General features: G+C 42.6%; 1 protein-coding gene across 2 annotated transcripts; it reads left to right on the forward strand.

Annotated features, from left to right (window-relative positions):
• Positions 1–495: 495 nt before the first annotated feature.
• Positions 496–46,852, forward strand: rbl1 (retinoblastoma-like 1 (p107)). Of its 2 annotated transcripts, none has more exons than XM_064965457.1 (22): positions 496–777; positions 9,207–9,340; positions 10,208–10,408; positions 11,602–11,666; positions 11,797–11,925; positions 17,947–18,104; positions 18,539–18,603; positions 18,732–18,918; positions 21,305–21,471; positions 21,881–21,993; positions 22,348–22,451; positions 22,695–22,832; positions 29,400–29,564; positions 29,963–30,095; positions 30,617–30,841; positions 35,435–35,625; positions 39,388–39,564; positions 41,636–41,707; positions 41,929–42,016; positions 42,763–42,923; positions 43,411–43,575; positions 44,316–46,852. In XM_064965457.1, exons 1-22 carry the CDS (start codon positions 619–621, stop codon positions 44,487–44,489), a joined length of 3,171 nt encoding a protein of 1,056 aa, XP_064821529.1. In that variant the 5' UTR covers positions 496–618; the 3' UTR covers positions 44,490–46,852. The 2 variants fall into 2 exon arrangements, with proteins under 2 accessions (XP_064821529.1, XP_064821530.1); XM_064965458.1 differs by having other exon boundaries at positions 42,775–42,923.
• The last annotated feature ends 25,237 nt before the right edge of the window (positions 46,853–72,089 follow it).

Raw genomic sequence — 72,089 nt, forward strand, 5'->3', positions numbered from 1 at the left:
TACTGCTTGGATTCTTTACCTCCGATAGAAATACGCTGAAACATTTTTATGTAATTCATTTCATTATTCTTTTGGACAAATTTCATATTCATAAATGTAAATTTACAAACAAAACACAGTATCTTACCTTACAAACATAAATTGACCTGTATTTTAAGATAATTAAATACTCTACTAACAAAAAAAAGCTGTTAGAATAATAAGTGTATCTATGTCCCTTAATAAGGTCCTTGTAATGTGATATTATACCCCCTAGCCCAATTATCCTTTGTACATTATTTATATATACAAGTTTGTTCCCACATGTACTTCCTGTATTGATTTGTTGTTGGTAAAAAGATATTTAAAAAATAAAAGTGCTGAGGGGATAGGGTGTGTCTTTTTTGTGTTTGGACTGCAGACTTTGATTTTGAAACGCAATTCCTGTTTACGTTCCTTTGTTTGCCCTTTGGGGCCTTTACTCATTGGTCGGAAAAGATCCGTTTTCGCGCCAATTGCGCCACAGTGCATTGTGGGAATTCAATGACCGGTGGTGTGTTTGTGGTGTCTCTGGACTGCTTTGTTGACATAGATAGCTATATTTTTTAATTTCTCTGCCACTGTAACTTAGATTTACAAATGCGGGGAGACGAGTCAGATTCCGACTCCGGGCGGACGGACGAGAGCTCCGTCCGAAAGAGCTTGGAAATGCTTTGTCAGGAGCTGAATATGGACGAACAGACGGCATCTGAAGCTATGCAAAACTTCAAGTCGATTTGGAATACATACACACTGGAGGTAAACTAGCCAGCTAACTAACAGTAGCTAGCTATATTATTAAACTAGGTAGTTAATAGGTTTAGATAGTCGTAGTCTCTTAGCGGTACTTTCTTTAACGTTGGGAGCAGATATTGTGGGATCAACAATGCGCCCGGACATGGACGGTCTTAACTCTCCTGTCGCGTGTGTTCAGCGTAACGTAAATGTTAAGCTATTATCCCCTCTTCATATTTGGTAACGTTAGTTGTGTTAGCAATGTTACTAACGTTGTTTGTTTTGAAAGTTAGTTGTTTAGCGCATATAGCAATTAGCTAGCTAACGTTAGCTGAACATAGTAAATAACACTTTTCCATCAACCAGCCCACTTGCCAAGACAGGGAACTGGTAATTTGCGACATCGGTCACAATGCTAGACTTTAGGTTGTCTTATCTAGTCAACTAATTTGTGAACACACCAGTCGCGGTCAGTTCCGTTAAAGATTATGGAGGACGATTTTTTAATGAACTCATTGTAACTTAAGGTGACCAGTTTTCTGAAATTAAAACCGGGGGACATTTCCAGTTCGGCGGTAAATATATCATTAAAATATCCAATGTTATTATCTATGAAATAAAAAAATGGGGACAATTCCGGTTTCGTGTATTTAGTCTAACGGGCACGCTGGGATAGTGAAAACAACTATACTACAGAAACACTACAGAGAAGACAGAAAAAGTTAGTCTGTCTGTAGTGTTTCTGTAATATACACTGCTCAAAAAAATAAAGGGAAAACTTAAACAACACAATGTAATACATTTCACATGCTGTTGTGCAAATGAAATTATAGGCATTTAGCAAGACCCCCCCCCCCCAATAAACGAGTGGTTCTGCAGGTGGGGGCCACAGACCACTTCTCAGTTCCTATGCTTCCTGGCTGTTTTGGTCTCTTTTGAATGCTTGCTGTGCTTTCACTCTAGTGTGGTAGCATGAGACGGAGTCTACAACCCACACAAGTGGCTCAGGTGGTGCAGCTCATCCAGGATGGAGATATGGCAAGAAGATTTGCTGTGTCTGTCAGCGTAGTGTCCAGAGCATGGAGGTGCTACCAGGAGACAGGCCAGTACATCTGGCCGTAGGAGGGCAACAAGAGACGTGGAGAATGTTCTGCTGCCTGCAACATGCTCCAGCATGACTGGTTTGGCGGTGGGTCAGTCATTTTGTGGGGTGGCATTTCTTTGGGGGGCCGCACAGCCAGAAGTAGCCTGACTGCCATTAGTTACCGAGATGAGTTCCTCAGACCCCTTGTGAGACCATATGCTGGTGTGGTTGGCCCTGGGTTCCTCCTAATGCAAGACAATGCTAGACCTCATGTGGCTGGAGTGTGTCAGCAGTTCCTGCAAGAGGAAGGCAATGATGCTATGGACTGGCCCGCCCGTTCCCCAGACCTGAATCCAATTGAGCACATCTGGGACATCATGTCTCGCTCCATCCACCAGTTGCACCACAGACTGTCCAGGAGTTGGTGGATGCTTTAGTCCAGGTCTGGGAGGAGATCCCTCAGGAGACCATTCACCACCTCATCATACATCAAAGTTGGATCAGCCTGTAGTGTGGTTTTCCACTTTAATTTTGAGTGTGGCTCCAAATCTAGACCTCCATGGATGTGTGTGTATATATATTTATGTATTTCATTTTTGATAAATTTATACATTTCTAACCATATTTTCACTGTCATGGAGTATTGTTTGTGAATGTTTTTTAAATTATTTAAAAAATATCAATTGAAATATTTAGTTCAGGCTGTAACACATGTGGAATAAGTCAAGAGGTATAAATACTTTCTGAAGGCACTGCACACCATGGTGCTACCCTAGAGGGTGCTGTTCAGACTACTGTAGACCATTGCAAAAACAGTCCGTTTTAATCAATTATTTGGTGACGTGAATATTTTTAGGCTACTTTTCAATTCGCAAGTCAGTTAAAAAGTCTGCCAAGCCTTCCCGCTCAAACCAACAAAATGCATATTCTTCCACTAGGGGGTCTTGATTGTGTACAATAAATGTTATGGCAATCCTGCCATTATTTTGAGATATATCTTGTTCTCAGGCTGTGGACATCATGTGTGTAGTGATCCAATATCCATGCCATTTGACAGTTATCACTGGCCCTTGCTCAGCCTTATTCACCAAGAGCCCAGCGCCAAGCCTTCTTGCTAGCAAAGTTGCTGCTAATGTTCACCACACACAGGTAAATCGCCTGTTCTGAATTAACGCCTGTTCTGATTTAGTTTTTTTGTTTCTAAATGCATTGACAAGGGACTTGACAATGACTTTTTGAAAGGTTGCATAAAGTAGGGTTAAATATTTGGGACACACACACTCTGACCAAAAAGTCATTTTGTTGGCATTTATTTATTTAACCCTTTTTTAAAACATTTGTACCGTGTCAGCTCGGGGATTCGAAATTGCAACCTTTCGGTTACTCGTCCAGCGCTCTAACCGCGAGGCTACCTGCCGCCCCAGTACTTGCTGTGCTGTTTAGCTGTTCAGTTTCATTCTCAACTAGGAATTCATCATGCTTGTCAAGCAGTGAAGTTTTCAGCTTTGTCTGTCCGTGGCCTCTCTTCCTCGGTGCGCAGTGTCACTGTGTCCGTTTCCATCTTATCCAGCCGTGTAACATTTCACGCAAACCCTGTCTCTTGACTGCATGGAAGTAGCGGTCCTTGCATCGAGCATGGTGGCGACACAGTAGATTCTCAGAAAGAGCCACCAAATCGCCTGTTCACAGCATCTACTGGAGTACATTTCCAAGTTAACCCGATGGTCTGTGTTGGCATTTTTGTTCAGCAGGCGTGTCAATGCCTTGACACAGGGTCTGCTGCAGACGCAGTTATGACATATTATCGTTAATGTGATGACCTATTTATCGAAGAGTTAACTAAGTTTATAACTAAGTTTATAATTACGTAATTAAATTAATCCATTAACCATTAACTCCGTAACCTGGGGCACCACAGGAAAAGTTTGTTTAATGAGTTGACGATTCTTGATTAACTCGAATATCATTTTCAAAGCAGTCACTTAATTAATTTCACCAGCCGCGTTATGAAAGTTGCACAATTTGTAAATCTGCACAATCCTGGGTCTCATTAAATTGTTCTGTACCACACAAATTGAGTATTTATTTACTAACAAGCTAAATGATAACATGAGATACACGAACACACAGTCTAGGCTATTGATTAGAACTTACAATGTACAATGGCAACAGGTCCCTAGAAGACCAGCACAATATGACACGTGTTGCACAAGATGGAGATTTAAAGAGCGAGTGCACGAGAGAACACCTGGGATACATTTGTAAACCATGCTTAGTTTCACCCTAACTCCTTGCCCTGAACTGCTGCTCTTATGGGTCAGAATTATAATGGATGTATTTATGTGTTGAAGGTCTCGATTGGGTATCTCTTCGTGGAATGAGTTCCGCTTAGTGGGATAGGTTTGGCTGACGCCCTTTTCTTTCGTTACTGGGTGTAAGTCTCAGACATCGTGTGGAGAATCGATGTACTTTCTCTTGGTTGTCGGTTTCCTTGCACCTGTTCTGTGAGTGTAGTCTTCTTAGGAGGCTAATCAGCCGTGTCGGCGCTCCCAGCTTGGGTAGGAGGGCAGTGTAGACTACCAATGATTTGAAGAGAATAAACAGTTGGTCCTTCTTGAATTCACCTTCTTAGATACAGCGCTTATACAGAATAGCTACTCCACCATAAACTTGAATGTTCAGAGATTTTCTTTTGTCTTCAACCTCGTGTTGCATTTCGGGGTCACGACAAGTCGTAAATCTCGGCTGCAGCGCGTGGTCAACTTAGTCTGCGTGTAAATTCCGTCTTTGACATGGTCTCTGGGTTCCCTGGGGCGTATCTCGTTTCAAGGTATTAGGATTTAGTAGGATCTCATTTAGATGACTAAAATCAGTCTTATCGTCACCAAAATATTCTCTTTCAGCTGGATATTCTCTACACAACAAAGTATGTAAACAGCACATATACATTGAAAACTCAAGTTACAATGTTTGTCATAACATCTTTATTTAACTATAAATAACATAACAAAATCAACATTAATTTTCATATTCCATCTACCATTGTTACCATACCATTTTGTCTGATTAAATATAATTTCCCAAAGTCCATTTATTTGACCTGTATTTCCAGGCTGTAAACTCTTCCTAAGGCGCACACATTCCAGTCCCTCACATTAGAGACTAGGAAAGAGTTGGGCTGCTGCCTTATACTTTACGATGGGCGTGAGGTCATAACAACCCCCCCCCCGTCAATCCCTCTATACCTCTCCCCTTCTGCGGGAGGGAAAGATCTCTGTAGAGCTGTGATCCATTGTAACCTGATAACAACAGGCCAGTCATGACACAGTTGATGAGCTTATTTCGCAAGTCAGTTGTTTGAATGGAGCTAGGAGTGTGTTCATGTTTCAAACTTGTTCTCAAATGCCATTGAAATGGCAGCAGCGGTATGAGAACCAGCACATTCTTGAGCATGCAATATGGCTTTCCTCCGTACTAAATCCACGTCCTCATGAGGCTGACATTGCTGGTCCAAATGTCAGTCGTGAAGCTAATGGCAGTGACGCCCATATCAAAATCAAATCAAATGTATTTATATAGCCCGTCGTACATCAGCTGATATCTCAAAGTGCTGTACAGAAACCCAGCCTAAAACCCCAAACAGCAAGTAATGCAGGTGTAGAAGCATGGTGGCTAGGAAAAACTCCCTAGAAAGGCCAAAACCTAGGAAGAAACCGAGAGGAACCAGGCTTATGAGGGGTGGCCATAGCAGGTAACTCATTGATGTGCATTTTCAACAATAATGTGTAACTCCGGTAGGGCAACGTCTGAAAAATAATACCTACCTGGTAGTGTGTACCGGGGCTCGAGGTGCTCAACCAGTCGGCAAAAGCCAACATCATCCACGACAGAGAAGGGTTGATGAATCCCATTATCTTGGCATTACTGGATTTGCCCTTTTTGAGTTGTCTCGCTGAAATGTTCTTCGTATTTCAAATGACTGCTCGACTACCTACGTTATATAGGTATGCACGTCAGCTTTGATATTCGTTTTGCACATTGGGGGGGTTCTACTAAGCTAAAAAGATAAAATAAGATGGTCATACCAAGGATCATTTTTCTATTTGATTTTGGACCCCTTAGGGTATCAAAGGATTATATAGCAGAAGTATTTGAAACATTCGATTTGGCATCAATGCTATTAGGGAAAACGGGGATACCTAGTCAGTTGTACAACTGAACGCATTCAACTAAAATGTGTTTACCACATATAACCCAAACTCTCTGAATCAGAGAGGTGTGGTGGGCTGCCTTAACTTCTTACGGCTGAAATCCCATTAACGGGATCGATATGACAACATCCAGTGACAGTGCAGGGCGCCAAATTCAAACAGAGATCTCATAATTAAAATTCCTCAAACATACTCTTTAAAATGGTGTATAATACTTGTAACTTGTTAGGTCAGCACCTAGTCACAGAAAAACACAGCCATTTTTCCAGCCAAAGAGAGGAGTCACAAAAAGCAGAAATGGAGATAAAATTAATCACTAACCTTTGATGATCTTCATCAGATGACACTCATAGGCCTTCATGTTACACAATACATGTATGTTTTATTCGATAAAGTTCATATTTATATCCAAAAATCTGTTTACATTGGTGCGTTATGTTCAGTAATGTTTTGCTTCCAAAACATCCGGTTATTTTGCAGAGAGCCACATAAATTTACCGAAATACTCATAATAAACATTGATAAAAGATACAACTTATGTATGGAATTATAGCTATACTTCTCCTTAATGCAATCTCTGTGTCAGATTTCAAAAAAGCTTTACGGCGAAAGCGCTCCATGCAATAATCTGAGTACAGCGCTCAGACAAAAACAAGCCATACAGATACCCGCCATGTTGTGGAGTCAATAGAAGTCAGAAATAGCATTGTAAATATTCACTTACCTTAGATAATCATCAGAATGCAGTCCCAGGAATCCCAGTTCCACAATAAATGTTTGATTTGTTCGATAAAGTCCCTCATTTATGTCCAAATACCTCCTTTTTGTTTGTGCGTTTAGTTCACAAATCCAAATTCATGAGGCGTGAGTACTTGGTCCAGACAAAAGTCAAAAAGTTCCATTACAGTTCATAGAAACATGTCACACGATGTATAGAATCAATCTTTAGGATGTTTTTAGCATAAATCTTCAATAATGTTCCAACTTGACAATTCCTTTGTCTTTAGAAATGCAACGGAACGCAGGTCGCTCTCACGGCCACGCGTGTGACCAGCTCATGGCCTTCTGCCAGACACCTGGTTGAAACAGCTCACATTCGCTCCCCCTTCACAGTAGAAGCCTGAAACAAGGTTCTTAAGTAGAAGCCTGAAACAAGGTTCTTAAAGACTGTTGACATCTAGTGGAAGCCTTAGGAAGTGAAATCGGACCAAATTTACACCATCTTGGATAGGAAAAGAGTTAAAACTACTAACCTCAGATATCCCACTTCCTGGTTGGATTTTTTTTCTCAGATTTTTGCCTGCCATATGAGTTCTGTTATACTCACAGACATCATTCAATCAGTTTTAGAAACTTCAGAGTGTTTTCTACCCAAATTAATATGCATATCTTAGCTTCTGGGCCTGAGTAGCAGGCAGTTTACTCTGGGCACCTTATTCACCCAAGCTACTCAATACCTCCCCTCTCATGGCTGGGGGGCAGTATTGAGTAGCTTGGATGAATAAGTTGCCCAAACTAAACGGCCTGCTCCTCAGTCTCAGTTGTTAATATATGCATATTATTATTAGTATTGGATAGAAAATACTCAAGTTTCCAAAACTGTCAAAACATTGTCTGTGAGTATAACAGAACTGATATTGCAGGTGAAACCCTGAGGAAAATCAAACCAGGAAGTGGCTTCTATTTTGAAAACTCCATGTTCCATAGCCTGCCTTTGCTCCATTTAAAGGGATATCAACCAGATTCCTTTTCCTATCGCTTCCTCAAGGTGTCAACAGTTTTTAGACATAGTTTGCGGCTTTTATTTAGAAAAATGGTGCCAGCAGCGTTTTGTATGTGTAACAGAATTTGGGCATCCATTGCCTTTCCCTCTCCGACTGAAAAAGACAGTTGCGGTTGATATATTATCGATTATATATTTTAAAAACAACCAGAGGTTTGACATGTTTCTGTGGACATTACGGATACTATTTGGAATTTGTCTGCGTTGTCGTGACCACTCTTTCCTGTGGATTTCTGAACATAAGGCGCCAAACAAACTTTATGGAACAAAAGGAACATTTGTGTAACTGGGAGTCTCGTGAGTGAAAACATCTGAAGATCAAAGGTAAACGATGAATTTGATTGCTTTTCTGATTTTCGTGACCAAGCTACTTGATGCTAGGTTTACATAATGTTTTGTCGAGCGATCGATAAACTTACACATGCTTGGATTGCTTTCGCTGTAAAGCATATTTTCTAAATCTGACACTACAGGTGGATTAACAATAGACTAAATGTGTTTTGCTATATTGCACTTGTGATTTCATGAATATATATTTTTTTAGTTATATTATTTGAATGTGGCGCTATATAATTATCCCGTTAACGGGATGGCAGCCATAAGAAGTTAATTGACATCCACATCATCGGCGTCCCGGGATTCGATCCATATATACTCCACTTTTTTAAAACTGGTCCCGGGTCCCTTCAGGTGAGGCTTGTGGGCGTCCTAGAACAAAATGTGTTTGAGACTCACCTTCCCACAGAGTGGTCAACACACTGAAATGACCCAACTGTTCGGGAGCTACAGACCAAAGTTGTCAGAAGATGCTGTCCCGACTTCAGACGAGTCCCGTGGGGATTTTGGGAGTAGTAGAGCAAAACCGAGAATGCCATCCTGTTCGTGTCATCTTTCCACATAAGGGTCATAATAGTTTGTAGGCCAAACCGTTTGCACGGTTATCGTATTCTTTCTTTTTTTTTGTGCCGGGGGGGGTGTCTCTCATGGTCTGACAAACACCACTGTAGCTCTGCCACCGTTCACCGTAGAATCGTAAGGGTGATATCAGCGGATGTGGTGTATTGAGACAGCCCATGCAACAAAAAAATATATCTCTAGCTTAAATAGACAGATTGATGGGGATTTTTTAAATGTTAATTTGATTTCTGCGGGGCTGCTGAAATTGTAGAAGGGTTAAAATAGTCATAAGTAGTGGTGTAGCACACACCCCTGCAGACACTTCTGGCTGGGGTTACCCCCAACCCTCCAAATTAGTGTGTATTCATACTTTTTTACTGTATTAAAAATCATACCGTCTACCCCGATATACGGTATAGCATAAAGCACTGTGACTTACTGTCATTTTCCATACACTTCTGACTTGTCTTTCTTTCAGGGGGAAGTAGTTCATTGGCTAGCCTGCTCTCTCTATGCAGCCTGCAGAAAGGGTTCCACACCCACTGTGGGTAAGGGGGTGATGGAAGGCAACTGTGTGTCCCTGACTCGAATACTCAGGACGTCAAAACTGAGGTCAGTGATAAGAAGCTTGGTCCCCAAACCTCCCACAATTACATGTGGCAGGCATTTGATAAGGGGAGAAGGGTGGAGATCTTAGAAACTAACAATGTCACTGAGGGAGAGAGGGTAATGTATAACGTTTACATTGTCAGGATATTTTATTGTTATCCATCAGGGATCCTCTGGGAGGAGAAGAGAGTCTGGTATCAATAACCATGACAGCCTTGAGTTGGGGAGGAGTGAGTACTTTGGGTTAGAGGTCAGGTTAGATGAAGTGAGGAAGAACTGGTATCACTAAGGTTCTGTCTAGCAGCAGAGATGCATTTGCTGTTCAGTTTTGGTGGAGGAGGAGACTCAGCCTAGGAGAAAAGGTTAAATATTAGTGCTTGTGTGAATTTTTTTTGTTTGTTGTCTGAATACAGGTGTTGCGACCCTTTGGGAAGAATTAAACTTGGTTAAGCTTATCTATCGAGTGTCTGTGAGGTTGGTCACTCTGACAAATTAGAACCTAACAGTACAATCCATGTGTGAAAAGCTTTTTAGGGACTTACCTAGAAAGACTCACAGCTGTAATCACTGCCAAAGGTGATTCTAACCAGTATTGAATCTGTATGTTAATGGGATATTTCTATATTTCATTTTCAATAAATTTGCAAACATTTTTAAAAACATGTCTTCACTGGGTCATTATGGGTTATTGTGTTTAGATGGGTGAGAACCCCCCCCCCCCTCCAATGTAATCCATTTTTAATTCAGGCTTTAACACAACAAAATGTGTAGTAAGTCAAGGGTAAGAATACTTTGATGGCACTTATGTGCACTATGATTCTTTCCATCACTCGTAAGTTAATGTAATTTATTTTCATACATTGGTTTCAGTTTGATTCAGTTCTTCAACAAGATGAAGAAATGGTCGGATATGTCCAACTTATCTCAGGAATTTCGGAATCGCATGGGCCGCCTGGAGAGAACCTTTGAAGTGTCAACTGTGATCTTTCGGAAGTTTGAGCCCATATTCATGGACATGTTCCAGGATCCTCAAGGGGAGCCCCCACGACAGCCTAGAAGCAGAAAACACAGGTATAGGCCTACACCTCGCTCCCTCTCTAGCCCCATTTCCTTTTTCTGCCTCAGTTTGTCCTTCTCTCTCCCTCTGTCTCCCTGTTTGTCTGCCCCCCTATATTTTAGTTCTAAAGCCTTAAATAATTAGCTTAAATAAACTGTTCCATTTTGGGAAATTGCATTCACAAATGAATGCGACTATTTTTAGTGTTTGCTGTAGTACAACAGACTCTCTGGTACACTTCAAATTTATTTAGTAGTGTTTACATGGTTCCAAACAGTCAGAAACATTGTTGTAATCTATACAGCACCTGTTTGGCACACTGTCGGGCGCTCGCTCGCTGTCTGTCTGTCGGGCGCTCGCTCGCAGTCTGTCTGTCGGGCGCTCGCTCGCAGTCTGTCTGTCGGGCGCTCGCTCGCAGTCTGTCTGTCGGGCGCTCGCTCGCAGTCTGTCTGTCGGGCGCTCGCTCGCAGTCTGTCTGTCGGGCGCTCGCTCGCAGTCTGTCTGTGGGGCGCTCGCTCGCAGTCTGTCTGTGGGGCGCTCGCTCGCAGTCTGTCTGTGGGGCGCTCGCTCGCAGTCTGTCTGTCTGTCGGGCGCTCGCTCGCAGTCTGTCTGTCTGTCGGGCGCTCGCTCGCAGTCTGTCTGTCTGTCGGGCGCTCGCTCGCTGTCTGTCTGTCGGGCGCTCGCTCGCTGTCTGTCTGTCGGGCGCTCGCTCGCTGTCTGTCTGTCTGTCGGGCGCTCGCTCGCAGTCTGTCTGTCGGGCGCTCGCTCGCAGTCTGTCTGTCGGGCGCTCGCTCGCTGTCTGTCTGTCGGGCGCTCGCTCGCTGTCTGTCTGTCTGTCGGGCGCTCGCTCGCAGTCTGTCTGTCTGTCAGGCGCTCGCTCGCAGTCTGTCTGTCGTGCGCTCGCTCGCAGTCTGTCTGTCTGTCGGGCGCTCGCTCGCAGTCTGTCTGTCTGTCGGGCGCTCGCTCGCTCTCTGTCAGTCAGTCGGGCGCTCGCTCGCTCTCTGTCAGTCGGGCACTCGCTCGCTCTCTGTCAGTCGGGCGCTCTCTCGCTCGCTGTCAGTCGGGCTCTTGCTCTCTGTCTGTCACTCTCTCTTTACCAAAGATCTCATCACTTTTGAAATATTAATTGCATGTTTCAGACGATTGCATGAAATGCTACCTATGACGTCCCATAATGGAAACCCCATCTCCCCTCTCACTATGTTAGGCGCCTGCCCTGTCACGTCAGCGATGTATTCAAATTCTGCTGGACCCTGTTTGTGTACACTAAAGGTAAGCTAGGAAATGTAATCAGTTTTCTTTAGCATGTTTTAACCAATGTGGGAAATTCTGTTTTAATTTAACCCAATGCATTCAGTCCCACCTATTTGTGACATAATCTACTCCCCGATTTTGATTGTAGGAAATTTCCGTATGATTGGCGATGACTTGGTGAACTCATACCACCTCCTGCTCTGCTGCTTGGACTTGGTGTTTGGAAATGCCCTGCTATGCTCCAACAGGAAAGACCTTGTCAACCCACTTTTCAAAGGTAGCAAGCTGTAATTGATGTAAAAGTAGGGCTGGACGAAATGGCAAATAAATTATCACTAAATAGATTTTTTTAAGCATTTTTCACTCGATAATGATAATTATCACGATATTAATCAAATAATGTTTAAAAGGTGCATATCCGCTTCAGACTCTAGAATGCCTGAACAAACCAAAGGCTTTAATGTTTCTTATTGTCAGAAGTAGAACTCACAAATAACATTTAACTGTAAACCCTTACAAGTTATGAACAATAAATAAAAAATATGCATTATAACTGTTTGCCAAATGGCACATAACAGTTGAAGTTAGGGTAGTTGTCTTAAAAGTTACAAGCAAGAAAGACAAGTCTGTCTCTGGTTTCTGGCTTTAAATCTGCCCTATGGCAGGTCACTATGTTGTCACCTGTGCTAAAAACACACTCTCGGGGGGAGCTGGTCGCAGGAATGCCCAGGTAGCACTTTGACAGGTGGCTGACTTGGGGAAAGCTTTTTTTTGGAGGATCTTCCGCCAGTCCAGTGGATTGATTTCACTGTCAGCGTCAGGAGACGGAAGGTAGCAGCTGAGTTCCTTTTCTACCAGCTGGATTTCTGTAAGACCTGTGGTGGTGGAATATGGATTTTTGAAAAAAACTGCCCAGTGACTTTCTCTTTTTACCTGTCAGTTGTGGTGAAGCAGCAGCAACGTCTCCCTGTGCTGGGCTTGGGTTTTCATGTCCCTCATTGATCATCTCTGAGACAGCCAAGGGTCGACCAACGAGGCAATGTCCAGGAGGTCATCTGTGGCTAGGTCATCATATTTCTCATTCAGATAGTCCATGACTCGTTTTGATGGTTTGGGTGAATTTTGTGACCTCTGTATTGAATAGGTAGTACTGGCTTCAGGTAAGACACACTGACATAAGACTCACCAGACAGAGCATTTGTGATTTTTAGGAGTGGGGTCAATGGCTGGTTGATGGACTCAAGAACACCTACAGTTGAAGTCAGAAGTTTACATACAAACTCAGTTTTTCACCATTCCTGACATGTAATCCTAGTAAAAATTCCCTGTCTTTAGGTCAATTAGGATCACCACTTTATTTTAAGAATTGGAAATATCAGAATAATAGTAGTGATTTATTTCAGCTGTTTTTAATTTCATCACATTCCCAGTGTGTCAGAAGTTTACATACACTCAAATTAGTATTTGGTAACATTGCCTTTAAATTGTTTACCTTGGGTCAAACGTTTCGGTAGCCTTCCACAAGCTTCCCACAATAAGTTGGGTGAATTTTGGCCCATTCCTCCTGACATGGGATTGAGATCAGGGCTTTGTGATGGCCACTCCAATACCTTGACTACTTAAGCCATTTTGCCACAACTTTGGAAGTATGCTTGGGGTCATTGTCCATTCGGAAGATCCATTTGCGACTAAGCTGTTGCTTCAATATATCCACATTTTTACCTCCCTCATGATGCCATCTATTTTGTGCACCAGTCCCTCCTGCAGCAAAGCACCCCCACAACATGATGCTGCCACCCCCGTGCTTCACGGTATGATATTTGTCCCCATGTGCAGTTGCAAACCGTAGTCTGGCTTTTTTATGGCGGTTTTGGAGCAGTGGCTTCTTCCTTGCTTAGCAGTCTTGCAGGTTATGTCGACATAGAACTCCTTTTACTGTGGATATAGATACTTTTGTACCTGTTTCCTCCAGCATCTTCACATGGTCCTTTGCTGCTGTTCGGGGATTGATTTGCAATTTTCACACACCCACCAAGATACGTTCATCTCTGGGAGACAGAACGCGCCTCCGTACTGAGCGGTATGACGGCTGCATGGTCCCATGGTGTTTATACTTGCGTACTATTGTTTGTACAGATGAACGTGGTATCTTCAGGCATTTGGAAATTGCTCCCAGGGATGAAACGGACTTGTGGAGGGCAAAAAATATATATATGTATTGGCTGATTACTTTTGATTTCCCATGATGTCAAGCAAAGGGGGACTGAGTTTGAAGGTAGGCCTTGAAATATATCCACAGGTACACCTCCAATTGACTCAAATGATGTCAATTAGCCAATCAGAAGCTTCTAACGCCATGACATCATTTTCTGGAATTTTCCAAGCTGTTTAAAGGCACAGTCAACTTAGTGTATGTACACTTCTGACCCACTGGAATTGTGATTTAAGTGAATTAATCTGTCTGTAAACAATTGTAAAAATGACCTGTCATGCATGTAGATGTCCCAACCGACTTGCCAAAACTATAGTTTGTTAACTTCTTATGGCTGCAATCCCATTAACCTGTTGCGACTCTAGGGGCGGTGTTTTCATTTTTGGAGAAAAAAACGTTCCCGTTTTAAACGGGATATTTTGTCAGGACAAGATGCTAGAATATGCAAATAATTGACAGCTTTGGATAGAAAACACTCTAACGTTTCCAAAAATATAATGACATTGTCTGTGAGTATAACAGTATAATATATAATATAATATATTTTGCCGTGTTCGTGACTGCAATTTCTGGCGATTTCTCAGCTACACATGCTTGTCTAGCTTTGGCTGTAAAGCATATTTTGAAAATCTGAGATGACAGGGTGATTTAACAAAAGGCTAAGCTGTGTTCCAATATATTTCACTTGTGATTTTCATGAATAGGAAGATTTTCTAGGAAGATTTATGTCCGTTGCGTTATGCTAATTAGTGTCAGGAGATGATTACGCTCCCGGACCCGGGATGGGGAGTCACAAGATTAACGGGAGCGATATGACAACAGCCAGTGAAAGTGCAGGGCTCCAATTTCAAAACATCAAAAATCTCATAATTACAATTCCTCAAACATACATGTATCTCATACCATTTTAAAGCTAATCTTGTTGTTAATCACACCACAGTGTCCGATTTCAAATATGCTTTACAGCAAAAGCACCACAAACTATTGTTCGGTCACCACATAGCCACAGAAAAACACAGCCATTTTTCCAGCCAAAGAGAGGAGTCACAAAAACCACAAATGGAGATCAAATTAATCACTAACCTTTGATGATCGTCATCAGATGACACTCATGTTACACAATACATGTATGTTTTGTTTGATAAAGTTCATATTTATCAAAATATGATTTTACATTGGCGCTTTACATTCACTAGTTCCAAAAACATCCAGTGATTTTTGCATAGCCACATCATTCAACAGAAATACTCATCATAAATGTAGATATTAATACAAGTTATACACATGGTATTACAGATATACCTCTCCTTTAATGCAACCGCTGTGTCTGATTTCAAAAAAACTTTACGGAATAAGCAAACCATGCAGTAATCTGAGACGGCGATCAGAATAATTAGCCACAATAGCCGCCATGTTGGCGTCAACATGAACAAGAAATGACATGATAAATATACACTTTGATCTACATCAGAAAGCACTCCAGGAATCCCAGGTCCACAAATGTTTGCTTTGTTCGATAATGTATGTTATTTATGTCCAAATACCTTCTTTTGTTAGTGCGTTTGGTATACATATCCAAACGCTCATTCTGGAGGGCGAAGAGGAGGCAGAGACGGATATTGTCGTGGAGGAGGAGCATCAGCGTAGCCAGGGAGTAAAGCAGTGACAGGACTATGATACAGCTCACTTCACAACCAGAGATTACCCCGATTACTTCAAAAAGTTATATTACAGGTCAAAGAAACATTTCAAACTAAGTACAGAACCAATCATTAGGATGTTTTTAACATATAGCTTCAATAAAGTTCCAACCGGAGTATTCCTTTGTGTCTTCATGAGCAATGGAATGCAAGTGGATACCATGAGGAATAAGCGTGATAAGAAAATGGCTGACTGCCAGACACCTGATTCTGCTCTCATTCACTCCCACAACACAGTAGTCTCATTCAAATTTCTACAGATGGTTGACATCTAGTGGAACCCCTAGGCAGTGCAACATCATTAATATCTCAAGGGGATTTCATTGGGAACTCTGGTGAATACATACAAAGCTCAGATATCTCACTTCCTGTTTTGATTTCTCCTCAGGATTTTGCTTGCCAAATGAGTTCTGTTATACTCACAGACATCATTCAAACAGTTTTAGAAACTTTAGATTGTTTTCTATCCAATACTAATAATAATATGCATATATTAGCAACTGAGACTGAGGAGCAGGCCGTTTACTTTGGGCATCGTATTCATCAAAGCTACTCAATACTGCCCCCCAGCCATAAGAAGTTAACAAGAAATTTGTGGAGTGGTTGAAAAACGAGTTTTAATGACTCCAACCTAATTGTATGTTAACTTCCGACTTCAACTGTATATCTCTATAGGTGGGAGCTAAGTTCTGGGTCTTGTCACTGGACAAGACGTGTGAAATGGCTTTCTCCTGCTCCAGTGCTCTTTGCACCATCTTTTGACGTGATCCCCACCTGGTAGGCTGCTCTGTCACCAACTTGTGCTGTTCTAGGTTGTTCTTTTTGAGCAACTGCCAGGGTATCTTCTTTTTCCACGAATAGGAAAAGGCACCTACCACTTTCTTACACACTGCAATTGCTCGATCCAGTCGTTTTTATCTACCCACGCTCTGAGAAATCACAAGATTTTAATCAAATGTTAAAATCACAATCCCTTTAGTTATGTGTAAATGTAATATTTAACTTAATCGGTTGATGAACCAATCACTTCAATATACACAATTGACAAAGTTACCAATGGCCAAGTGCAGACGAAGTCCAAAACATTGCAGTCTGGTCCATTTGTTGATTTGAGCGGCCTTCACCACGTTCGCACCACTATCCGTTGTAATGTAGACCTGTCTGTCTTGACTGAGTTCCCAGGAGACGAGAGTGTCAATGAGCTTCACCCGTGTGGTCATCTGGAAAGTATGATGTTTAAAGGCATTTCGAAGATTCCACTCTGTCAATATAGTGGATAGTGAGGCTAATATAAGGCTCTGACGTGTGACTAGACCACAGATATGTAGTAGTAGCAAAATACGTAAAATCTTTAAGCAGTTCCTAAACTTTTTCCCTACAGTCGACGTAGAGTTTAGGCAGTGCAGTGTGAGAGAGATGTTTGCGGCCGGAGAGAACGTACCTGGGGTCAATTAAATTGATAAGCCACTTGAAACCTTCCTTTTCGGCTGTGCAAATTGGTAGCATGTCCTTGGCAATGCAATGCATAATAGCATTTGTGATGTCTTTTCGATGTTTGCTCGTAGGGCATAAACGCTGTCAGTGTTGACTGCTTTGGGCGAACATCCCAAGATTGGCTTGTGCTTGAGGGGCGTTTATCAATACCGTGGCACAAACTTTCAGCATGTTCCAAATAGTGATTTTGCTTCAGATGGTGAACAAGGTGTGTCGTATTACCAGACTTGGTAGCCAGCTGTCTACGACACAAGTCACACCAAACATTGCTCTGCTCTTTGTCGGACTTCAAAAAACCAAACCACCTACAAATTACAAACAGTTGAACCCTTTTTATCAATAATTTCTGAGTTGGAAGCTGCTCCTACTCCATGGCTATCACTGCCACTCTTTTCGCCTACATCACTCATTTTTCAAGGTGCTAAGTTTTTAGTGTGCCTATACCTTTCCACGTGCATATTGTCACTTCTCTGCACGTTCCTGCTGCGTCAGAGAGAAAATGTACTGCTGTACCTAATTATTCTTTATCGACAATATTGAAAATGAATCTGAACTTTTTTATATCGTTATTGAGGGAAGTAATTACCTCAATAATTATTGATATTGATTTATCGCCCAGCCCTATGTAAGTAATTTGCAACCAATAACAAAACACAGCCACATTAGAAAAGGTAATAAATAAAATGAAGCGAGCTAGATTCCACTCTGTCAACACACTCTGCTACACTTATTTGACTTACTCATTCTGACTTAAATTAAGAAAAATAGCATTATACTTTTGAATATGAGAAAGGGGCAGATTACTCAGTGGTGATGCGTCAATAAAATACTGAAGAGTGGAGATAAACAAAATGTAAAAATGTTCTTTGACCTTGGCTTCCTTTGTCCTCAGGCATGCCCAGCATCTTCAGGTTGGAAAACAACACCCCGGACGAGCCGCCATGTGTCATCGATCGGCTGTGTGAGCTACACGACGGCTTGGTGGTGGAGGCCAAGGGCATCAAGGAGCACTACTTCAAGCCATACATTAAAAGGCTCTTTGAGCGGCAGGTGAGACCCCTCATTAAAACAATGACAACCTGCTATCTGGAGGAGTACTGTGGTGGGTTAATACGACCATGCCCCCCACACACACACACAAAAGCTCAGTAATGTACACATTCCATAATCCAACCACAAACCCCTACACATAAAGTGTTCAGACACATGCCCCCCCCCCACCAGCCAAGGTCATTTCTATTCTTCTGTCAGCCCTTCTGTGGGAAGATTCCCCCATCCACAGCACATAAATACAGATGCCGGCATAATTAATTTTGAATATAGTAAATCCTGTGGGAGATAGTGACTGGAACATCTCTTTGTCTGGGCTAGAATAAAATGATCCTTGAAAATATGGGAAAGTGCATCAGTCTCGTTTGATCCCTGCGAGGGAACTGTTAAGCCCCCAGGACCCAGTGTGTTGGCTCATTCATTGTCTTCTCCAGATACTTAAAGGGAATGAGGAGCTGCTCACTGATCTTCTGGACACACCAAATTTCATAGATAACAAGTAAGTTTGTTATTGTATCCTAATCTGTCATTTGTAGAGGTGCCTAGAATGTTTTCAATCTCGGTCACGTTTGAAGCTTCTTGTGTTTAACATTGCTTATGGTCTGATAACGTGTGTGTGCCACCCAGTAAAGCGATAAACCGGGAGTATGAAGAGTATGTGCTGACTGTGGGGGACTTTGACGAGAGGGTGTTCCTGGGGGCGGATGCCGATGAGGAGATCGGGACACCCAGGAAGGCTGCACCAGAACCCCGGGCCTGCCAGCTGTCAGCCCGCATGCAGGTGGAGAGCAACCTGCAACAGCACTTTGAGAAGGTAGATAGCTGAAGCCAGTTAAATTCCTAATCATATAGCTGAAAATCAACAGGGATGAGGCTCATTTATGGCACCATCTCCGCAAACTAACTGAACAGATGTTTTTTTTCCTGATTATTCATAAAATATAGATTTTTCTAATTAAATTGCCGCATACTGCTAAAAAAAATGCCCTCTGTCTTGTCTGTGTTTGCCACATCTTTGCTAATGTCATCTCGCTAAATAATGTTGTGAATAAAATGTGAAAGAGTGAGTCCACTCTCCCATTTTCAGTCACAAATCAAAATCCTTTAAAACCTGTTTGGGATAGGCGTGCCACTAGCGGGACACCTCAACAACATCCGGTGAAATGGCAGAGCGCCAAATTCAAATTAAATTACTATAAATATGAAACGTTCATGAAATCACAAGTGTAATACATCAAAATAAAGCTTAACTTGTTAATCCAGCCGCCGTGTTAGATTTCAAAAAAGCGAAAGTAAACCATGTGATTATCAAATCATTTTCAACCAGGGAGTTGCGACACGAAAGTCAGAAATAGCGATATAATATATGCGTTACCTTTGAAGATCTTCTTCTGTTGGCACTCCAAAAGGTCCCAGTTACGTTACAAATGGTCCTTTTGTTCGATAAAGTCCTTCTTTATATCCATAAAAACTCAGTTTAGCTGGTCACGCTTCAGTCAATATTCCACTCGGTTTCCCTCCTTCAAAATGCATACAAAATGAATCCCAAACGTTCAACATTCTGTTAAAAATCGCGCAACATTTCAACGTCCTGCTACTCATGCCAGGAATATAGTATATGCATATGATTAGTATGTGTGCATAGAAAACACTCTGAAGTTTCTAGAACTGGTTCAATGGTGTCTGTGACTATAACAGAACGAGTTCCGTGGTCAAAATCGCCAGAACCTGGTCACTAAATCGACGAAGAAAAAATCAATCCGCCAGCCCATGTATTGTCTATTGGAAGGAAAAATAATTAAGAGTGAGATTACAGTTCCTACAGCTTCCACACGATGTCGCCAGTGTTGTGATTTCGGTTCAACTAAATCCTTGGTCATCTGAGTAATAGCCACATCCGGTTGTCTAGTCCACAGCTGTAAACAATGGAACCGGAAAAGTTAGTTACGTTACCCAAACTCGTGCTTATTGAATACAGATCGCTTCGTGATCAATTTGATCGTTTATTAACGTTTAGTAATACCTAAAGTTGGATTACAGAAGTAGTTTGAAGTGTTTTGTCAAAGTTTATAGGCAACTTTTTTAATTTAAAAAAATAACGTCGCGTTTAAAAAATGTGTTTTTACTGGATCTGACGGTGTTCATAAATTGACATTTTGGGTACACAAGGACCAATTTAATCGAAAAAAATACCCAATTGTGATGTTTATGGGACATATAGGAGTGCCAACAAAGAATCTCGTCAAAGGTAATGAATGTTTTATATTTTATTTCTGCGTTTTGTGTAGCGCCGGCTACGCTAATTCCTTTGTTTACGTCCCCTTCTGGTATTTCGGCGTGTTGCCTGCTATCAGATAATAGCTACTCATGCTTTCGCCGAAAAGCATTTTACAAATCTGACTCATTGGCTTGATTCACAACGAGTGTAGTTTGAATTGAGTACCCTGCATGTGAATTTTAATGAACGTTTGAGTTTTAACGAGTGCTATTAGCATTTGGCGTAGCGCATTTGCATTTATTGTTGGCAGGGGGTGCGGTTGCGTCCCGGGTGGGCCAGAGAGGTTAACAATAAAATTATCCAAACAAGTCCATCATCGTTTATAATCAAACCTTAGGTACCCTAATAAGCAAATAAACGATACAATTTAAGACGGAGAATCGTTATTGTCTTTACCAGATATAAACAAAAAGAACGCGCTCTCTCAGCCATGCGCTTGGAAACATTTTGGAAACACTACAGCCAAAATGGGAGACACTTAAAAAAAATACAACTTCTATCTCATTTTTCCAAAAACCAGCCTGAAACTCTTTCTAAAGACTTGACATCTAGTGGAAGCCCTAGGAACTGCAATCGGGGACGATTTCGCCCTATTATAAAAGTGCCAGCCAATGAAATCAGTGGTATTACTTGTTAATGGTTTGTCCTCTGATTTTTGCTTCTGTTATACTCAGACATTATTCTGACAGTTTTAGAAATTCTAGAGTGATTTCTATCCAAATCTTCCATTTATATGCATATCCTAGCTTCTGGGCCTGAGTAGCAGGCAGTTTCCTTTGGGCACGCTTTTCATCCGGACGTCAAAATACCGCCCCCTATCCCAAACAAGTTTTAAGGGGCTTAAACAGAGATCATGTGTCTCCTATGACTTTGATAAGAAATAAAACCTTGTTCTGTCGTGTGTCTGTGTGTGTGTGTGCAGAAGCGCACCCTGGCCCCCTCCACTCCTCTGACAGGCAGGCGTTACCTGAAGGAGAAGGAGCTACTGGTGACCCCTGTGTCCTCGGCCACGCAAAGCGTCAGCCGACTCCAGAGCATGGTCTCGGGCCTGCGTAGCGCCCCCAGCGAGGCCCTGATGCAGATATTCAAGTAAGCTCACATCCACTGCCTCAAATGTCCATTAGTTTATAGGGACATTTTCATGGACCCCGATCTGAGATGAAGCCTCTTCCAGAAATAAAAATGGAGAATCTATGGAGAATCTCCATTTGAAAGTGTGTTTTAGTCCATGACTGGGTTTATAACAAGGGTCGGGGAAACCGTCGCTACATGTTAAATAGTTTTGTGTAAACTAGGCATGTTAATCTGGTTTTGGGTCAATTACAATTCAGGAGGTAAACGAAAATTAAAATTTTCTCATTGAAATGTAATTGCCCCCAACTGTGATTTGGTTGATAAATCAAGTCCCAGGGAGAGGAGAAACAGAGGCCACTGCGACTTGAATTGGAAGGTATGTGGTGTTTAACTGTTTTGGCCCTGTGACTTTTTATACCTGTAGGTCATGTTCGCGGGACCCCATCGTAGCCATTCTGAGCAGAGTGAAAACCCTGGGCGAGACGTTCAAGCAACATTACACAAAGGACTCAGAGGAGCTGCCTGGATCACACATGGGTGAGATACCAGACAGACATGCAGTTGGAATACATTGAGCATGCAGAAATAGGGGTTAAATATGCTTGGAGACGGGGTACATCACAAATGTCAAAAAGTAAAAATTGGTACACAAAGTGGACTTAGTACGCAACTGCTCAAACACTCTTTTGCTATTTACCTTAAGTGTTCTGTCAAACATGCGTCAAAATTATACGGTGTCTCCATCTACTGTGCATGTTCCGCTTTCCATGCATATTACTTCTACGTTTGATCAGGCAAAAAGCAGACACAAGACCACTATTGAATTAAGATAATGGGTCAATGAAAGCTTGCATGCTCTTCTTAATGCCGTTTCTTGGCCCCTTCGTTCAGATTTTGCTGAGAACAGGATGAAGCTGGCTGAAATCCTCTATTACAAGATCCTTGAGAACGTCATGGCCCAAGAGACAAGGAGGCTACACGGCAAAGACATGGCTGTAAGTTACACCTGGGTCGTGTTCATTAGGATACACAGTATATGAAATGACAACTGAAAGTGTTTATTGGACGAGTTCAGATAGTGCCTCTCTGTTTCAGACCGCTTTCTTCTGTTTCGTGCTATGGCACACATCTATATGGTAACTAACGCTTACAGATATGAAGAATAGCAAAGCTAATGTGTGATGGTGCATTGCATCAGACTGTTGGACATTCAGTGTGCCAATGACTGAAAATTCTAGGTGCTGCTGGAGCAGGACATCTTCCACTGCTCTCTGATGGCCTGCTGTCTGGAGGTAGTGCTGTTTGCCTACAGCTCCCAGCGCACCTTCCCCTGGATCATCAGCATCTTCAAACTACGACCGTTCTACTTCTTCAAGGTAAGTGGCCCGCCGCCTAGCTGCACTCGCACGCAAACACTCAATCACAGTAGATTCTAATCAACTCCCCCTTTCTATTCTGCCGCTACTCTGTTATTATCTATCCATAGTCACTTTAACAAAAGTCCCTGCTCATCTGTGTGAAGGTGCCATTGGCATGCTGCATGAGAACTGCAGATGTGGCCAGTGCAATAAATTGCAGTGTCTGTACTGTGAGACACCTAAGACAGAGCTACAGGGAGACAAGATGGACAGCTGATCGTCCTCGCAGTGGCAAACCACGTGTAACAACACCTGCACAGGATCGGCAGATCCGAACATCACACCTGCGGAGCAGGTACAGGATGGCAACAACAACTTAGACCAGGAACGCACAATCCCTCCATCAGTGCTCAGACTGTCCACAGGTCCCAACCAGACATCACCGGCATGAACGTCGCCTATGAGCACAAACCCACCGTCGCTGGACCAGACAGGACTGGAAAAAAGACTCACTGACGAGTCGCGCTTTTGTTTCACCAGGGGTGATGGTCAGATTCGCGTTCATCGTCGAAGGAATGAGCGTTACACTGAGGCCTGTACTCTGGAGCGGGATTGATTTGGAGGTGGAGGGTCCGTCATGATCTGAGGCAGTGTGTCACAGCATCATCGGACTGAGCTTGTTGTCATTGCAGGAAATCTCATCACTCTGCGTTACAGGGAAGACATCCTCCTCCCTCATGTGGCACCCTTCCTGCAGGCTTATCTGATATGACCCTCCAGCATGACAATGCCACCAGCCATACTGCTCGTTCTGTGTGTGATTTTCTGCAAGACAGTAATGTCAGTGTTCTGCCATGGCCAGCGAAGAGCCCGGATCTCAATCCCATTGAGCACGTCCAGCAGGTATATTTCACTGGTCGTCCCCAAAGCCAACACTTCCTTTGGCCGCCTTTCCTTCCAGTTCTCTGCTGTCAATGACTGGAACAAATTGCTGAAATCACTGAAGCTGGACACTTATCTCCCTCTCTAACTTTAAGCATAAGCTGTCAGAGCAACTTACCGATCACTGTACCTGTACACAGCCCATCTGTAAATAGCACACTCAACTGTTAACTCGAAATGACACAACGACAAGGTTCCAGTTTAACAAATTTTACTATACCGTATGAACACCCTCAAAGGTCGCCATTATTCTCAAGGCTAGATCCATCAACCACCAGACTTCATGCGCATGCGCACTCTTGACTGAGTGATAGCCCCATAATAACAGAAATATTGGTAAACTTAAAACATGAACTTAACAATCTCCCCTTTTCTTTAAAGACAAATAAAACATCAACAACATAATTAAATGTCCAAGTATTATTCAAGATCCCCATTACAAATGGGTTGTGTGACAGTTTTCATTTGTATTACTCAAGCTGCCACTTTCCAGTACTGAGAGCCTGTAGGAGCAAAAGACCGGATGCTCCTTTTTTAATCAGACAGTCAGCAAGCTGTTTCTTTGTGGTCGACCACAGAATCCGCTGGATTCTCTGTGCTTGAATAAGTTCCTTGATGCTGCTAATCTCAAGACAAAGTCTTTTCTCTGTAACATACTTGGTCGACTTCACAGCATCAACTAATGAGTAGTTGTCAGTGACACAAACTGCAGGTAGAATGTGCCGTTTTGTCTCACTAGTGGTATGCTCTGAGAACAGAGTTGCAAGAAAGATCGCATTGTCAATTCCGTCCGCAAGAGCAAGTGTTTCTCCAGCAAGTGGGCTTCGGACAACCCTTCTGATCCTTTTTGACTGCCAACAGACTCCTTGACCCATGAGCACGATTAATGTCCATCTTGTGTGCCTCCATCTGTAAGGTTCCCTAGCGAAGCATCACTGAAGACAACTAGTTTCAAAGAGTCATCTTTTCCAACATGCTGAAACTTTAAAGTCACTTGTTGTGATTTCAGTTTAGGAACAACTTTGTTTGCCTCATGAATGGTGTGTAGAGTGGCGTGTTTTGTGTTAGATGCCAAGTCGCAAACATCAAACATTACATCAGGTCTACTCTGTCTAGCAACCCATAAAATTTGTCCTATCTTCGACCTCAATTGATCAGCTTCAATTCCACATAGAGGGGAATTCCTTTGTACGGCTCTTGAAGAATCCATATGAATGGATTGAAGATTATTGATATAGCTCTCCTGTTGCGTCAGTATTGTTCCATCAACCGTAATAAACTCTATGCCAACATAACAAAAATGATCATGCTCTTCATGGCCGACCTGGAAAACAGCAGTTCACAATCACAGTTGAAGCAAAGGTCTGTGAGCCACCCCAGATAGTCATCAACATGACAGGCAAGTACTCCAGTCACATTGCAGTCTTGTTCAAGCCAATAGAAGACTGCAGGATCCACTTGTGACACTTTTTCCACCAGTATTCAGCATTGTTACCTTGACTTTGTTGTACCAGTAGAGTGATGCATCTGCCAGTCCATACACACACTTTTTTAGTGTCCACAGTGTTTCTTCGCTTTTAGCTTCGGGCGGAGGTCGGATGTGAATGTCCCTTGACAGTTCTGTTCCCTGAAAAAATGCAGATTTGATGTCTATCAAATTAAGTTTCCATTTCTTCTGGCAGATAACTGACATCAGTAATCTGAGTAGCTCTGAGGCGCATGTTGGTGAGTCTTTTGGGAGTTCTTTAGCAGCCAGCTCCTCAACCTCTAGCCACTAGATGCGCTTTAGGCACTATTCCAGTTAAGGATTCTTTAAGGGTACACACCCACCTTGTTGAGACACATTTCTGACCAATGTCTTTGACTTCCTCAAACACTCCATTTTTTTGTCCAATTACTGAGCTCATCTAGCTTAGCTGTGTCAAATGACACGTCCTTTGTTTCAAGTCCAACATCATTTTGAATGTCATTCTGTTTTTCTCGATTTTCCATTGGTTCAATTCTGAGATTATCTACAAGTGACAGGTCAGCTGACCCTGCTATACCAGAAAGTGTAGCTGGTTCAGAGTACTGTAAGTTGTACCAGTTCTGGTGTTTTCCTTTGGCTTTTCCTGCTCGCCCAATGACGGTTGCTGTATGTGGAATACCACTTTCTCTGTCCATGTATTTAACAGTTTGTCCAGTTTTCAGATTGGAACAACCATGTTCTCTTAACACGTGGCTGTTGAATGTTTTCCTCATTTGAACGCTCAGCAGTATTATCTGTGGCATGGTTGAAGGTCTTTGCTTCATTTCCTATGCCAGTTTCAGTGTCCATATCATTGGATGTGACATCTGGTAGGTTTGTGTCTGTTACTGTGTCCTTTTTGTAATTTTCATTAGGAGACTGATTCTCAGCAACAGCCGCTCTATCTTGTTGATCATTTACTTTCCGCAATCTTGAGTGATGCACCTTGACAACAATGCCTCCGTGTCTCACAAATATCTCCACACCATCTTGGCCAATGACTACTCCCGGTCCTTTCCACTCTTGACAGTCAACTCATTTGTAGTACACTCTGTTTCCAGTCTCGTACTTCTCATCTGTGGGCCGAAGCTGTGTCCGCAGAGGCCTGCGATTTCTTTCTGAGCACACTCTGCTTTAGTGAACGCTTTTCTTGCTGCATGTAGTGCTGAAAGGTGCTGTCCCCACCCATGCACTCACACTGGTAACTTCTAGTGCTGGTGGCTTGTCAACCAGTACTGAGGGAAGATTAGAATTCTGCCCGAACACTAGTCGATATGGGCTGTAACCATGAACATTGTGCATTGAGTTTTTTGCCATCAAAGCCCAATCTAGGGCTGTGTTCCAGTCACATCCTTGCTTCACTTTCAGCATGATCTCTGAGTGTTTGATTGAGTCTCTCCAGAAGTCCATTGCTCCATGGACTGTATGCAGCAGTTGTCTTTACTTCCATGTTGAAGTTCTCTGCCATTTCATTATAATTGAATTCTCCTCCATTGTCACTGTACAATTTCTGGGGCGGGCCATGCACACATATCCACATACATATATCCAGGCATGAATGAAGTGCTTGACAATTTCACTGGGTTTCTTTGTATTCACAATGCTTCTAGCACTAAAGCGTGTGAAGTGGTCGATTATGTGAAGGTACCACACACTTGGTCCTAACTCATGTAGATCTACAGCCACTGTTTCATTGTACTTGGAAGCCAGTGGCAAACCAACAGCTGGTCGGGGCTTAGGTTTGCTGTATTTTTGACATGTCTCACAACTGTTAACTATCTGCTGTAGAATGAAAATAGTAACTTCTGAAGTCTGTCAACTGTAGCATGTCCAAACTGTTTGTGAAGCTTTAACAATACTTAATGTTTTTCTTTTGTGTTCATGTTCTCTGTGACTGTCAGAATCTCCATGTGCTCCGTGTCAGCCAGAATCTCATTTTTGCATGGACTCTGTGTGATGTCTTTGTCCAAAATGTTTACACAATAGTGGTCTGAGGTAGTAAGTTCAAGAGTCACTGGTTGTTTAAACATCACAGCCTTGTCATTTTTTATGTTTTAGTACAGCCCCTGCCTTCTTGAGGGAAGCTTTACTTAATAGTAAGGGGATATATGTAGGGACCACCTCTGTTTCAACGTGACACTTAGTCTGATCAATTTTTGCTGGTATCTTAACTCTCTTGGTAGAATGGACAATTCTCCCATCTCCAAATTTGAAAGCTCTGTTGCTTGGTGTGTCAATCATATTTTGTACTTCCTTCATATTCAGTTCACTGACATAGCTATCAAGCCATTTTTCACCACACACTGTCTGTGTGCATGCAGTATCAATCACAGCAGATCCTAAGGATTCAACTATAAAAATCTCAGTATCAGAAGCAGATTCATTTGAAAACAGTGTAATGTTACACTGCTCTATCTCTGTGTTTATATTTTCCTCTGTTAGTTTAACTTTGTCCTCATAACAATGAACGTCTTTAACCCAATGGTAAGTGCTTTGACAAATAGCACATTTTTGATCTCCTTCCATATTTGTCCAGTGGATTTGTGCCTGGAAATGGCGCCCTCTTCTGGTTGTCTTGAGAACGTGACTTGTTGGCGCTTTTTCTCTGCTGCTCGTTGTAATATGCTGCGTCACTCACTTGCATTCCATCTGTTATTGGCGCGACAGACGTCTTTTTACCAAATATTCTTTTTAGTGCCGACTTCATAGATGCAAAAGTCAGCACAGTACAAGCAGTCAAAGCCAACTGTTTCTCCCTACCATATAGACAGACAGTATCTAGCAACTTGAAAGCTAACACTGCATCCGGGAGAACCATGTCGTACTTGCGCATCCTATTGTACCTCTGTTCGAAATCAATGAAGTAGTCCATCATTGCAACCAACATATTTCTCGTAACACTGTCAAAGTTTAAATATGCCTCGTAGGCACGGTCTTTCTCTTCTTTAAGAAATACAGAATCCAGTGCTCTTATCAAAGTTCCCATACCCTCATCCTTGTTCAAATCCTCAACGGCTATTTCCAGTGCTGGATCTCTCGCTCTTCCCTCCAGCGATAATACCACCAAGTGCTTGCTTTTTCGCGTCCAGATTAGTAACGCATGTCCAGATTCCAAGTTCATTTTTCCAACTTTCGTACGACCTCTTTTCGTCGAAGCGAGGTGGCACATTGTAGTTATTAACCATCCTCTGCTACCAATGTTAACTCGAAATGACACAAAGACAAAGTTCCAGTTTAACTTCTTGACGCTACCCATCCCTGTCGCGGGATCATTTTTGTCAGCAACCGCTGAATAGCAATAGAGCCACAGTCAAATAATATGACAAAAAAATATTAATATTCATGAAATCACAAGTGCAATATTGCGAAACACACCAAAAGCAATCAAATTAACCATTTACCTTTGATCTTCGGATGTTTTCACTCACGAGACTCCCAGTTACACAAATGTTACTTTTGTTCCATAATGATTATTTTTATACACAAAATACCTCCGTTTGTTTGTCGCGTTATGTTAAGAAATCCACAGGAAAGAACGGTCACGACAACTCCTAATTCCAAATAGTCTCCATAATGTCCACAGAATGTCAAAACGTTTTTTTGTAATCATTCCTCAGGTTGTTTTTAAAATATATATTTGATAATATATCAACCGAGTGTGTAGGTTTTTCAATAACACCGGGTGGAACAGTGGCCGCTTTACTCTGTAGCGCAAAACTCACTCTGAGAGCCTCCACCTATCCACTTATGCAATGTGATCTTTCACGCTCATTTTTCAAAATATAAGCCTGAAACTATGTCTAAAGATTGACACCTTAGGGAAGCCATAGAAAAAGGAATCTGTTTGAAATCCCTTTAAATGGAGGATAGGCATGCATAGGAACAGAAGGGTTTCAAAATAAGAAGCACTTCATGATTGGATTTTCCTCAGGTTTTCACCTGCAATATCAGTTCTGTTATACTCACAGACACTATTTTTACAGTTTTGGAAACTTTATAGAGTGTTTTCTAGAGAGTGTTTCTCCTAATTATATCCTAATTGCATGTTCTAGTTTCTGGGGCTGAGAAATGGGTCTTTTCAAATGGGTACGTTTTTTAGTCTGTGGTCAACCTACGCTGAAAATGTGCACATGCAGGTGATTGAGGTGTTCATCCGCTCGGAAGAGGGTCTGTCCCGGGACATGGTGAAGCACCTGAACTCCATCGAAGAGCAGGTGCTGGAGTGCCGGGCCTGGACAGCAGACTCTGTGCTGTGGGAGGCCCTGGAGCAGGCTCACAACAAGGTCCCCACTGTGGAGGAGGTGAGCACCCAAGAAACACTACAACTACAATGCACAGCCCATGGGGGATCTACTGTACATCAGAAATATATATATATTTTTTTTACTGTTGTGTTATCGTGGTGAAGAAGTTAAAATATAAGATGCATTAATTGAACTTTTGGAATGTGGTGAGCTAGATCCTGGCTCTGTCTTTAACTGACAAATAATTTATGTGGTTAACTGTGCCTAGTGCATTTTGATTTGGCACTTAAACCCTACAAATTACAATAATTCAAGCCATATAATCGTAGAAGTACATGATCCTAGGTAACATGGTCCAAATGGAATTCTCATAAGGCCAGGTGTCAGTTAACCATTTACAAATATATCTATTCTTAACTATTCCTAACTGATCTTCCTCCCCCTATCATATCCAGGTGAACTTCCCCAGTAGTTTTGACACGGGGAACAGCAGTGCTGGTCCCTCCCACCTCCCTCTGGTGGCCCTCTCCCCCATCATCCACCCTCGCATCCGCGAGTTTAGGACGGGCCTGAGTAGCGCACGCAAAGGTAGGCTACCTTGAGGTGTTAGAGCCTCTATCTCAATTTAGTCTTTCCACGATTCCTCGCATTGTATCTCCTTCCCACCTCAACCGCATTGGAGAAGTTACAAGGACCTTATCAAATCTTCTTCAGAAAGAGGCAGGTAGAAGGGATGTGAGGAATTGAGAAAATCTGAATTGAGAAAGAGCCAATATGTCAGCATTTCTTATTTTTCTCCTTTTGGTGTATGTCAGTATTTTATGTCAGTGTGTCCTCATTCAGCCAATAGAGGGAGGTTGTATCATAATCTTCGGGTTCACATGGAGTGGTGTGACTTTAATGTCCCTTTTGATAACAGTAGACTGTACATCCATATTGTCCTATAACAATATGGATGTACAATAACATGAAAGCTCTATTGAATTCTGTGCCAGTCTGTTACGATGAAATAAAGCCACGTCATTTTCTACTCAGGCTTATGCTAAGTTCTCCAGGAAAATGAATGCTCTTTTAAGTCTAACAAACTGAACCTCTTTTCCTTTTCCCAGACATTCCTCCGTCGCCCTTATCCGTCCACGACCGTTACAGCTCCCCGGCGGCGGGCAGTGCCAAGCGGCGTCTGTTTGGGGACGACAGCAGCAGCCAGGCCCAGCAGTCTCCGTCCCTTGCCAAGAGGCTTATGTTCACACCCGGCGGGACGCTGAAGATCGACACTCCCACCATACTCAATATGACCACAGCCAACGGCCAGCAGCTCAGCATCCCACTGCAAGGTACACCTGCGATAACGCTCATCACATGCTGTGGTATTTATACACATTTTTGGTCAGTTAAATTAATGATTTATATGGATCAATCCATTTGAATTCAATCACTTTTTGATAGCACCCCTTTTGATTTGAACGGAACCTTCCATACCCATTGTAGAAGTGCTCAGAAAGTTACTTTTTGGACCTGAATGCCAAAACATTTAACAGATAAAGGTGCTTAGAGTTTACCCATTTTGCATACCATGAGATATCCATGTCTTAATCACTGGAAAAGATCAACATAATTCAAAAGCTTACAATCAGGGTTGTCAAACTATTTTATAACTTCTGGGGGGGAAATTATTTTTAATTAAAAAACATACCATTATCCTCAATTACTGTTGTAGTTTAGACCATATTTTACATCTAAGGTAGGGATTGGCAGCTAGTGTTGCTTTTTGTAGTCCCCCGGATCAAACGTTGTCAAGAGGGTGGCTTCTGAAATGTTTTGCTCGCAATTTCACTTAGGGCCCCCAAAAGGCTAGGGCCAGATCAGACTGTTGGTATGGATGTAGGAACAGTCTATGACTACAGCCACCCTAGTCATAGACTGTTCTCTCTGCTACTGCACGGAAAGCGGTTCCGGATCGTAAAGTCTAGGTCTAAGAGGCTTTTAAACAGCTTCTACCCCCAAGCCATTAGCCATTTGATTACATGTTCAGGTGTCTTATCATTTGCATTGCCCCCTCTTACGCTGCTGCTTTTCTGTTTATTATCTATGCATAGTCACTTTAATAACTCTACCTACATGTACATATTACCTCAACTAACCGGCACATTGACTCTGTACTGGTACCCCCCTATATATAGCCTCACTATTGTTATTTTACTGCTGCTCTTTAATTATTTGTTTTTTCTTTAAAAAAAATCCTAACTGCATTGTTGGTTAAGGGCTTGTAGCATTTCTCTGTTGTATTCTGTGCATGTGACCAAGTACCGTTTTATTTCAGGTATGCAGACCCGTGAGCCACTGCGGCCCATCAGGATGAGTTCAGATTTTTGTGTGGCACACATCCCTGGTCGAAAGTTTTTGTGTTGTGCTAGTCATCGGTTGAGCCACAACATGCTCTTGAATATAGGCTGGTTGTCAGGTTTTGGCTTATAAATGTATTTTTAAATGGTACCACAAAGAGAATGTTGAGTTGAGTGGGAATATCTTTTTTTTTGGGGGGGGGGGGGCTTTATTATACTGTCAAACCTCCATAGGAAACCTATTGAAATGTAGATAATATAATAGACATGACAATTTTAAGTTAGCAGTGGGTGGACCGGCAGTCATATTTGTCGTTGTAATTAGAAGTAAAAAATAGATTCAATTTTACATTTCAATGGTGTACCAGCTATATTGCAGTGTCTTAAAGGGATAGATAGGTTCGTTAAATGAGTTATATTTCTATGATAGAAATGACACCCACCCTGTATTCAAGACAAATTTGTCTCTCAACCGATGGTAGGCAAAACACAACCTCAGCTGATGTGAAATAGGGTCTATGCTACATTGTTCTCCATATTTTTTAAATAGGGAGCCAATTAGATTTTAGCACTTATTTCCATGACTGATAAAAACTAATTTTTCTCATGGCTCTCTTTTCCCTCAGCAGCAGACATGGTGAGCAATATGTTTGGAACATTGACTCGCAATACATATAGAATCGTGAATGTCGTATCGGCACCTAAGTATCGTGATTAATATCGGTCCCAGGCAATTCCCAGCCCTAATGCAAATATGGAAAACAAATGGCTGTTTCCGCATTTTTTGATAATTGACGTTAAGTTGAAAATTACTTTTTATTCAAACAATTTTTTTTTTTCACCATAATGTTTTGGACTCTAAAAAGTAACTTTCTGACCACTTCTACTATGTGAAAACATGTATGGAAAGATTTGTTTAAACCAAAAGGGGTGCTGTCAAAAAGAGATTGAATTAACACGTATTTACCCAGCAGTGGAAAAAGTACCCAATTGTCATACTTGAATAAAAGTAAAGCTTTTAGAAAATTACTCAAGTGAGTCACCCATTAAAATACTACTTGAGTAGAAGTCTAAAAGTGTTTGGTTTTAAGTATACTTAAGTATCAAAAGGAAAAGTACAAACAATTTAAAATTCCTTATATTAAGTAAACCAGATGCTACCATTTTCTAGTTTTTTACTGAAAGCCAGGGACATAATCCAACACTCAGACATAATTTATAAATGAAGCATGTGTGTTTAGTCAGTCCACCAGATAAGAGGTAGTAGGGATGACCAGGAATGTTCTCTTGATAAGCGTGTGAATTTGACAGTTTTCCTGCCCTGCTAAGCATTCAGTGTAACGAGTACTTTTGGGTGTTAGGGAAAATGTATGGGGTAAAAAGTACATTTATTTTCTTTAGGAATATAGTGAAGCAAAAGTAAATTGTCAAAAAATATAAATAGTGAAATACAGATACCCCAAAACGACTTAGTTAAGGAGTACTTTAAAGTATTTTAACTTCAGTACTTTAAGCCACTGGATATACCCATTTTGTGGCTGTTTATTTTTTTAATTAAGGAGAAGGCCTTTAAAAATCGACAAACAAACCCTAAAAGATACCACTACGGTTCTAGAGGATGGTGGTGTCCTCAGATTTATTTTGTCCGTATCTTGTATAACAATCTCTGATAAATGGTCTGCAGACTTCAGCTAACAAATACATTAATATAGAATGTGTTAAGTTAATCTCGAAGATTGAGTAGCGACTAAAAATCATGATCAATTTGGTACCATCACACACGCAACTAGTTTTCCTGAATTTTCAGTCATCTATGGTTACTTTGGACATTTATAGTTTAACAATTTAGTATTAATATATATACACTGCTCCAAAAAATAAAGGGAACACTAAAATAACACATCCTAGATCTGAATGAATGAAATATTTTTAAATACTTTTTTCTTTACAAAGTTGAATATGCTGACAACAAAATCACACAAAAATTATCAATGGAAATCAAATTTATCAACCCATGGAGGTCTGGATTTGGAGTGACACTCAAAATTGAAGTGGAAAACCACACTACTGGCTGATCCAACTTTGATGTAATGTCCTTAAAACAAGTCAAAATGAGGTTCAGTAGTGTGTGTGGCCTCCACGTGTCTGTATGACCTCCCAACAATGCCTGGGCATGCTCCTGATGAGGTGGCGGATGGTCTCCTTAGGGATCTCCTCCCAGACCTGGACTAAAGCATCCGCCAACTCCTGGACAGTCTGTGGTGCAACGGATGGAGCGAGACATGATGTCCCAGATGTGCTCAATTGGTTTCAGGTCTGGGGAACGGGCAGGCCAGTCCATAGCATCAATGCAGTCCTCTTGCAGGAATTGCTGACACACTCCAGCCACATGAGGTCTAGCATTGTCTTGCATTAGGAGGAACCCAGGGCCAACCGCACCAGCATATGGTCTCACAAGGGGTCCCCACACCATGACTGACCCACCGCCAAACCGGTCATGCTAGAGGATGTTGCAGGCAGCAGAACGTTCTCCACGGCGTCTCCAGACTCTGTCACGTGCTCAGTGTGAACCTGCTTTCATCTGTAAAGAGCACAGTGCGCCAGTGGTGAATTTGCCAAATGTCCTGCACGGTGTTGGGCTGTGAACACAACCCCCACCTGTGGATGTTGGGCCCTCATACCACCCTCATGGAGTCTGTTTCTGACCGTTTGAGCAGACACATGCACATTTGTGACCTGCTGGAGGTCATTTTGCAGGGCTCTGGGAGTGCTCCTCCTTGCACAAAAGCGGAGGTAGCGGTCCTTCTGCTGGGTTGTTGCCCTCCTACGGCCTCCTCCCCACGTCTCCTGATGTACTGGCCTGTCTCCTGGTAGCGCCTCCATGCTCTGAACACTACGCTGACAGACACAGCAAACCTTCTTGCCACAGCTCGCATTGATGTGCCATCCTGGATGAGCTGCACTACCTGAGCCACTTGTGTGGGATGTAGACTCCGTCTCATGCTACCACTAGAGTGAAAGCACCACCAGCATTCAAAAGTGACCAAAACATCAGCCAGGAAGCTTAGGAACTGAGAAGTGGTCTGTGGTTACCACCTGTAGAACCACTCCTTTATTGGGGGTGTCTTCCTAATTGCCTATAATTTCCACCTGTTTTCTCTTCCATTTGCACAACAGCATGTGAAATTTGTCAATCAGTGTTGCTTCCGAAGTGGACAGTTTGAATTCACAGAAGTGTGATTGACTTGGAGTTACATTGTGTTGTTCCCTTTATTTTTTTGAGCAGTAGATATATATATATATATCCCTCATATTAATCACCAATGGTGTTCACTAAGTTGATGGTTTATATTTAGTCCACACAGAGGGACAGAGAGCATTACAGACCCCTGTGATAAGTACACAAAAAGGCCACTAAATTCTGGTAGTTTACTGCTGAAATCAGTTTCCTGTAATTTACCCTCCCTTTGCAACTCTATGCGTAACACACTTTTGGTAAATTTATTGATATGAAATTGTGCAACGCCTCAACAAGCCAATCGCCCCCCTGTTGCCTCCCCTACAATGTGCCTATGTGATCCCCAGGTATAAAGAATGATCTGGGAGGCATCACGCTGATCCAGGTACAGACCAGAGGGGAGCCCGGCAGTCCCATTACAGCCCAGGTCCTCTTGACAGCCTCCCCCAGCCGGTCCATCCCGGCACCCCAGGCCCAGCCAGACCCCCAACAGAGCCGGCCCCGACGCACCGGCTCCTTGGCCCTCTTCTTCAGGAAGGTGAAAGAGGACACACAGGCTGCGTCACAAAGGCACCCTATTCCCTATATCAGTGGTTCGCAAACCTGTCCTTGGGTTCCCCCAGCCGTTCCCCGTATCTATCCCAGAGAACAGCACACAGTCATTATCGTCAGAGGGCCTTTATTTTTACATGCAACACAAATTATGAATAATGGTGTATGTAGTACTAGCCGCTACAAATAACTCAAATGTTTCACTCTTGGAGCGTTAAATCTTCAGCCAGCTGAGACACATTCCCTCTCACTCTCCCGCCTCGTGCCCGCCTCGCACTTGCCCGCCTCACACTCGCCCCCTCGCATTCGCCCGCCCCCTCGCCCGCACCCCCTCGCACTCGCTCGCCCCCCCCGCCCCCGCTCTCTCTCTCTCGACCCCTCCCGCTCTCTCTCTCGACCCCTCCCGCTCTCTCTCTCAACCCCTCCCGCTCTCTCTCTCGACCCCTCCCGCTCTCTCTCTCTCGACCCCTCCCGCTCTCTCTCTCTCGACCCCTCCCGCTCTCTCTCTCTCGACCCCTCCCGCTCTCTCTCTCTCGACCCCTCCCGCTCTCTCTCTCTCGACCCCACCCGCTCTCTCTCTCGACCCCTCCCGCTCTCTCTCTCTCTCGACCCTCCCGCTCTCTCTCTCTCGACCCCCCCCGCTCTCTCTCGACCCCTCCCGCTCTCTCTCTCTCTCGACCCCTCCCGCTCTCTCTCTCTCGACCCCTCCCGCTCTCTCTCTCTCGACCCCTCCCGCTCTCTCTCTCTCGACCCCTCCCGCTCTCTCTCTCTCGACCCCTCTCTCTCTCTCTCGACCCCTCTCTCTCTCTCGACCCCTCTCTCTCTCTCGACCCCTCTCTCTCTCTCGACCCCTCTCTCTCTCTCGACCCCTCTCTCTCTCTCGACCCCTCTCTCTCTCTCGACCCCTCCCGCTCTCTCTCTCGACCCCTCCCGCTCTCTCTCTCGACCCCTCCCGCTCTCTCTCTCGACCCCTCCCGCTCTCGCTCCCCCGCTCTCGCTCCCCCGCTCTCGCTCGCTCGCCCGATCTCTCTCTCTCTCTCGCCCGATCTCTCTCTCTCTCTCGCCCGATCTCTCTCTCTCTCTCGCCCGATCTCTCTCTCTCGCCCGCTCTCTCTCTCTCTCTCGCCCGATCTCTCTCTCTCGCTCTCTCTCGCCCGCTCTCTCGCTCGCTCTCTCTCTCTCTCTCTCTCTCGCCCGCTCTCTCTCTCTCGCTCTCTCTCGCCCGCTCTCTCTCTCTCGCCCGCTCTCTCTCTCTCTCCGCTCGCTCTCTCTCTCCCGCTCTCTCTCTCTCTCGCCCGCTCTCTCTCTCGCCCGCTCTCTCTCTCGCCCCGCTCTCTCTCTCTCGCCCGCTCTCTCTCTCTCGCCCGCTCTCTCTCTCTCGCCCGCTCTCTCTCTCTCGCCCTCTCTCTCTCTCTCTCTCGCCCGCTCTCTCTCTCGCCCGCTCTCTCTCTCTCGCCCGCTCTCTCTCTCGCCCTCTCGCTCTCTCTCTCTCGCCCGCTCTCTCTCTCTCGCCCGCTCTCTCTCTCTCGCCTCTCTCTCTCTCTCTCTCTCGCCCGCTCTCTCTCTCTCGCTCGCTCTCTCTCTCTCTCTCTCTCTCCCGCTCTCTCTCTCTCTCTCTCTCGCCCGCTCTCTCTCTCTCTCTCTCTCTCTCGCCCGCTCTCTCTCTCTCTCTCGCCCGCTCTCTCTCTCGCTCGCTCTCTCTCGCCGCTCTCTCTCGCCCGCTCTCTCTCTCGCCCGCTCTCTCTCGCCCGCTCTCTCTCGCCCCGCTCTCTCTCCCGCTCTCTCTCGCCGCTCTCTCTCGCCCGCTCTCTCTCGCCCGCTCTCTCTCGCCCGCTCTCTCTCTCTCGCCCGCTCTCTCTCTCTCTCGCCCGCTCTCTCTCTCTCTCGCCCGCTCTCTCTCTCTCTCTCGCCCGCTCTCTCTCTCTCTCGCCCGCTCTCTCTCTCTCTCTCTCTCGCCCCCTCTCTCTCTCTCTCGCCCCGCTCTCTCTCTCTCGCCCGCTCTCTCTCTCTCTCTCCGCTCTCTCTCTCTCGCCCGCTCTCTCTCTCGCCCGCTCTCTCTCTCGCCCGCTCTCTCTCTCTCTCTCTCCCGCTCTCTCTCTCGCCCGCTCTCTCTCTCTCGCCCGCTCTCTCTCTCTCGCCCGCTCTCTCTCTCTCTCTCGCTCGCTCTCTCTCTCTCTCGCTCTCTCTCTCTCTCGCCCGCTCTCTCTCTCGCCCTCTCTCGCTCGCCCTCTCTCGCTCGCCCGCTCTCGCTCGCCCGCTCTCTCTCGCCCCGCTCTCTCTCGCTCGCCCTCTCGCCCGCTCTCTCTCGCCGCTCTCTCTCTCTCTCTCGCTCGCTCGCCCTCTCTCTCTCGCTCGCCCTCTCTCTCTCGCTCTCGCCCGCTCTCTCTCTCTCTCGCCGCCCGCTCTCTCGCTCGCTCTCTCTCGCCCGCTCTCTCACTCGCTCTCTCGCCCTCGCTTTCTCTCGCCCGCTCTCTCTCGCCCGCTCGCTCTCTCTCTCTCGCCCGCTCTCTCTCTCGCTCTGCCTCTCTCTGTCTCTCTCGCTCTCGCTCTGCCGCTCTCTCGCTCCGCTCTCTCCGCCTCTCTCGCTCTCTCTCGCTCTCGCTCGCCCTCTCTCGCTCGCCCTCTCTCGCTCGCTCTCTCTCGCCCTCTCTCGCTCGCTCTTCTCGCTCGCCCGCTCTCTCTCGCTCGCCCGCTCTCGCTCGCCCGCTCTCGCTCGCCCTCTCTCGCTCTCTCTCTCTCTCTCGCCCGCCCTCTCTCTCGCTCGCTCTCGCTCGCTCGCTCGCCCTCTCTCTCGCTCGCCCCCGCTCTCTCTCGCTCGCCCGCTCTCTCTCGCCCGCTCTCTCTCGCCCCGCTCTCTCGCTCTCCCGCTCGCCGCTCTCTCTCGCCCGCTCTCTCTCGCTCGCCCTGTCTCTCTCTCGCCCGCTCTCTCTCGCTCGCCCGCTCTCTCTCGCCCGCTCTCTCTCGCCGCTCTCGCTCTCTCTCGCTCGCCCGCTCTCGCCCGCTCTCTCTCGCCCGCTCTCTCGCCCGCTCTCGCTCGCCCGCTCTCTCTCGCTCGCTCTCTCGCCCGCTCTCTCTCCCTCGCCCGCTCTCTCTCGCCCGCTCTCTCTCGCTCGCCCGCTCTCTCTCGCTCTCTCTCTCTCGCTCGCCCTCTCTCGCTCGCCCGCTCTCTCTCGCTCGCTCTCTCTCGCCCGCTCTCTCGCGCTCTCTCTCGCTCGCCCTCGCCGCTCTCTCCTCGCTCGCCCGCTCTCTCTCGCTCTCTCGCCCGCTCTCTCTCGCTCTCTCGCCCGCTCTCTCTCGCTCTCGCTCGCCCGCTCTCTCTCGCTCTCTCTCGCCCGCGCTCTCTCGCTCTCTCGCTCGCTCTCTCTCGCTCTCTCGCTCGCTCTCTCTCGCCGCTCCCCGCTCTCTCTCGCTCTCTCTCTCGCTCGCCCTCTCGCTACTCGCTCGCCCGCTCTCTCTCGCTCGCTCTCTCGCTCGCCCGCTCTCTCGCTCGCCCGCCCTCGCTCTCGCTCTCTCGCCCTCTCTCGCTCTTTCTTTCGCCGCCCTCGCTCGCCCCGCTTCTCTCTCGCTCTTTCTCGCCGCTCTCGCTTTCGCCCCGCTCTCGCTCGCCCGCTCTCTCTCGCCCGCTCTCTCTCGCCCGCTCTCTCTCGCCCGCTCTCTCTCGCCCCCCTCGCTCGTTCGCTCGCTCTCTCTCGCCCTCGTGCTCCCTCGCTCGCGCTCACTCTCTCGCCCCCCCCCGTACTCTCTGTAGGTGTACCACCTGGCCAGTGTGCGGCTGAGAGATCTGTGCGTTAGGCTGGACATCTCGGCAGAGCTGCGGGGCAAGATCTGGACTTGCTTTGAGCACTCCATCGTCCAGTGTCCGGAGCTGATGAAAGACAGACACCTGGACCAGCTCCTCCTTTGCGCCATCTACATAATCTCTAAGGTACTAAAGCACTGAGGAGAAAGATTTGCTTATTTTTGTTGTTTTACCATCTTCAGTTGAATGCATTGATTAAGCCTCTTGAGAGCAACTGCTAAATGGCTTTCTACGTGGCTGTGTTTCTGGATTCACTGAATGAGATGAGCGATGTTCTGATGGTCTTGAACAGAGGGATTGACACATTGATAATGACTTGATTATTTCTGTGTCATGCAGGGCACCTAGTACTTAGTATGGTACTTTCTTGTTTTTATTTCTTATGTGGACCATAATAAAATTATTTATTAATCTTTCTTTTTCAATTCACAGGAGAATTGGTTATACTTACGTTCCATATTAAAACACAGAATACCCTTTATATTCAAATTTGACAAATGCATTCCCTTGTTTCTTAATGTAGAATATCTAATACTTTTCTGCACCATCAAGAAATCTGACTGAAAACATTTGTAATGAGTTCTTTGGATTCATTATTTTATTGAAGAACTGCAGGTGTTTGCGGGTTTAAAACACTTTTGAATACAGTGGATTTTGGTGGTTCTGTCATCTTTTGGGCAACGGTTGGTCTAGCAGTCACCACCAATGCCGACAGCACATGTCTGTTCTCGAATCTCAGCCCCACTGCTCTTCCTATCTGTCCGTTGAATCAAACATACAAAAGAGTGATAATTTCCAGACCGGCCCGGGTCCCTTGGTGCATCGCACCATGGATCGCTTGACGTAGCCGGCGGCTAGGTCAGTGCCCCTGTCTGGAACTCTTAGAGGAAGGTTTGGCACAAATCTCGCCGTGTTTCTCTAGGCTGTAATAACTTTACCTCAGGAGGAATCTGCTAGATTGTCTTGTTAAAACTGGCGTTTTATGTTCCCTCGTCACCAGAATGTTTAAACGGAATGTATTGATTAGTTGTGACATGGCTGGCTCAGACATGGCATTAGAATGGCATTTTAATTCTGTGGGTGCACATGCTTATGTAGTTTTTATAATGGACAAACTGCCCAAAATGGTGAATAATGGGACCTACCTGTGTTGATCTGCTTGCCCTCAACTCATATTTAAACATAGATGCAGTACAGGAGTCATTGGAATGGTGCACATTTAACAAATCTGATCTAACGGCGTGGATATTCATCAATTCTGCCAGGATTTCTGTATTGTAACAGGCCTTCCGTGTGGTTACTAAAGTCCGATTTTTATATATTTGGCTGTTTTCACTTCATAACATGTGGAAGTTGTCCCTTTTCAATTTTAGAAGTGACTGCTAAATGCTAACTCCCATTCTTATAAGCTGGTTAGCATAGCTCGCATACTGAATTCGGTGGTGGTAGTCAGTTGTTGGGGTTGGCATCCATACAAAAAACATTATACTGTGGTTTGAGAAATATATCTATTTTTTTGCCTCAACAGTTTGAAATGCACAAACAATAGTGTGAATGTAGGTAGATTTTGCCAGGGGGCAATGAGGAGACTGGATCTTAACCCATGCCCCTTTCCCCCCCACGTGTTTCCATGTCAACTCCATTGTTTTGGTCGAGTTCGATTGACCGCATCTATGGCACATTTCTCTACCGCATCTATGGCACATTTCCTTGAGGGGAAACTAATCTAAGAATTGACTCAATAAAACAATGTATGTGTCCATCCTACTGCGATAAATGCCATACTCCGGATGGCCCATATCATAAAGAAGCCTCCTATTCACATCTTATTGACTCAATGTTACCTTCAGCAGAATTGACTAATTTTCACTGTAGAATATTATTCTGACTGCATATTCAGCATAGCTATTTTCATTTTTTTTTACACATCTGTTTCTGATCTCAAGGTGTCCGTCCTTCAATACATAATCAAATAGTAATCTTAAAACAATGTGTTAGGGTAGTAGAACCCACAGATTTTTGTTTTGTTTTTGGATTTTAAGAAAGCTGTACCCAGAGGAAGAAGGCCATGTCTTGCCGGTCCCTGGCACAAACACGTTTTACCCGTCGTACAGACATTCAACAGTTTAGTTTTTTTTTCTCACCTGAGTGATTGTTGCTTGGATTCCTATTAATAGTGTACATATGAATGTTGTAGATTACGAAAGAAGGCCACACATTCCAGGACATCATGAAATGTTACCGCAGTCAACCACAAGCCAGCAGTCATGTAAGTGACCCCACATGCCAGGTTTTTCTGAATTCCTCTGTACTTTATTTCAAGATCTTCTCAAACACTTCTGCAGAGGGAGGTGTGCATAGTCAGAAAACCGATTTTAATATAGATCACTAATATTATATTACATATATAGAATTTGTGCCTGTCGTGAAGTCAAAAAAATAATTTGAGTGACGTGTTCCTTACGGCTCTTGTTTATGCTCACTCCACAGGTCTACCGCAGTGTCCTCATCCGACCCAGCAGCACCAGAGAACAGCCCTCAGACGAGAACATGGAAGTGGACCCCTCTGGTGGAACATGTAAGACAGCACACCCCCAAATAGCCTTTCTATCTGCAGCTGTCCACTACTGGAGTATAGCCAGGTGGTTCAGAGTTATTTTCGGACCACTAAAAGATACCACGGCCCTGAGAAAGACTCTGGAAATGAATCCCACTGAATGTAACCTGAATGAATGTCCAGCTGTTTAAAAATGTTGGTTTCATATGGTTTGTTTCTAGCACAGAAATTATGGGGGAAAAAATAATATTCTTTTAAAATTATATATCAAAAAATTATATTGATACTGTAAGCATATTTTGAAGATAAATACGCAACGCAGAGGACGAAAGGTCAATGGAAATAGTGTTTTTTTCTGTAATATCAATGGGTCAGAGACATGTGAGGAATTTCAGTCTGGGACTCATAGCTACATGACAAGTTCTCATTGGTCCAAATTGTTTATACATTGAACCTGAAATAGGATACTTGTTATCTGGCCATTGGCCCAGTTTTATTGCAAGGAATTCTAGTTAGTCAACCACAGGCTAGGGCTGGGTTATAACACTACATCCTGTCCCTTTGTTCTGTGGAGAGAATCACTGAGGACAGGGAAGAAATTATCACCTACTTCCAAGCATGATTTGTCCTCTTTGAGTTAACCTGTTTTCCTCCCCCTGATTTGCTTTGGGGTCTGTGTTATTGAAGAATAACATCAACTGCTAACATAACGGTAGGCAGACTCTTTGGTGATATGAGTATCCATTACTGAACAATGCATCCACCAGCCTTAATTTCAGCTGCTGAGAAAGCTGACCAGAGCAGCAGAGAGGAGGCTCTTGCCCAAGGCGAGGAGCGCGGCGACCTCATCCAGTTCTACAACTCTGTCTATGTGCTGAAGATTAAGGGCTTTGCCCTCCGATACGCCGCCCCCAGCATGGACAACAGGGTATGGTATGAGGTCTGATACCAACAGGCTCGCGAGACCATTTCTATCTACAAGCGATCTGAACTGGTCTGATCACCTGCACTGACTCTCCACACCATGGCACACATGCACTCACACACACATACATTCATGTTACACACAAATCACAACTGCCGATAGCAGACTCTTCTCTACTATTGCTAATTCTGCACAATTTAAACAATTGCCCTCTAATCCCCCCTTCCCTGATACCCTGTGTAAATATTCTACTATAAATTGTGCTTTCTTATATTCTACTGTGCCATTTACTTTCTGTTCATGTTATTTCTTATTGTTGCATTGTCGAAGGAACCTGCATTTTAGCATTTCGTTGGACAGTATATACTAATTCAACTTTAATCATGGGCATACTTCTGTCCTGACACCAGTTCACTGTCAGTATCTAGTCAGAAGTTTGAGATTTGTAAACTAGTTGTCTGTAGTTGTTTTGTTCCCTCTTGTCTTCCAGATGGAGGCCCCTCCTCTGTCCCCGTTCCCCTCGATGAGAGCCCAGCCCCTGTCCCCCCGCCGCATCTCTCAGAGACACTCCATCTACGTGTCCCCACATAAGAACGGCTCCTGTCTCACCCCGAACTCTGCCTACACCTACAAGATCAACGGCAGCCCCTCCAAAGTATGTCCCAACCCTTATGCATGTATGTGTTTGTATTTTGAAGAGGCAGTACAGAAGTTTAGATGCACATTTTTTACATCAAATTGTGTTGTCTGTATGGTTCATATACACATGCTTTAACATAAATCAATGTATTAACTCATGAATCAACATTATCCATAGTTTAAGGCAATATGTTTTGCACATAAATGTGGGGAGGTGTGGTCCTTTCTTTCCAATGAGGTAATTTATGGACAATATTTCAGTCCATTTACCTTGATGTTTGTCAAACCTCTCCTCGGGGAGCCCAGGCGTTTCACAATTTTGCTGAACTAGCACACCTGATTGAAGTAGTCAAGGACTTGATGATTAGTTGATCAGGACTGGCGTGTTATCTCTGGAATAATTCAAATATATTTGATGGCCAGGTGTACGCTAGGAGATGCAGATTTTTTAAAACATTTATTTAACTAGGCAAGTCAGTTAAAGAACAAATTATTATTTACACTGACTGCCAAACCCGGACGAGGCTGGGCCAATTTTTCGCTGCCCTATGGGACTCCCAATCACAGCCGGATGTGATACAGCCTGGATTCGAACCAGGGACTGTAGTGACACCTCTTGCACTGAGATGCAGTGCCTTAGACTGCTGCGCCACTCAGGATTAAGGGGAGCCCTTTTGGCTCAGGGGCCATGGTTCCTTTACTTCCTGTCTGTATGTTAATGTTAGCTCACCTGTGCTTTACCCCCTCCTTCCGCAGGAACTGACTGACATCAACCGGATGATCCGCCAGGGCGGGGTGAGCAGGAAAAGGGCCTTTTCCATGGAGGGCGACTACTTGGGCGAGTCCCCCACCAAACGGGTGTGTCCCGAGAGCGAGGATGTGCTGCTCAAACGGCTGCAGGACGTGGTCAGCGAGAGAGCCCACCACTGAGAACCCCATCCTGAAACTCAATCTCCTTTTAAGAACACCACATTCCAGTGCCAACAACTCATTAATGTCTTCTGCAAGTGCTTACCCTACTTACAGCATGAGTCTATCTTTTTCTGGTCAACATTTCAAAGTGAAGGACGAAGGTTGGTGATGAACCAAAACCTGCATTACTTTTAAATTGTCCATGGACTTCAAGACTGACCAAAATAGGCTTTTGCTGCTGAATTTGTCTATCATCAATGATCCTTTAGCCCTCTATTGCATTGTAAAGTATGCAGGCGGTATCATAGCAGAAAGGGCTAGTCTCTATATGAAATATGGCAGTTGACTTTCTTTTCCCTTCATGCTGCTAATTAAGGCAGCATTTGTGTAGTATCTACACTTTTTATTTGGTCTTATTTTAAGGGAAATTTCTGAGTTATGGTTAGTGGTGCTATTTTTGATAAAATATACATTTGTTTTTAATCTTAACTCAACATCTTACAGTAAATCTTAACATCAACTCCATACCAACATGTCTGGTATTGCACAATTACTTGCTTGATCCTTGATGTAGTAGGTGCTCAAATTTGATGGTTTTCTTATCAGGAGTTGAAAATCCAAATGTTACAACAACCGCATTTAGAAAATAAGGATCATTATGTCATACATTGTATTTGGAAAGTTTTTAGACCCCTTGACTTTTTCCATATTTTGTTATTATTCTTAAATATGTTTTCCTCGTCAATCTACACACCATACCCCATAATGACAAAGCAAAAACAGGTTCTTAGAAATGTTTGCAAATGTATAAAAAAATAAACACTATCACATTTTAAATAAGTATTCAGACCCTTTTACTCAGTACTTTGTTGAAGCACCTTTTGCAGCGATTACAACCTCGACTCTTCTTGGGTATGACGCTACAAGCTTGGCACACCTGTATTTGGGTAGTTTCTCCCATTCTCTGTAGATCCTCTCAAGCAAGCTCTGTCAGGTTGGATGGTGAGCGTTGCTTCAAAACTTTTTTCAGGTCTCTCTAGAGATGTTTGATTGGTTTCTAGTCCGGGCTCTGGCTGGACCACTCAAGGGCACCCAGAGACTTGTCCCGAAGCCATTCCTGCGTTGTCAGGGTCGTTATCCTGTTGGAAGGTGAACCTTTGCCCCAGTCTGATGTCCTGAGGGCTCTGGAGCAGGTTATCATCACGGATCTCTCTCTATTCTGCTCCGTTCATCTTTCCCTCGATCCTGAATTCTCCCAGTCCATGCCGCTGAAGAACATCCCCACAGTATGATGCTGCCACCACCATGCTTCGACCTAGGGATGGTGCCAGGTTTCCTCCAGATGTGACGCTTGGCATTCAGGCCAGAGAGTCCAATCTTGGTTTCATCAGACCAGAGCATCTTGTTTCTCATGGTCTGAGAGTCCTTTAGGTGCCTTTTTGGCTAACCTCAAGCAGGCTGTTGTGCCTTTTACTAAGGAGTGACTTCCGTCTGGCCATTCTACCATAAAGACCTGATTGGTGGAATGCTGCAGAGATGGTTGTCCTTCTGGAAGGTTCTCCCATCTCCACAGGGAAACTCTGGAGCCCTGTCAGAGTAACTATCGGGTTATTGGTCACTTCCCTGACCAAAGCCCTTCTCCCCCTATTGCTCAGTTTGGCTGGGCAGTTGCCTTCTAGGAAGTCTTGGTGGTTCCAAACTTCTTCCATTTAAGAATGATGGAGGCCACTGTGTTCCCGAGGACCTTCAATGCTGCAGACATTTTTTGGTGCCCATCTCCAGATCTGTGCTCTTACTCAATCCTGTTGAGGAGTTCTACGGACAATTTCTTCGACCTCATGGCTTGGTTTTTGCTCTGACATGCACTGTCAACTGTGGTACCTTCATATAGACAGGTGTGTGCCTTTCCAAATCAATTTACCACAGGTGGACTCCAGTCAAGTTGTAGAAACATCAAGGATGATCAATGGAAACAGGATGCACCCGAGCCCAATTTCGAGTGTCATACCGAAGGGACTGAATACTTGTGTAAATAAGGCATGTTTATTTTTTATACATTTGCACAAAAAATGCAAAACCCATTTTGGCTTTGTCGTGGAGTATTGTGCAGATTTTCTTTTTTTTTTTTCATCCATTTTAGATTAAGGCTGTAACAATGTGGAAAAAGTCAATGGGTCTGAATACACCATACATGTGCCCGCATTGTCTTCTGTGTTAAATATTATGTTGGAGTAATCTTTTGTAATGATGTGACACTGTCAAACTACATCAGTGTTTTATGAAATTAGTGTTTTACTGGTGATGATGATTGGTCACATGTTAATGATCTTTTCCTAACTATTGTATTAGCACTGTTGTACAATAAAACGTTGATATCCGTTTCCTTTTTATTTTCACCAAAAGGCTCCGAGCCAAATGTACGTTCATGATTACATTGTCAATAGATAATACATCTGCTTATTCTCATTTCCTCAGAATATTTATTAGGCTGGTATAACTGACCATGCCTTGGCAAGTTGGATGTTCTCATAGGATGGTATAATTAATCACAAAATATTTTGTGAAGCGATTGTATCACTGTCGTAGTCTTTGGCAAGTAGAAAATAGATTAACACAATCAACTGATCACAGAATCTACTACATTGCAGTAGCTCCATGCCACATTGTATAAGTATTTTGAAGTACTACAATGTATCATGTTCCTGCATTGTGCATACAGTACCAGTCAAATGTTTGGACACCTACTCATTCCAGAGTTTATTTTTACCGTATTCTATTTTGTAGAATGATAGTGTAGACAAACTATGAAATATCACATATGGTATTATGCCACTAACAAAAGTGTTAAACAAATCAAAATATATTTGAGATTCTTCAATGTGGCCACAGCTTTGCACACTTTTGGCATTCTGTCAACCGGCTTCATGAGATAGTCACCTGGAATGCATTTGTTAAAAGTTAATTTGTGGAATTTCCTCCCTTAATGTAGTTGTGTTGTGACAAGGTAGGTAGGGGTGGTATACAGAAGATAGCCCTATTTGGTAAAAGACCAAGTCCATATTATGGCAAGAACAGCTCAAATAAGCAAAGAGAAATGACAGTCCATTACTTTAAGATGTCAGTCAATACGGAACCTTTCAAGAACTTTGAACGTTTCTTCCAAGTGCAGTTGCAAAAACCATCAAGCGCTATGATGAAACTGGCTCTCATGAGGACTGCCACAGGAAAGAAATACCCCGAGTTACTGCTAAGTCATGGCTGGTTCCACCCCTCCCATGCAGACCAAGGGGCTTCATAAGCCACTGGGTTCAAATTGTGATTATCTGCACCTGGTGTTGTTTTAATTCCCACCCAGTTTAGTCTCCCAGATGCAAGGATGATTTTGAGACGATGAGGGATTGTTCTACTCCAAAGCTATCCCTATCTCGGTTACACCCACCCCATCTTGTCAGCTCAAGCCCCACAGACACATGAAAGAGTACTCATCAAACCTTTTTTGACATATAAACAGTATAACAATCTTGTAATTTTGCACTCACATTCCCCCATTTTGAGAATTTTCTCAAGAATTACAAGGTTTAAAAAGACTACAATATCGTAAAACAATTATCCGCAATCTAAGTCAGAGTACATTTTATCAGTACAAAACAAATCATTGTATTGATTCTGAGCACTCCTCCAAACATGGCGGAGAAATATATTTACGTCTGAGCGCTGTCTCAGATTATTGCATGGTAGGCTTTTTTCGTAACGTTTAAAAAACTGACAGGGGGGAGAATCGCCTTGCCATAACAGGTTTTAACATACAAGAATTATAAGATTAATATATTGTATTAACTTTCTCATCACAATTATAATTACAGATCAGTATCTCAATGCATTATTAGTCTAAATTACTATAAACGTAGCAGTGTGTCGACCTCCACAATCAACCTGATACCCCAAATAACAATTTTAGACAAGCCTAAATCAATTACGGTCACAGTTGACCAACCAAATTTCAATGTCTCAGGAATAATCTGATTTTCCCAAACAGAATAATTTATCATCTGAGCCCCACAACTAATGCCTATTATGTCTTGTCTATTTGCCAACCAGTATGTATACCAGCAATATGAGAGAGGTTTTGGAAAGGATCTCCCTCCATGCTCACTCCACATGGACTTCTGTTGCACTCCTTAGAGAAAAGGCAGTTGATAGCGTCAACTGGATGTTGTACACCGGTTGCTGGCTCGGACTCCAGTTAGAGGGGGTTTTAACTTTCACACACTGTTTGGTCAAATTGTCCCTTCCATGCATCTAGATACCATCTAGTCACCTTTCCATAATTTCAAAAGAGGACAGATCAGAATGACAGTTTAGTTCATTTCTGGTTCAGGAAATTCAGACAAGAATTGGCTATGACAAATTATGACTTTTACCAATATTCTTAATACCAATTTCTAAAACAAATGTCAAAGAAAATAACATCACATTCTGTTGAAACAATTTTCCAAATGAGCTTATCACACTGTCAACCTCATCACACAGGGTCAGGAAATTATCCAGATCATCCAGCAGACCCAATCTGGTGAGATTTATATCGAAACAAAACAGACAAACAACAATACCCTCCTTCATACATCATTCGATACATTCCTACATATCACTAAAGGTGTGTAAACTTCAAAAACCTCAAAGGACCCTGTCATTCTCCCCATTTTGACACAAATCAAATTATAAGTACTACCCTTAATAACTCCATAAAAAATTGTACCCATAACTTCATAGTAAAATAGACTAGAGGCAGGTCTATCCTTCTCGTGGTCCTAATCACACATAACTATTAATTATCAAATAAGTTCTTTCTCTAATAGATTAATTATGTAAAAACAATAACATATACCATATATTACATATTCAAGGTTTACAGTATTTTTTAATTGAACCTTGATTTAACTATGCAAGTCAACAAATTCTTATTTACAACGACGCCCTACCAAAAGGCCTCCTGCGGGGACGGAGGCTGGGATTAAAATGTTTTTTTTTTTTTTTAAATAGGACAAAACACACATTACGACAAGAGAGACCGAAGACAACAACATAGCAAGGCAGAAACGCATTACAACACAGCATGGTAGCAACACAACATGACAAGAACATGGTAGCAACACAAATAATGGTACAAACATTATTTGGCACCGATAACAGCACAAAGGGCAAGAAGGTAGAGACAACAAAACATCACGCAAAACAGCCACAACCGTCAGTAAGTTTCTTCAGTAAATTTCCTATCAAAGTAATTCCTGTGTTTAATTAAAACTTCAGAAAATTCCTTGTGTGTGCCCCTTTAAGGTAAATTTTCTCTGAAAAACCCAATAAGACCAAATTAAAATAGACCACTCATAATAAATCAGACAGTATTAAAACACTAATAAAAAAATGGCACTGTAAAGAACACTGTTTCAGAGAGTTCCCGTGACATTCGTTAATTTCTTTCTTTATATTAATCTTTTAGCTTGAAAAAGTGGTAGAATTTTTATAATAAGGCCTGACGGCTATTTCTCAAATGTTTCCTGCAACATACCCAGCAGAACATCGAAGAACTCGACCAAAACCACCACCCCTGTAGATGTGCAGGATGAGCTAACTAACGTTCGCGAAGCTAATACCATTGCAGATCCAGGCACAATGGACCTGGTGATTCAAAAGATGACTGATAACATTACTAAAGTGATCGATATCATAATTGTAACGGTGTTGATGAGGAAGAATTGCTACTCATGCACAGAACGAGCAGTATGGCTGGTGGCATTGTCATGTTAGGATGAGCCTGCAGGAAGGATACCACATGAGGGAGGAGGACGTCTTCCCTGTAATGCACTGCGTTGAGATTACCTACAATGACAACAAGCTCAGTCCGATGATGCTGTGCCAGTCCTGTCTTGTCCAGAGACGGTGGGTTTGTGCCCATAGGCAACTGTGTTGCCGGTGATGTCTGGTGAGGACCTACCTTACAACTGGCCTAAAAGCCCTCAGTCCAGCCTCTCTTAGCCTATTGCGGACAGTCTGAGCACTGATGGAGGGATTGTGCGTTCCTGGTGTAACTCAGGCAGTTGTTGTTGCCATCCCGTACCTTTCCCGCAGGTGTGATGTTCGGATGTACCGATCCTGTGCAGGTGTTGTTACACGTGGTCTGCCACTGCGAGGACGATCAGCTGTCGGTCCTGTCTCCTCGCAGCGCTGTCTTAGGCGACTCACAGTACGGGCATTGCATTTTTTTTGCCCTGGCCACATCTGCAGTCCTCATGCCTCCTCGCAGCATGTCTAAGGCACATTCACACACATTCGCAGCATGTCTAAGGCACATTCTTTTGGTGTTTTTCAGTGTCAGTAGAAAGGCCTCTTTAGTGTCCTAAGTTTTCAGAACTGTGACCTTAATTGCCTACCGTCTGTTAGCTGTTAGTGTCTTAACGACCGTTCCACAGGTGCATGTTCATTAATTGTTTATGGTTTATTGAACAAGCATGGGAAACAGTGTTTAAAACCTTTACAATGAAGATCTGTGAAGTTATTTGGATTTTTACGAATTGTCTTTGAAAGACAGGATCCTGAAAAACGGACGTTTTCTTTCTTGGCTGAGCTTATATCCACAGTAAAATTTGTCCTATATTTCGACATAACCTGAAAGGCCACTCAGCAAGGAAGAAGCCACTGCTCCAAAACCGATATAAAAAAGCCAGACTACGGTTTGCAACTGCACACGGGGACAAAGATCGTACTTGTTGGAGAAATGTCCTCTGGTCTGATGAAACAAAAACAGAACTGTTTGACCATCGTTATGTTTGGAGCAAAAAGGGAGTAGCTTGCAAGCCGAAGAGCATCATCCCAACCGTGAAGCACGGGGGTGGCAGCATCATGTTATGGGGGTGCTTTGCTGCAGGAGGGACTGGTGCACTTCACAAAATAGATGGCTTCATGAGGGTGGAAAATTATGTGGATGTATTGAAGCAATATCTCAAGACATCAGTCAGGAAGTTAAAGCTTGGTTGCAAATGGGTCTTCCAAATGGACAATAATTCCAAGCATACTTCCAAAGTTGTGGCAAAATGGCTTAAGGACCACAAAGTCAAGGTATTGGAGTGGCCATCACAAAGCCCTGACCTCAATTCTATAGAACATTTTTGGGCAGAACTGAAAAAGCGTGTGTGAGCAAGGAGGCCTACAAACCTGACTCAGTTACACCAGCTCTGTCAGGAGGAATGGGCCAAAATTCACCCAACCCATTGTGGCTAGCTTGTGGAAGGCTCCCCAAACGTTTGACAATTTAAGGCTACCCAAACATTTGACAATTTAAAGGCAAATACTAATTGAGTGTATGTAAACTTCTGACCCACTGGGAATGGGATGAAATAAATAAAAACAGAAATAAATCATTCGCTCTACTATTATTCTGATATTTCACATTCTTAAAATAAAGTGGTGATCCTAACTGACATAAGACAGGGAATTTTCACTAGTATTACATGTCAGGAATTGTGAAAAACTGAGTTTAAATGTATTTGGCTGAGGTGTATGTAAACTTCCAACATCAACTGTACATTACAGTCTGAAACTGATCAGTTCTACAAAGTGTGGGAACCTTATTTCAATTACCTAGAACCTGATTTATCAGCTATTCTGCTGCAAGGATTTACTTAGAACGGTGGTTGTTTACCTTTCTCAGGATTACACTCACTTTAACTGAGCTTTTGTGTCTAATTTCTGTCTTTTTTGTTTTATCTTTGTTGGTGTGAAAATTGTGAAATTTCAATAAAATTACTATTACAATTTATTTTATTTTTATCCTAATGTAGGGTAAAAACAAACAACATTTGCCAGGCATTATTTAATGTGGGAGCTCCCATAACCGACATACTGTAGTGGATTTCCATCAGTCCTGGAAGAAAGATTCCTACTCAAACACATCAGATAATACAGTGTTCCATTAAGTGGAATAGACACCTTCTAAAGTAAAGAAACCCAGAGCCCCGTTCTGGTATTCTCATCAGTTTAACCTGTTGTATTAATTTAGTGAAAACATAAAACCTGTTTAAACAAATCTAGGACCTACAAAAAGTTGGCCTCGTCAGCTCAATGTTCAATACTAAAACATTCACTTTAAATACTTGACACTGTTCCACATCATGGTAATAGATTATTGTTTTAAATGACATTACCTTCAGGCTCCAATTTACTGGTGTTAAATAAACTACAACACCGAGCAACAATAATCAGAAACTGTCAAAGAAAGTTTTTCATACCTCGACTTCAAACGTCCCACTGCCCGCTCGCTTTCAACCGCAGCTAATCTATTTTACATTCTCAAGGCTCAATCCCTCTACTCAACAGTTACAACAGTTTATCTTGTATTGAAACCTTAGCTTTTCAAATTACTAAAATATTGCATCATTAGAGTGCTATAAAAAACACTAACATATTACCATTCACATACTGTCAACACTCATTAAGTGTACATCCACCCTCCTTATCAATGTCTTTGTCACTGTCACACATCGTAAGGTTTAGTAAAGAAAATAATCCTAACATGATTTTTCTCTCCTTACTAGAAGGAAAGGTTTTTATTGTAGTCTACACTAACAATACGACAATATGATATTTTTAATACCACCCTCTGCTGGATATCCCCTTTCTGCTTCACACTTATTAAAGGTCTATTTTAAGATTAACCTGTAATGTGCCAAATGTATAAAATACATCAGCCAATTCTTAAGGAAAAAACATTTTTGTGGGCACAATACTACAGCCTCTTACTACCCACAAATTTGATCCATTGCTGTTGTAGCCTAGTTTTATCATGATCATGGTCACAGTTTTATCGCAATTGCCTACCCTGTATTATTAGAATTCATTAGATTTAGGTAAATGTCTCTTGTGATTAGGCTACAAGTAATAAAACAAACACTTACGATTGTTTACAAGCATATACAGATCAGGATTCAAATACGACTCCATTCTCAGTAGATTATTCCAGCAGACTATTTAGGCCACAAAAACGTATTACCTCGAAATTGCCTCGCAATTTATGTTGAATAAGTTAGCCTTTAGATTTGAACTAAGCATGCTGTTAAAACGTTCAGTTTACATCTTAAAACAAACACTGGTTGCTAAGAAAAACATGGAACCAGTTGAATCACAATCAGAAACTCAGATTTCAGTCAGTAACATAGACCCAATGCTATTGAAATGACAAATAAATCCCGCAAATAACCCAATTATAATGGTTTATAGTCTTAACATCTGGCACACAATAACAACAACTACCAGGTGAACATTTTTTTTAAATTATAGTCAAAACAAACATAACTTCTGTTTACAGGGAGGCCACTTTAATTACTATGTTATCTCTTGCCTCGCTGGTTGTACTTTCCCATATGATGCCTTGTGATCATGCTCTACCAAATTGTTTACTAATGTGGCGATGTTCGGCATGTGTTTCTTCGTCAATAATAAATTCACTACATATTGTATCAACACAGAACACTCAAATCTACACCCTTTAGCGATTACATTTAAATGCGGTGTGATGCAGTTTGACTATTTGTAAACCTAATTCGTGCTCTCGCCCATATATACTGCCAATTGTAATATGTTACCTAATCCACTGTCCTTGATTCCCACAAGGACTATTCAACCCCAAAATCTGCCAAGGTGTCATGTCTTATTATGTCTTGTTCCTGTTCTTTCTCTTCACTCTGTCTCTCTCTGCTGGTCTTATTAGGTTACCTTATCTTTCTCTCCTTCTCCAGCTGTTCCTCATCTCCCCTAACTAGCTCGTTCACCCTTTCCCCACCTGTTCCCTTTTTTCCCTCTGATTAGGTCTCTATTTCTCTCTCTGTTCCTGCTACTTTCGGTGTCAGGTTTTCGTTTGAGTTTCTCATGCCAGAAGCAAGCTATCGTCTCGTTTGCTTCATCCTTGTCCTATCCTGTCGGAATCTGCCTGGCAGGTGCATCCTGGACACTACTAACTGTCTTTCGTTTGCACTGTGTCCAGTTCATCTGATGCTACGTGAGATCAGGTACCACTGTTCCTCTATGACCCGCGCCTACCCAGAGCGACCTGCAGCCTGTTGCCGCTAACCCAGCTATTCTCCTCCGCTGCTGAGAAGGGGACTCTCTTGTTATTTATCAGAGGGACTTTATGTTTCATTTGTCGCCCTCTCTGCGGGTTGTCTATTTTGCCATTATCAACGTCTGAAGACGATCTATGTCTTTCCTGTGTTCTCATTAAAGAACTCTGTTTTTGTTAAACCGCTTTTGGGTCCTCACTCAAGTGCACAACACAAGGAGCAGGGTTAAGCACCCAAGTGTAACTGGCTAAAGTTGGCTAGCTTGCTAGCTACTTCCAGACACAAAACACATCCTCACTCTCGATTCTACTCACCTAGCAGAGCTGATTAGGGTTTGTCAGTGTTATTAAAAGCGTTGGTGACTAACTGTGTTGCTGGTAATAATTTAAATAAAATTATTTTCCCTAACGTTACTGACACCGGCCATATTCAACAGGCGTTGACCGCTCGTAAATTCATCAATATTCTGCGCTCTGGTACATTCAGACAAGTGCCATGAAATCCAAACAAAATAGCCAGAGCGAATTTACAAAGCACCCTGTTTAACAATGTCCATTGAGAACGCACAACGACTATACCATTTAGCTAGATAAAAAAAAGCTACTTTGCAACTACTTACACCCTAATCTTAACCCTTACCCCACGGACAAGAAAAAAAAAGTTATTTTGTGTGCCTGTGCCAAATTTCGAACAAGTAATTTGTGTCTATTTCCCGATAATCTGTGGTTGTGTGACCACATTCACACAGTCAGACCATGCTTAAAGAGTGACTGCCCCTAAAAAGCAACTAATTCCTTTGAAAACTGCCTGTGGCATCGATATGAGTCACACATTTATTCTTTTGTCAAAATTTACTACAATGTGTAAATAGAATATTTTTGGTTATAAAGTCAGAGTTTGGAACCTGTGTGTCACAATGAGTAAATTAAGGTTTGGATCACAATTATGTCAACAAATCATACCCCCTTTTGCCAAGCTCCACGTGCAAATCGCCCCTCTTCCCACGTTGCTTCACTTCATTGAAACGGGCTCCATTGTTTCATCGCCCCTAATGCGTTCAAAGGATCAAGGGCCCTATAAGGATTGACCGATTGGAGAACCATCGAATGAGTGAACATGTAATTCATCTAAAACATTCTTACGAGAGTTTGAAAACAACATTTAGTTTTATCTGTATTTAGCACAAGTTTTAAATCAGCAAGGGATTCCTGCATAGCTATAAAATCCGACTGTAGTTTTTACACAGCCTGATCAACAGTCGGGGCAACAGCATACATAATAGTAGAGATGAAACGGTATGAATATTTCATATCACGATTATAGTGACCAAATTATCAGGTTATCGGTATATTCACGCTTTTGTTAAAATGTGCTGAAAATGTTCAAAAAGTAGATACACACTTAAATAATTTCAACAAGTTTTATATTGAAAACCGACAACAACAAATTAAATTAGCAGCACTATGCACTTTTTGTGTGCATAAACATGAAAATAATAACATTAAAGATGGCACCATGTGGCCATGAGAGGTAAAAGTTTCCCTACTACAGTTTTAAATGAGTACAACCTTAAGTAAGCAAATCAAATCAAATTCGCAGCACTCACTTTGTAGTGAGGCACAGCAACCTTCATCAGCTTCAGAGAGCCAGGCCTCTCAACAATGTGAAATGACATCATGTCCTTTGCAATGTAATATGAAAAGGCTGCAGTGAGGTCTTGAGCATTTTTTGATGTGGGTGCATAAATGCTGCCTTTTTAAATGCTTGATCGTGTCACAACTGTAGATGAGGAGGGACCATTAGCATCACGGGTTTGTCTGCTGCACTTCCACTCTGTAAACAAGGGAATAGCAAATGTATTATTATTATTGTTGTTACATTATAAGTATTATTATTATCCACTCACACACAGTCTATCTTCTGTGTTGCATTTGAGTATATGCAATGACCCCATTAACAATTTACATAAATACAGGAGTCTTGTATAGGAGTCTAGTGTTTCTCCTGTTGGAACACTTTAAACACCAAGTCGACATTTGGCAGATTTTAAATTAACAAAATATGTTGTTTGGGTGACTAAACTACATAGCATGTTGTCGTGTGCACTCCCAGGAATCCCAGTTCCACAATAAATGTTTGTTTTGTTCGATAAAGTCCCTCATTTATGTCCAAATACATTATTTTAGTTTGCGCGTTTAGTTCACAAACTCACGAGGCGCGGGCAAGTCCAGGCTAAAAGTCCAAAAAGTTATATTACAGTTCGTAGAAACATGTCAAACTATGTATAGAAGCAATCTTTAGGATGTTTTTTTATCATATATCTTCAATAATGTTTCAACCGGACAATTCCTTTGTCTTTAGAAATGCAATAGAACGCAGCTAACTCTCATGGACACGCGCGAGACTAAGCTCATGGCACTCTGCCAGACATCTGGTTGATACAGCTCTCATTCTCTCCCCCTTCACAGTAGAAGCCTCAAACAAGGTTCTAAAGACTGTTGACGTCTAGTGGAAGCCTTAGGAAGTGCAATAGGACCCCATAGACACTGTATATTTGATAGTCAATGACTTGAAAAACTACAAACCTCAGATTTCCCACTTCCTGGTTGGATTTGTTCTCAGGTCATATGAGTTCTGTTATACTCACAGACATCATTCAAACAGTTTTAGAAACTTCACAGTGTTTTCTATCCAAATAAACCAATGATATGTATATCCTAGCTTCTGGGCCTGAGTAACAGGCAGTTTACTTTGGGCATGATTTTCATCCAGATGTAAAAATACTGCCCACTAACCCATAGAGGTTTTAACTGCTTTGTTCAGGGGCAGAACAACAGATCTTTACCTTGTCAGCTCGTGGATTCAATCTAGAAACCTTTCGGTTACAGGTCCAACACTCTAACCACAAGGCTACCTGCTGCCCCAAGGTGTTGTCCCCTTTCGCAGTGTTTTTTTGTTGATTTATTTGCATGTTCTGCAGACAGGGTGACCATCTTCGATTAAGTGTCCCTCAGCCCTCTTGTAAAAACCCAAAATACGACCACACTTCAGATTTGCGCTGTCACTGCCTTCCACCATGTTTTCACACAAACAACTTTGTGCTAACTTTGGTTGATGCTGGACAGTATTTACCGTGACTTTTTCAAACCATGGTAATCAAAAACGGTTTTAATGATAATTAGAATTTGAAACGGTAATACTAATCGACGGAAATTTTATTGTGAAACCGGTAACCGTTTCATCCCTACATAATAGTATCATCCGCATATAGATGAGGTTTACAATTTTTAACAGATTGACCAATGGTATATTGTAAATAGTGAAGAGAATGCATCCCAAAATCAACCCCTGTGGCACACCTTTATGTACTTCAAGAAATTCAGATTTAACCCCATCAACCACAATGGACAGAGTTCTGTCACTAAGATAATCATGAAACCATGAACAGGTGTCAGAGCTCAGGCCTATCGAGGTCAACTTATTCAATAAAGTAGCATGATCAACAGTATCAAAAGCTTTTGACAGGTCCACAAGCAAAGCGGCAAATTTCATTTTAGTGTCTAAAGTCTTGACAAGATCATTCAAAACGAAAGTGGTTGCTGTAATAGTGCTGTGCCCAGGCCTAAACCCTGATTGGTTTACATTCAAAATACATTTCTCAGATAAAAAATAGCCAAGTTGTACATTCAAGAATCTTCGCTAGACAAGGAAGCCGTGAAATGGGGCGATAATTATTAAGATCACAACTATCCCTGCCCTTATGGAGTGGCAGCACAAGAGATGATTTCCATACTTTTGGAATATTTCCTAATAACGATGTCAAATTTAAAAAATGAGGGTTACTGAGACAACAATGCTGGGCGCTGCACACTTAAGTAGACCGGGATCCAATTGGTCGACCCCTGTGGATCTTTGGTTGTCTATTGCTAGCAAAGCATCCAGGACTTTTTTTTCCTGTAAATAGCCTAAAAGAAAAGCTTTGACTATCATTTATCTGATCATTCAGCAAGTTTCCTCTATCAGCATCCAGCCTAATATCATACGCTTAGAAGTTCTTAAAATGAGAGAGCCCGCTGAAATAAAATGATGATTAAATGCATTAATGATGGTATATTTTTCCGTAATGAGACCAGTGTCTGAATTAATTTGTTTTGGCAGAGAGGAGGAAGTAGAACCCTTCAGGGATTTGATAGTTTTCCAGAATTTAGCCTGGTTCCCATTACAATCTGAAAGAGCAGTTGCATAATAATCAGCTTTTGCCTTTCTAATTTGTCTTACACAATGATTCTTCAGTTTCTTAAAAGCTTGCCAGTCCGGGGCTAAGCCTGTGTTCCTGGCCTTGACCCAAGCATCATCTCTTTTATGAATGACTTTTAATAATTCCAGACTGTACCAGGCATTCGATCTATCTTTAACCGGTACATTTTTTTAAAGGGATCATGATTATCCACAATAGTATTGAAGACATCTGCAAAAAGGCTCAAAGCTTAGTCCGGTTCAGGTGATAGGCTGAAATGCAATCAAGGTCAATAAAACTAAAATAGCCTCTTCACTGAAGTTTTTTTAAATTTTTATTTTAAGTTCCTCTTTATGATGACATAAGGCTTAGATTTTTGTATTCTCACATCTCTAACACAAACAACTGGGAAATTGTCACTAATGTCTTGGGCGAAGTACCAGTAGTAGCATATTTCTCTGGTGTATTTTTTAAGATGAGATCAATTAGAGTTGACTTTGAACGGTCTTTAGGGTTGGGCAATGCAGTTGGGTTAGGTTTAGACGGTGCTTAATTTGTAACTCGGGAGGTGCCGGGGAAAATAAAAAGTGAGAGTGAGAGTGGAGAGCTCTGAGGTACTGGAATGCATGAGAAAAAAAATCTCCTTTATAATCAAGCATTGAATGCATACCATCACATTTGCGTAGTGGCATAGAGCAGTAGAGTAGAGGCACTTACAGAGGTTGCACACATGAGATTGTTTTTTTTTGTGGCCTAGTGTCGGGGAAATGTTGGGCCTTTTTATGAATGCATTTCATGCATTTCTACATGACTGCCGCGTTTAAAACAACTGGGCATTAGGAGCTGGGAAATCTCTGACTTCAGTGTGTTCAAGACAGCTTTCGACTGGGGAGAACTCAGAATTCGAAGTGGGGAACTCTGGCCTCTTCTTTCTAGAGCTCCGACCTGAAGATCACTGACGTCATGATTCAACAATTTTTCTGAGTTTCCAGTTGTCTTGAAAGCAGCATAATACTACAAGAATGATCGAAATGACAGGCTACTTTGACACTGACAAACTGAGAATCTGAGATCAATGACAACGAGCTTGTCTTGAATCCATCAATAGCCTAGGTGTGTGGAGACATATTGTATTCTACAACATGAGGGAATTATTTCCTAAAAATGCTTTCATTGAAACACCCAATGATGCACAGCTCACTTGCTGGTGAGAATGCCCTCATGCCAAAATGAGTTCAAAATGAGCTCATGCCAAAAGCCTCTCTGCTTCTCTCGCTCTCTCATTTTACTTTGTAAAACAATATTTGGAAGTTGATCAAATATTTTGGTAGCCTACAGCTTTCCAGCCTGTGCTTTCCTGCAATGAAACTATTTGAAATATTATTTTATAACAAAATGCAATTTGCCACTTGGCTGTCTATTGTTTCACCCGGTCACAGGCCCTCCCAGTAAACACCACTTCATAAGATGAAGTACATTGTGTATGAACTGCCTGATGCAGTTGTTCGAGAGATGTCCAGTTTGCAGCTGAACATGCAACATAGAGAAGACCAGCAAAGGGACCCCCAGCATCAGGCAAACATGCCCTCGCTGTGAGCATTCCTATAAATGGAACAGAGAGGACACTTGAATCAGGTTGGTGACATTTGACCAGATCAAAGTTCAAAACAGTTTTGAGTTTTGTCCCAGTTCACTGTCATAACCTAGGCTGGTGGAACCAGCCTGATCTCTGTGCTTACCATTCTATTTCACTTCACAAATCCTGATATCTGAAGGGAAATAGAAATGTAAATGCAGAAATCAGGTTGTTTCCACCGTGCTAATAATATCCCCCATTGAGAATGTAATCAGTGCTCTGGGTGTGACAGATCTGTGTGTGTGTGTGTGACCGACTAGTATCTTTGGGGCCAGGAGCTGATCTACGCTGCCATGCCCATCAATGGGAGGCTGACAAAGACCCTACCTACAGTCTCACCTTTTGCCTGCTCACCAATTGTCATTGATGGGGAGACCAGACTTAGGTAGGTTTAGTCTGACCTGTTGGGCATGGTTCTGGCAGATGGGTGTGTCTTGGGTGGTAGCAAGGACACACCCAAGAAACGCCCACATCAAACCACACCCCCAAGGCAACTCACATTTGGCTTCTGTCATGGCCACTAGAATTTGTTGAGGAGCAAGTCAAAAAATAAGGCCAAATCAGCGGGTGCAGTTCCCCTTTAGAGTAACTACCTAGTAAAAATTGTACTTTTAAAAGTTCATATTTGATTCTACTCGTATCCAAATAACTTTGTTGACTCGTCCTATACTAATCTTCGTGGCCAAAGCATAAATTGTATAGAAAAAAAAACACTTAAAAAAAACCCCACCTTAAACTCAAAAAATGCTTGCTATTTCCTCATAGAACATGATGTTATCTCCCTGAGGAGGATGAGCTGGCCATTCAGTGGTCTACTTATATTTTTTATGACCGCTATACACTCACACCACTCTGTTGTTGGGGTACGCCCACACCATTCTAACACAGAAAAGCTGCTATTTAACATATTTCACTCATATCGTAAGTAATTATAGGTCATATTTAATAGAAATCGGGAAACACTGGACAGTTACTTTAAGACTCCTCCCTGTTATTCATTGTAGATTTAATAAAGCATATTCAAATGATATAAGAATAATTTCAAAGACTAACTAATCCTCCAAATTCAATAACATGATTGATTCCCATAACAGTCAGCGACGAACAGCATGGAAGTGGCCCAAACCTTGGACAGGATGGCAGTTAAGCAGTGGGAAGACACGGAAGAGAACAGCAAACCCCACTGTGTAATTTAGGATGAGCAACTAGCCCTTCACAGCGGCGACATCACGCAGGCTGTCGAGAAAGATCCAACAATCCCTGTGTATTATTCCTCTCCCTCCCTTTCTGGGAAAATAATGCCCTGCCATAGTTGTGTTCACATGTGGTCCTGCAGAGAAAAGAGGATGGGAAAGCAGGGAAAGGCTATTCACAATAGAATCGTCTCACCTTTCTCTGCATGTGACCGTTCAGGGGACTGAACAACATTATCATGGAAAAGAAAACGTTACCATGGAAACATTTGACCTTCCACAATACAAAGAACTGCCAAGCAATATCTCGAAGAAGGCGACAAAAAGAACTTGTTGAATGCAATTAACTCGCATAACCATGAGAATGAGCAGAGCGACACTTACCTGAGTTGTATAGAGTACAATTGATTTCTAGGCCTTAAGGGTTTGACCTTGAGACAGGAACACTTCATTGACACACAGGTTCACACACTGAAGCAAGTGTGGCCCTGGATGCTGAAGCAAGTCTCGCCCTGAACGTGTTCCCGCATATAAATACTGAGGCATTTGGAATGATATGGATTTGACAAAAAGAAGCTCAGATTTAAAGTTGTCTTTTTCTACAGAAACAGATGGCTCTCTCTAAGCAGTAGGAAGCAGATTATTCAGTTAACCTTTTTTTAATCAATTTTTGATTATGGTGATATTATTTATTAAAGTGCAGCTGCTACTACTCTTAAACCTTTGGATGCCGTCTACCATAGTTTCCTTCGTTTTGTTACATGTGACAGTCTTGATACTCATCACTGCCTCAAAAGGTGCACTTCACGAAAGGCCAGTAGATCTCTACATTACTCCCTTTTTGTTTACAAGGCCCTACTTTATACACTTCCATCTAGTCTAACTTTGCTGTTGAAGTTTAGACACCTGAGTTGGCTAACCCGCTCACAGGCTTGGTTAACTCTTGAGCTCCCTAGGGTCTCCACCGAGCTCGGTGAATCTGCTTTTAGTTTTAATGCACCGTATATTGCTGGAACAAAATTCAACATACATTTCATCTTGGTGTTCTGGTGGCATTCGGGCCATTTAAAGCATTGATTGGGGACTTATTTGTGGAGGAATGTAACTGTCTATCTGGGTGATTTGTGATGTTTTATTTGTGTTTGTCACGACTGTTTTTTATTTTATTTTATGCATATATACAGTACCAGTCAAATGTTTGGACACACCCACTCATTCAAGGGTTTTTCTATATTATATACTATGACACATACGGAATCATGATCTGGTCTCTGTTGCATACAGGAGCAGTGTCATGATAATAAATGACCCTGTTATTGGTTCAAGCGGAGAGAATTTAATTTCCCCCAAATCTGTGGGTGTTTAACTCTGACAGAGGCAGGCAGGGGGAGATGGGGAAAGGTAGAGAGATAGAGGGCGTGCGTGTGTGCATCACAGAAGGCCGGTGGTACCTTAATTGGGGAGGACTGGCTCATAGTAATGGCTGGACTGGAATCAATGGAATGGTATCGAACACATCAAACACGGTTTCCATGTGTTTGATACCATTCTATTTACTCAATTCTAGCCATTATTATGAGCTGTCCTCCCCTCAGCAGCCTCCTGTGGCGTGCATGCATGGACATTTGAATGTGTGAGAGCTTGTTCTTTTGCCACACATTCCACTGACAGCTCTATTATGAAGAGAAATGAGCAATATAATGGGAGTCTGTTCTCTAGTGAGAAGCCCCACGTCCCCTCCTAAATCAAATATGAAAAAGGAGAGTCGTAATCTTTGAGCCCCTCTATGTGATTACAACTGTATACTCAATGATGACTCAAAATACAGCCATGATTTAGCACCACTGTTAAAGAGTCAGAGATATTGGGGTGTGTCCAAATATGATTCTTTACTGGGTAGAATTTTCCCTTAGTTCAGTAGATGTACCTTTTTAAGTCATGCCTCACCACCATGAGACACATAATACATTGTATGGAAATGAATCATACAGCTAACATTCAAGCCAAAATATATAAATAATTGTACATTTAAGTCAAATCTAGAAAAATGTACACATTTTTTCCCCAAATGCCATGCCCAAAAGCCACCGCATTTCAAGAATGACCAATTTAGTGTGTTTTGTACATTGTGTATTTACAGTAAATGCAAATGACATAAATGTCTCAAATTATGCAATTTCCATTTGACATCCTCAATTAACATTTCTTGATGTGCTGGTAATGATGGTTTCCTCGAAACCCTAATAGAACAACTTGTGACAAAAAAAATGTAGAACATTTTTCAAACCTGTCATTCTAATGTATAATTGATGTCAATATCAAACTTTCCTCTAATTCTAGAGGGAACTTCTCTGCTGACCCTACAGCTACGTAAAACATTATTTCTGTACTAAGCTTTCCTCCTCCTAGAAACAGTCTCTCTGTGCCTTGTGTTTCTTTTAATTTCCACAATATTGCGATCAAAATACTATCCCCTCCCCATCTTAATCAGAGTAGTCTTTTCCATTGGCACTATCTCTTCCAACAGCCACCTGTGTTGCCCGTACACTAGAAACGTACTGTTGATCCTTTCCTATGTCTGGCACTGCCATCCCTTCTACGGTCTGTATCAAAAAGCACTGAGCCTGTCTCAGAACTCTCACTCTTTATCTTCTCTCACCACTGCTGGTCAGACTCAAAAGCAGTGAGCCCCAGACCCATCTCCCCTGTGACTCTAAAGCAGTTTGATCTAATAATTGGAGCTACCAGTAGTTGCTCCATTCCCACCATTGCCTCCAATGTGACTCACCATTTGGGGGTTTAGAAAGAAAAACATCAATTTGTAGAGGGGGGATTCTAATCATTCTAACGGTCGACTAATGAACAAAATACAAAAAAGATTTTGAGTGAACTATCCCTTTAAGGGTTGAGTAAGCACACAGAGCTCAAGCACGTTACTTCATCCCCTAAAGTCAACCAAAGTTAGTGACTTGCATGCATCCTTCGCTGCAAGGGGCTAACTGCTAAACTGCAAAATAGTTCCTCCATACAGGGCATTGTCTAATAATGTTCTGTATTATGTTTCATGTTTTGTGTGGACCCCAGGCTAATGGGAATCCTAATAAAATAGCAGAATACATGCAGCCTGGATTGTAAAATCCAGTGAACTTTTCAGAAGGGGGCACTTGTCTGTTACTTGTTTTTCCAAAATGTATAAATCTCTGCTCCCAGAATCAAATCCAGTAGCTGACCCGAGTGCACATGTGCTTTTGTTCCGGGTACTGAGATTACTCTAAAGGTAAATGGCCTGTATTATGCCATAGTATGTTCACATGGGCTGATTCCAAACAGAGGAGAACGACTGCCCCCTCTCATTGAAGCCACGGATCAAGGCCGTGGCTTCATTGTTAGCAGAAAACAGGATCCCCGTTATATTGAATGTGTTATGTGAATGTGAATGTGTTAGTAATTTATGTTATTCTTCAATAACACAAACTCCAAAGCAAATAAGGGGGAGGAGAATTGGTTTATTCAAAGAGGACAAATCATACCGGGAGGTAGATGGCCATTCTCCCCTGTCCTCAGTGATGCGCTCCAGTGATGCGCTCCAGTGATGCTCTCCCGTGGTTCTCTCCCCAGAACAAAGGGACAGCATGTAGTTTTATAAACTAGCGCTAGCCTGTGGTTGAACAAATAACAAGTATCCTATTTCAGAAGACATATTCCTCCCATGTCTCTGAACCATTGATCAATAATTCCCTATTACAGAAAAAACACTATTTCCCTTAATCGTTATTACTGTATTGACTTCTTGTCCTTTTGACCTCTCGTCCTCTGTCTCTTGTGTATTTATCTTTGACATATTCTTACAGTCCCCCTAGATATTTAAAAAAAAATATATACTTAAAATGTATTTTCAGAAAACAATAAAAAACATGAAGAAATAGACAGTATAAAAAACATTAGTAGTAAGCATAAAATCATTCACATTAAACACCTTGCATTTCTATGAAACGCAAAGGGCACATTGTACTTGCTGTTACAATAAGAAATAGATTTCAAAACAAAGTTATAAAAAATAAGTATTAACCGGTGTAATGATGATGTCCCTTACGATTCCTACCACATCCTGTCTTAGGAGGAAACTCACAAAAACGTGTTTTATCTACAAGACAATAATATTCTATTGTCCTATTGGCAAGGTAACCATTCATCAAGTCCTTTAAAAGAGACCAGCTCTTCCACACTGATATCAATCCCACATAGATAACTATTAGAAGTTATGTTCTGACAGTCTGTCGGTAGTGACGAATTCTTCTTCTGTTCCACCGGTTGCACTTCACAGGTGGTCTTGTATCATTTCAGGTACAGTCAAGGGCTATTTCTGCAGCCTCAGACGATAGATTCTCACAACCTGTAACGAAGGAAACAAAAAAGTGAAAATAACATGTCCTGGCTTCAAGAGAAATGTAATTTCAAATAGATTTCCCTGAGTAAGCATGTCCCAATTTTCAGGAAAATGTTGGACATTTCACCTAGATATCCCTAATATGACGACTGTGGTATACAACATAGAAGCATTTTTTTCACGCTGTTAGTGGTAGGTGCACTTGATTCATCAGCCCTAGAACCGGGAAGACTAAGTGTTCCCATTTTGAACCATTTCATGTGTGTCACACCCTGACCTGAGAGAGCCTTTTTTATGTCTCTATTTTGGTTTGGTCATGGTGTGATTTGGGTGGGCATTCTAGGTTTTGTTTTCTAGGTTTTTGTGCTTCTATGTTTTGACTGGGTATGGTTTTCAATCAGGGACAGCTGTCTATCATTGTCTCTGATTGGGAATCATACTTAGGAAGCCTTCTTTCCCTGTTGCATTTGTGTGTAGTTGACTTGTGTTCGTGGCACTTTGCCCTCGTAAGCTTCACGGTTGTTAATTTTGTTTTTTCTTTTGTTGTCGTCATTCCAAAACAAAATAAAATGTACGCTCACAACGCTGCACTTTGGTCTACTTCCAACGACACCATTGACAATGTGTCTGAAGGTAAAACTTTGCCGACCCAGCAGGCCCAGAGAGCAAATTTGGTATTTTATTAGGATCCCCATTAGCTGTTGCAAAAGCAGCAGTTACTCTTCCTGGGGTTCACACAAAACATGAAACATGACATAATACAGAACATCAGTAGACAAGAACAGAACTACATACATTTTAAATCAACTGCAACCTCTGGCCAATCAGATAAGGTGCCTCCAACCTCCTGTGATGTTGTAAAACAATCTGAGTGGTAGATTCCAGTTCTCTGCTGCCAATGACTGGAACAAACTACAAAAATCTCTGAAACTGGAAACACTTATCTCCCTCACTAGCTTTAAGCACCAGCTGTCAGAGCAGCTCATAGATCACTGTACCTGTACATAGCCCATCTATAAATAGCCCAAACAACTACCTCTTCCCCTACTGTATTTATTTATTTTGCTCATTTGCACCCCAGTATACTTTGCACACTCATCAACTGTGAAATCTACCATTCCAGTGTTTTAATTGCTATATTGTATTTACTTCGCCACCATGGCCTATTTATTGCCTTTACCTCCCTCATCTCACCTCATTTGCTCACATTGTATATAGACTTATTTTTCTACTGTATGTTTGTTTTACTCAGTGTAACTCTGTGTTGTTATGTGTCGAACTGCTTTGCTTTATCTTGGCCAGGTCGCAGTTGTAAATGAGAACTTGTTCTCAACTTGCCTACCTGGTTAAATAAAGGTGAACTAAAATAATAAAAATTAAGATCTGGCTTGCATTTTCACTCAGAAAATGATCCTGACCTCTCAGTTTTGGACTGTTTATTTCTGGAACCCATTTGCCAGGATCCGGTACCTTTCGTAGCATGAAACATTATTTTCAATGTTTGAAATGTAAAAATGATAATAAAAGCAATCAGAATTCATTCAAGTGGACTCCTCTGTAAATCTCATGGCTGCCCCCTAAAAAACGTAATGTGAAAACAATGCCTGATATTTTAGGAATTGACTTATGTTGGGCTGGCCCGGGTTTATGGTTTGCTCAACATTGTAGCCTGTATAGACCAACGCATGGCCATTGCTGTGGTGAGAGAGAGAGAAGGGCCTGTGTCTCTCTCAGAACTAGAATGAAATTCACTTTCTATGATATCGCCCTCTCTCCCTGCTCTGATAGACATGAGCATGCAACTCATCTATCCAGCGTTGCACTTAATACTGTATAACCGTATAGCCGCGGGAAGGGTGCTGGAGGAGCCGCAAGCACACCTGATAAATTGAAATACTGTAAATTTGCCAAAATTATAGAATTACTGCTGGCAGCCAAAACAAGCCTTTTGCGATATTTCAAATACAATTGCAGGAAAACACAGATCATGCTAAAAAGAGAAGACTAATCTGGTTGTAGGCTACCATCTTCAAAATTGAGCGAACAGCATTGTTTTACAAAGTAAAAAGAGAGAAGCTTCTGGCACATCGGCCATCGCTGGTGAACCTGAAAAGATTTTTTAGGACTATAATTTCTTCCTCATACTGTACAATATGTGTGTCTCCACAGGCTATTGATGGATTCAAGACAGAGACGTGTTTTTTTTTACCCCCTTTTTCTCCCCAATTTTGTGGTTTCCAATTTCTTGTCGCTACAACTCCCGTACAGGCTCAGGAAAGGTTGAGAGCCATGCGTCCTCCGAAACACAACCCAACCAAGCCGGACTGCTTCTTAACACACCGGAGTCACCTCTTCACTGTTGACGTTGAGACTGGTATTTTGAGGGTACTACTTAATGAATCAGCCAGTTGAGGACTTGTGAGGTGTCTGTTTATCAAACAGAGTACTTGTCCTCTTGCTCAGTTGTGCACCGGGGCCTCCCACTCCTCTTTCTATTCTGGTTAGAGCCAGTTTGCGCTGTTCTGTGAAGGGAGTCAGTTTTTCCACACCGATCTCAGCAAACCATCTCTGTATGGACCTCGCTTTGTGCACGGGGGTTTTGTCATGCTGAAAAAGGAAAGAGCCTTTCCCAAACTGTTACCACAAAGTTGGAAGCACAGAATTGTCTAGTATGTCATTGTATGCTGTAGCATTAACATTTCCCTTCACTGGAAGAGAGGGGCCTAGCCCAAACCATGAAAAAAAGCCTCCGGTTATTATTCCTACTCCAACAAACTTTACAGTTAGCACTATGCATTCGGGTAGGTAGCATTCTCCTGGCATCCACCAAACCCAGCTTTACACCACTCCAGCCGACATTTGGCATGGCACATGCTGATTTTAGCCTTGTGTGCGGCTGCTCAGCCATGGAAACCCATTTCATGAAGCTCCCAATGAACAGTTATTGAGCTGACATTGCTTCCAGAGGCAGTTTGGAACTCGGTAGAGTGTGTTGCAACTGAGGAGAAGCGATTTTTACACTACACACTTCAGCACTTGGCGGTCCCGTTCTGTGAGCTTGTGTGGCCTATGTTCTGTGAGCTTGTGTGGACTATGAATTCACGGCTGAGCCGTTGTTTCTCCTAGACATTTCCACTTCACAATAACAGCATTTACAGTTGACTGGGGCAGCTCTAGCAGGGTAGAAATTTTACGAACTGACTTGTTGGAAAGGTTGAAAGTCGAAAGCCACTTAGAAGGGGTGTACACATACTTTTGTATATATACAGTACATTCAGGAAAGTATTCAGACCCCTTGACTTTTTCCACATTGTGTTACGTTACAGCATTATTCTAAAATGGATTAAATCATTTCCCTCCCCATTAATCTACACACAATACTGCATAATGATGAAGCAAAAACAGGTTTAATTTTTTTGTTGACTGGGAGGCCCATGGGGTGGTGCACAATTGGCCCAGCATTGTTAGGGAGGATTTGGCCGGCAGGGATATCCTTGTCTCATTGCACACTAGCAACTCCTGTGGCGAGCCGGGTGCAGTGCACGCTTACCAGGTGGCCAGGTGTACGGTGTTTCCTCCGACACATTGGTGTGGCTGGCTTCCGGGTAGGATGGGTATTGTGTCAAGAAGCAGTGCGGCTTGGTTGGGTTGTGTTTCGGAGGATGCACGGCTCTCGACCTTCACCTCGCCCGAGTCCGTATGGGAGTTGTACTGATGAGACATGACTGTAACTACTATCAATTGGATACCAGGTGTGCATAATTGTGGAGAAAAAAAGGGATAAAATATACAAATAATTGTTGAGGTATTTGCTGTGCTTGACCTACGGGATAATATTCACTTTATAAATGTTGTTTTATGTTCCAAATCTAGAAAAAAATCTAAAATGCTAAAAAAAATATGTCTTGGAGCATTTAATAAATAGTTGTATTAAACAAAACAAACATAATTTTGGAGATTTGTATTACATATTTGAATAATCTAATGTTAGAATTTAACAATCAAGTCCAATAAACCCTTTAATCCAGTTAGTTGCATTTTATGAACTTTAAAACGAATCATAATCCTTTACATTGTGTGATAGCTCATACTTTGGTCTATAACATTGTTAATATTAAGATAAATATTTAGAAGAATCACTGAGCTCTAAAAGAGCAACAATTTGTCTTAGCCTCATGGCAAAATGTGTAAATTAGCATGAGATTAGCTGTAGCACTGAGTCATGGGTAACTGCATTGTAACGATGACACTGGGAGTCAGGTGCAGAGTTTAATAATAATAAACAACACGATACAAAGACAAGCATCTGGACATGAACACAGAACCAATACTGCCTGAAGAGTGCTGCTAGCGAGTGCTCGATAAAGGGGGAGTAATCAGGTTAGTGATGGATTCCAGGTGTGCCTCATGATTGGGCGCAGGTGTGCGTAATGAGGGTTGCCAGGACTGGTAGTTAGTAAACCGGCGGTGTCGGGAGTGGGAGTAGATGTGACATGCACACATGGAGTGTGTCTGAAAGAGGGCGTGTCAACAGAAGTGGGTGTATGGAAAGGGAATCAGCTTATTGGGCAGATTTGTTGCCACTCAAGACTGCTTTGCGTGGCTGATCGGTGAGTCGGTTGTTGACAATTGTAGCATTTTAGCGTAACCATAACCCTTTTCTTAACCTGTTAAAGTAATTTACATGTTGGAAGATAATTATGAAGTAATTCCACTCTGAAACCTTATAACTGTATGAAATTGATTAGAATCATACAATTATTATCTGATGGTTTTGTTTAGGTTTAGTCTGTAAAATTATATATCTGTACAACATATCGTTATAGTATCTTAAACACATATATCGGTACAATATATCTTTATAGTATCTTAAACACAGACTGTCTGAGCAAAATTCGGTGCCGACCTTGCTAGGGGCCTCTGAGAGATTTGGGAGAGGGCAGGGAGTACTTCTCAAGGTCCCCCTAATCTCGAGGGAGGACAGGGAGTGCTTCCCATGGTTTCCCTAATCTTTGTCGGCTGGGTAGTGATACACTATGTGCATATGATATCTGCTGTTTGTGTGGAAGTATGTGCTCCGCTATAAAACGGATGTCTTTGTATTGTGGACTTCAGAACGTTCTCCTGAATAAACTGTACTAACCTTTTGCATAAGCTGAATCTTTGACTAATTATTATTAAACCCATGGTCTTACAAACCTCGGGGATTGGTCAAAGCTACTGATTGATTGGTATTATCATTGGGATTGAAAATTCTCGTGATATAACCTTAACCTCATTCTCCTAACCAGCCACGTTAACTACCCTAACCTGCTCTGCATTTTAGCTGTCCCTTTTCCTAACCTTTTTCCAATGCTTTTCTATGCCCTACTCCACATAAATAATGACAAGCACATCATTAGGGACCTTATTTATCAGGGGCCTCCGAAATTAATTATCTTTATCAGTTCTTCCTTTCATCCCCAGTTACATTTTATGCACAGGTCCCACAGGATAAAGATCCTGAGTCACAGTAAAGTTCAGATGAAGGGTAAAGTGTGCATAGAAACCCTAATCTGAGACACTATCTTGGATTCAAATCAATTTACGAAAAAATATATTCAAAAAGCATGAAAGATGGGAGTTTTTTTTCTTAGAACTTCCCTTTGAGTCCACATAAAGCCAGGAGTGGGACAGTGACAAGGATGTTTTCCAGTGGTGTATACTTACATAGTCCCAGTGGTATTGGTGGTGAGGCACTTAGCCATTTTATATGTCTGCGCCTCTTTACCCTTGGCAAAACTTTCATCCAACCACTAGATCGGGACGGCAAGTAGCCTAGTGGTTAGAGTGTTGGGCCAGTAACTGAAAGGTTACTAGATCAAATCCTCAAGCTGACAAGGTAAACAGCTGTTGTTCGGCCACAGAACAAGGCCCACTGTTCCTAGGCTGTCATTGTAAGAATTTATTCTTCACTGACTTGTCACGTTAAATAAAGGTAAAATAAAATGACACATATATGTTAGAGGTCATTGAATACAAACAGTGCAGCTATTCCCTCCGTAAGGCTATCAAAC

The sequence above is a fragment of the Oncorhynchus masou genome, chromosome 5, assembly GCF_036934945.1.
Source record: "Oncorhynchus masou masou isolate Uvic2021 chromosome 5, UVic_Omas_1.1, whole genome shotgun sequence".
Lineage (NCBI taxonomy): Eukaryota > Metazoa > Chordata > Actinopteri > Salmoniformes > Salmonidae > Oncorhynchus > Oncorhynchus masou.

Bases quoted from the DNA above. Each gene is read 5' to 3' on its own strand.
- rbl1 (XM_064965457.1), top strand. From the start codon at position 619: ATGCGGGGAGACGAGTCAGATTCCGACTCCGGGCGGACGGACGAGAGC. The intron at 30,842-35,434 runs GTACACCTGCGA...TGTGATCCCCAG, and splicing joins GCTCAGCATCCCACTGCAAG to GTATAAAGAATGATCTGGGA. The intron at 41,708-41,928 runs GTAAGTGACCCC...CTCACTCCACAG, and splicing joins AACCACAAGCCAGCAGTCAT to GTCTACCGCAGTGTCCTCAT.